This window comes from Vanessa cardui, chromosome 18 (assembly GCF_905220365.1).
Source record: "Vanessa cardui chromosome 18, ilVanCard2.1, whole genome shotgun sequence".
In the NCBI taxonomy this organism is placed as follows: Eukaryota; Metazoa; Arthropoda; class Insecta; order Lepidoptera; family Nymphalidae; genus Vanessa; species Vanessa cardui.
Window position 1 is genome coordinate 3611340 of NC_061140.1, and position 64342 is coordinate 3675681.

General features: G+C 36.1%; 6 protein-coding genes across 7 annotated transcripts in view; 1 reads left to right on the forward strand and 5 right to left on the reverse strand.

Moving 5' to 3' along the window:
• Window positions 1-3491: 3491 nt before the first annotated feature.
• Window positions 3492-9931, reverse strand: LOC124537595 (BAG family molecular chaperone regulator 2). The gene is made up of 4 exons (XM_047114473.1): window positions 9683-9931; window positions 6715-6857; window positions 5044-5156; window positions 3492-4501 (listed from the first exon to the last, which is right to left on the reverse strand). Exons 1-4 carry the CDS (start codon window positions 9772-9774, stop codon window positions 4262-4264), a joined length of 588 nt encoding a protein of 195 aa, XP_046970429.1. The 5' UTR covers window positions 9775-9931; the 3' UTR covers window positions 3492-4261.
• Window positions 9932-10361: 430 nt separating this feature from the next.
• LOC124537596 (protein FAM91A1) lies at window positions 10362-25841 on the reverse strand. Its single transcript, XM_047114474.1, has 19 exons — window positions 25628-25841; window positions 25439-25523; window positions 25198-25305; window positions 24344-24445; window positions 23813-23994; window positions 23081-23181; window positions 22548-22725; window positions 22045-22172; window positions 20663-20762; window positions 19880-19990; window positions 19718-19804; window positions 19023-19201; window positions 17807-17973; window positions 16859-17083; window positions 15970-16116; window positions 12839-13422; window positions 12659-12762; window positions 12513-12582; window positions 10362-12428 (listed from the first exon to the last, which is right to left on the reverse strand). Exons 1-19 carry the CDS (start codon window positions 25697-25699, stop codon window positions 12318-12320), a joined length of 2841 nt encoding a protein of 946 aa, XP_046970430.1. The 5' UTR covers window positions 25700-25841; the 3' UTR covers window positions 10362-12317.
• A 470-nt stretch (window positions 25842-26311) lies between these two features.
• LOC124537593 (ATP-dependent (S)-NAD(P)H-hydrate dehydratase-like) lies at window positions 26312-28616 on the reverse strand. The gene is made up of 2 exons (XM_047114472.1): window positions 28103-28616; window positions 26312-27080 (listed from the first exon to the last, which is right to left on the reverse strand). Exons 1-2 carry the CDS (start codon window positions 28346-28348, stop codon window positions 26355-26357), a joined length of 972 nt encoding a protein of 323 aa, XP_046970428.1. The 5' UTR covers window positions 28349-28616; the 3' UTR covers window positions 26312-26354.
• A 175-nt stretch (window positions 28617-28791) lies between these two features.
• Window positions 28792-34946, forward strand: LOC124537403 (muskelin). The gene is made up of 14 exons (XM_047114237.1): window positions 28792-28996; window positions 29261-29473; window positions 29587-29788; window positions 30072-30264; window positions 30520-30695; window positions 31200-31326; window positions 31410-31636; window positions 31709-31872; window positions 31956-32094; window positions 32168-32356; window positions 32672-32830; window positions 32902-33141; window positions 33240-33404; window positions 33658-34946. The coding sequence occupies exons 1-14, from the start codon at window positions 28917-28919 to the stop codon at window positions 33883-33885; spliced, it is 2502 nt and encodes an 833-aa protein (XP_046970193.1). The 5' UTR covers window positions 28792-28916; the 3' UTR covers window positions 33886-34946.
• Window positions 34947-38910: 3964 nt separating this feature from the next.
• Window positions 38911-50034, reverse strand: LOC124537169 (protein bicaudal D). Of its 2 annotated transcripts, XM_047113891.1 has the most exons (12): window positions 49661-50034; window positions 49165-49305; window positions 42343-42567; window positions 41961-42198; window positions 41653-41810; window positions 41415-41558; window positions 41080-41326; window positions 40865-41005; window positions 40604-40783; window positions 39391-39648; window positions 39140-39306; window positions 38912-39049 (listed from the first exon to the last, which is right to left on the reverse strand). In XM_047113891.1, the coding sequence occupies exons 1-12, from the start codon at window positions 49874-49876 to the stop codon at window positions 38975-38977; spliced, it is 2190 nt and encodes a 729-aa protein (XP_046969847.1). In that variant the 5' UTR covers window positions 49877-50034; the 3' UTR covers window positions 38912-38974. The 2 variants fall into 2 exon arrangements, with proteins under 2 accessions (XP_046969848.1, XP_046969847.1); XM_047113892.1 differs by lacking the exons at window positions 49165-49305; window positions 49661-50034 and adding an exon at window positions 46316-46772 and having other exon boundaries at window positions 38911-39049.
• Window positions 50035-51296: 1262 nt separating this feature from the next.
• The window catches only part of LOC124537688 (guanine nucleotide exchange factor subunit Rich), a 44132-nt gene continuing 31086 nt past the window's right edge, over window positions 51297-64342 (reverse strand). The window contains exons 15-26 of the mRNA XM_047114615.1: window positions 63078-63318; window positions 62848-62957; window positions 62003-62230; window positions 61037-61180; window positions 60696-60810; window positions 59704-59828; window positions 58058-58209; window positions 57365-57642; window positions 56723-56843; window positions 56115-56279; window positions 55325-55513; window positions 51297-54359 (exon numbers count right to left, since the gene is read on the reverse strand). Of these exons, the coding sequence (XP_046970571.1) occupies window positions 54041-54359; window positions 55325-55513; window positions 56115-56279; window positions 56723-56843; window positions 57365-57642; window positions 58058-58209; window positions 59704-59828; window positions 60696-60810; window positions 61037-61180; window positions 62003-62230; window positions 62848-62957; window positions 63078-63318 (2187 nt within the window). The 3' untranslated portion in view covers window positions 51297-54040. The remainder of the gene's footprint in view (window positions 54360-55324; window positions 55514-56114; window positions 56280-56722; window positions 56844-57364; window positions 57643-58057; window positions 58210-59703; window positions 59829-60695; window positions 60811-61036; window positions 61181-62002; window positions 62231-62847; window positions 62958-63077; window positions 63319-64342) is intronic.

Here is a 64342-nt window from a genome sequence, read left to right on the forward strand (position 1 = left end):
ATCTGTACTGTGTAGATAAACAACCATGTAAAAGTTGATTTTGAGTAATTTTAACTATTACATTTCGTTTTAAGCTATTTATAAAAATATTTCAAAATCGAAAAATAAGGTAACTAATAATAAACTAACACTTCAGAAACTGTCTTTCTTATATTTATTTCTTTTTATCTGTCCATTTTAATGTAAATATTTTTGTGCTAAAATTAAAGAGATTACATTAAATTTTAATGTTATTTTTTTTTTTTAAGTTAAATATATTTTTTGTTAATTAAACCCACCGCCTATAAGGTTAATTTTATTTTTAAAAGGCGTTCAATGGTAGGTATCCATTTTCTTTTCGGCGCCGAAAACTTTATAAATGCGCTCTACAAAAATACAAATATGATTTAGGCTATATAACGGAAAGATGAATAAATAAAACAAAATTCGTGATTAAACATTTATAATAGAATTTTATATTTTAACATAAAACTATGATCGGTATCGTGTAACAGATAACAGAATAATTATGATTATAGACAGTTATGACTGTCCATGTTTTTTTTTTAAATTACGGTATAATCCAGAATGCATAAAAGGGTAACATAACCGTAAAATATTCTAAAGTATTAAAATACAAATATTGGCAGTATCTTAATTATCTATATTTACCTTTTTTATATAATTACTAGTATGTAACGAATTTATTTATTTACCTAACTAGATACGACGTTTCGAATTTTAAGAATTTTATTTTATTTGTGAGTTTTTTTATCAAAAGCGGTCACTCCGCTTCTGTAAAACTACATATATTGTAATACTTTATTACGTACAATTACGAGATATATTACCCTTTCATCTTGATCATTAAATGTAACAATAATAATAAAATTTCAGGGACTTCTCGATTTATACTGATCAAGATCGATTTTAAGAAATTGTCAATTGAGCTATATAATAGATGCTTAGTCTTTTTAACTGTTTTATGAATATTACTGTTAAAAGTAAGTATCTAATGTGGTGGGAATCACGTTATATACGTATTGTATAATACGTGCTATACGCACACATACAAAACGTCAGCACACTGCAGCAACAATAAAATGCCTACAATAATCCTTAGGTCTTTTGTATTACATTAGAAGCTATAATCTCGATTCCTGATAAAACAATCCCTTACTTCAGTTTTTAGGGTGGTTATTTATTAATCTAAATGTTTAAACAAACAAACAGGCAAACTTCGTAAAACCGATCACATCCGAATTAAGTATGCTATACCTAATTATCAATATTTATTTCTCATGCGAATATGATTTTTGCACAAACGTAATAACTTATAATATCATATGACGTAATATATTCGTCAATTTGACGCGTGGATTTACATGCACTTGCTTTCTCTGACGCGTGAATCTATAGCGACGAATAGCGTAGAAAGGCGCGATAGGGAGCTATTCTATTGGTTGTTTAAATCGTCAGTAATCGGTTTTAATTTCATTCCATTGCATTTTTCGCTGCTACATCTAATTTGTGTCCTACTATACTTGTATACGTTTAAAATGTACAAAATTTGTACTGAATAAATGAAACACGTTGGAGCCAGCTCTGATATGATATTATTATGATTTTTTGTGTAACGTTTTAATGGTGTTTACTAAGAAAAAGTTCTCTTGTTTTTGAACAAAATAATTTTATAATAAAGAAAATTCTATATTAATATGATACCATGTATGTTTTCGATATGTTATGATACAAGTTTTTTTTCTTAAAAAATATTTTAAGTATTATAGTAAACGTTAAGGAACATTTCCCAAACATAAGACTAACGTATTATACGGTGCAATTATGTAAAAAAAAAAAAGAATTATTATAAATATTTCTTTAAGTAGAAAACTAATCACAGTTACGGTGAAAACTGTATAATAAAAACTTAAAGTAAAATTAAAACAACTTCTTTATAAACATTAAAAAAGAAACTTTAATGTTATTTCGTTAAAAACCAAGCTTTAACGTAACAGATAAATGTTTATTACGAATCTTATGTCGCATTTCAAGTACACGTATTCATATAATAAGATAATATTTTTTAAATTCCAACCTTCGAATCAAATGAAATTAAAAAATAGATTACTTGAAAGAAATTAAATAATCCAGTACAATAAGATGGTTATGAATAATAAGGAGATTATATCAAAAATTTAGTTAAAATTATTTTTTGGTTACATTTCAATTACAAAGACATCCTGCTTACATTTATGTTTTACAAAATGTCTATACTTATACTATAGAAAATGAGAAGTTACAAATTTAGAAAAAAGTATTTTTTTAACATTACATTCAGGGGAAACCCCTTTTATTACCACTTCTCAAGTGATCTGCCAATTAAAATTTATAGTTAATATGGTATATTAACTGTGGCACAATTTTCAATATGAGACTTCTAATCAGTCTTAAAATCGTTATAACATAAGGACGCCGTATCAGACGATATAATGGGATCTCTATCTTGATAGATATCACAGACTATAACACCCCCCCCCCCCTCTTCAACCTGACAGGTTTTATACCAATCAACCTTTTTTTTCCTTTGTTGCTTTTTTCAAAAGACACAGATTATTTCGTCAATGTCACGTGCGACGGAGAAGACACGATAGAGATTGATCGGTCCGCTCAAGATTACAGGCTCGAATTAATTTTGCAGACATAATAGTAGGAGTCGGATTGAAAACCCATAACCTTTCGATTTTAATGAGGCTTTCCAAAGGAAGTTCCAGGAATAAATCCTGGCATTTTTTCGCTAGAGCATACAAGCCTGCAACCGAATAATGTTAGTAAAACCCAAAAACCATATAAATTATTGAAAGAATAACACAAAATGATAATAACAACACAGATATCTCACAAGCACGTGGGTCAATAAAAATGTAAACGGAAAAAACCGCTTCTTTATGGTTTTTCTTTGAGCCAAAGGGCACAGATTATTTCGCCAATGTCACGTGCGATGGAGATTGAACGGTGCGGCGAGATTGCAGGCTTACCAATCAATTATATTGACTTAAAATAAAAACTTTACTTTTTATATGTCATTAAGTTTAAAACTTATGATCATGAATGAAACCAAAATTAACACAATTAAAATCGCATAAATATTTATATTTGTTTTAAAAGTGAGCAACAGACTGCATCTTATTGGATTCGAACGTCCAAAAATAATGTCCACAGTGTTACAAACACATGGAGGTACCATAAAAATTTTATAAATTTTAACAATTTAAGATTTAATAAGGATACATTTTTCAAATGTACACTTATTATAATACATTGGGACTAGTATTTGTTACATGTTTACATAATTGGCAGACCATCTTCAGAGCGATAACAAACAGATAATTTGAATTTAGCGTCCTAGCATTTATAATTAATATCACGTTATCAAGATCAAGATTTCACTCCCTTCAAGATTTAATTTTACATCCAAAATTATTATTTTTTATACTCAAAAAAAAATCCCCTTTGCTTCAACAAATTTATGTTATACATAGTAATGTAAAGAAACAAAAACGTATGCATTATGCATTTCTACCATAAACCATAGAACATCAAATATTGTGTACATAGAAATGTCATTTGACGCATTATATAGCTTTAGGTTGTGTTTGATAAAATTTACATCAATAAAGCATGTAACTTCAATCTACAACATCGAACGGAGGTACATTACCAAGTAAGTCTATTAGATTTGCGAAATCGTTTATTAAACAAGCTTGTGATTTTATCGCTGCTAGTGAAAGGCGTTAATGTGGATATGCCCTAATTTTAAAGATTATTAATTTTTCTTTTTAATAATATGGAATAGTGAGGTATTAGTGTTATGAACCATATTACAAAGTATTAAAAGATGTTTTCTCTCTTCATGTAATACTGGCTAGACTTAAAACTGTAATAACTATAATTAGTAGCAGTCCATTGTGCGTAGTATCGAAAATCGATGCAACACTGGGTTAAACATTCAAATAACAACATGTAGGTATGAGATTATCTACTTTCATTATTGTAAAAGTATCTATACTTCCAATAATTGAAAAAATAAATGCAATTATTTCAATAATATAAGAGACTGTGTAGGTCATTGAATCTTGGTGTAAAGAACATTTTTCTGACAGTGTGTAAGAAAATTCACAGATTAAAAATTTAAAGGCACATCCACACCAGTCCACGATTGAAATGAAGCTGGCAATAAAACTAACACTCATATGTGAAGACTTTCGAAATCATCCTTCACTCACGAGTACGACGTGACGTTGAGCTTTGCGAAGTATTCCAGAAGACCCTGGAGGCGTTTCTTAATCCGTTTCTGGTCATCGAGCGTGCAGCCGAGTATAGCGGTCTCGAAGTTTCTATCGGTTCCACTGCAGGGGTCGGGTTGGGAAGTGCAAGCGTTCATGTAGGTCTGGCAGCGAGTGTGAGCGACCACAGTATCCTCGTGCACGGACATTACTAGTTGATCTATGAACATGTTCACCTGGAATTATAAAAAAGAGTATATTTTAATAGTCATACGATAATCTTACGAAAAAACATTAGCCATAATAAAATATGCAATATGATATGTATTTATTTAGTAATCCGGTTCGTAAACTTTATAACACAAATAAACCAACATCATTCTCTAAAAGTTCTACAACATTTCAAGGACGTGAGAAACGTTGGAGCGAGATGGCCCAGTGGTTAGAACGCGTGCATCTTAACCGATGATTGCGGGTTCAAACCCAGGCAAGCACCGCTGTTTCATGTGCTTAATTTGTCTTTATAATTCATCTCGTGCTCAGCGGTGAAGGAAAACATCGTGAGGAAACCTGCATGTGACAAATTTCATAGAAATTCTGCCACATGAGTATTCCACAAACCCGCATTGGAACAGCGTGTTGGAATATATTCCAAACCTTCTCCTTAAAGGGAGAGGAGGCCTTTAGCCCAGCAGTGGGAATTTACAGGCTGTTGTTGTTGTTGTTGTGTTGGAAGTGATTCACGGGACGGTATCGCAGTGTATGTGTGGTAGGGTACCTGGTGCAAAGCCTCCTCCTGCTGCGGGTCGCGGTCGGTGCGCACGGCCACCTCCACCGTCATGGCGCGCGCCAGGATTCGCTCCGCATAACGCTTTATGTCGTCTTGGTCACCTGCACGAAACTCATTAATTAGATTAAAGAACATCTCCACGTATTTTTTTTATAATAGGTTGACGGACGAGCATATGGGCCACCTGATGGTAAGTGATCACCATTACCCATAGACAATGACGCTGTAAGAAATGTTAACTATTCCTTAAATCGTCAATGCACCACCAACATTGGGAACTAAGATATTATGTCCCTTGTGCCTGTAGTTACACTGGCTCACTCACCCTTCAAACCGGAACACAACAATACTGAGTACTGTTGTTTGGCGGTAGAATAACTGATGAGTGGGTGGTACCTACCCAGACGGGCTTGCACAAAGCCCTACCACCAAGTATATATACAAAGTATGTATAATTGCACTGAATGAACCATCCTTTAAATAGTATAGTATAAAATATATAAATGCAATTCACACTATCAACAACTGTAAATTTCAAACTGCTGGGCTCTCTCTCTTAGAGGAAAAAGTTTGGAATATATTCCAACAGGCTGTTCCAATGCGATTTTGTGGAAACTGTCACACCATCAACGTCATGCAAATATATTTTAGTTAATTAAAATATGGATAAATAATATATGAATTCAGTAGTAAACTATGTACCTTGTCGATTATTTATTAGTAATATTTGAAATCGTGTACTTCAGAGATTATCTAGGTATTTATAACTATGTAAGTATTCTTATATTGATCCAATTAGGTTAATAAAGTTCTTTTAAATTATTACTTGTCGATTGTTTTTAAAATAGAAATTTATATTTGACGACCTCCATGGTCGAGTGGTGTGTACACCGGTTTTCATGGGTACGCCACTCTGAGGTCCCGGGTTCGATTCCCGGCCGAGTCGATGTAGATTACCATTAGTTTTCTATGTTGTCTTGGGTCTGGGTGTTTGTGGTACCGTCGTTACTTCTGATTTCCATAACACAAGTGCTTGAGCTACTTACATTGGGATCAGAGTAATGTATGTGATGTTATCTCATATTTATAATAATAATAAATATTATTTATTTATATTTAATGAAAGTTTCAAGAGCTCAATGTCGTTGGGTCAGCCTAGTGATGTGGAAGTCACAAACTTAATCTCAGGAGCCTGTGACTTCCACATTACGAGGATTAAACTATCATCGTATCCACTGAAAACACAAGCGCTACGCTTTACTTCATCAGAAGGTAAAATTAGGAGCAGGTAATAGAATCCACAGAGTTGAGATGGGCCAGTGGTTAGAACGCGTGTATCTTAACCGATGATTGCGGGTTCAAACCCAGGCAAGCACCACTATATATATGTGCTTAATTTGTATTTATAATTCATCTCGTGCTCGGCGGTGCAGGAAAACATCGTGAGGAAACCTGCATGTGTCTGATTTCATCGAAATTCTGCAACATGTATAATCCATCAACCCGCATTGGAACAGCGTGGTGGAATATGTTACAAATCCTCTCCTTAATGGAAGAGGAGGCCTTATCCCAGCAGTGGGAAATTTACAGGCTGTTACATTACTTTTTTACTTTAACAGAATCCTTAATAATTATATAGAGATTGTAAGGTATAATTACAGTCAGAAATGTCAGCTAAGAGTTCAGAATGCTTGACGCTGTCGAGAGTTGACAGCAGGGAATCCCTCTCCTCCTCGATGCGAACCGTGTCACGCCGCAACCGCTCCACACGCATCTCGACTTGGTCCAACACAGCTATCAATCTGGTGCGTGATCGAAACTTTATTAGTATACAAAATAATTAACAAAGAAAAAAGTAACTATTGATTCCTTGGAATTGTTAATATAGCTTTATATTTAATAATTATAGTTGTTAAATGAATGGTCAAAAACTCGTAAACGCCTAAAAACCCTTTCACCGTAATACATATAACTATTGGATTACGCGGCGCACGCCAGTAATAAAGACTGGAAGGTATTTTTCCGACATTTTCAATAATCGTCATCATATTGTCGCACGGCGAAGATTTTCTTTATTCTATCGTAAGCGGACACGAACTAAAGTGACCAATCCTTACAGCGCGTCATCAGCCTTAGAAACTAATGTCTCTGGAACTATTTTCCTTATGAGCGTTGTTACACTGGCTCACTCACCTTTTAAGTCGGAGCACACAACGCTACAATATTGCTGTATGTCGGTATAATATGTGATGAGATGATGGTACCATCAATCATCAAGAATGATTGTTTTAAAGAGGCAAAATAATCAATATTAAGTTCAAAGATACAAACGAATATAGTACATACCTACCTATATCAGTGACATTGATGCAGTTAGTTGTACATCAAATAATACAAGCAATTGTACATATTGTACTCTTAATCTTATCTCCCAAAACATACGCAGTATCAACTGTCATTCATCTAGTTTCATTAAATTATCTGCGACTTCTTTGTCCTCGCTAAATGCCACTTAATATTAATACACTTAACTAAAATTATTACTCAAATATATGGCTGTATCATAAACTTTTGCGGCAAATACTATCATTAATTTTATTCCGGTTTTAACCGCAATCATACGTTTTTCAGTTTGTCACAGGCTGAAATGGTATGTTCGCGGTTAAAACCCGAGTATAATATCTTAAACGAGTACTAAAACTAACTACTAAATTCATACCAAAAGTATAGCTATTTAGTGTAAAATATTTAAGAATCAATTAATTATAAATAGCTTTTTAAACTCAAAAAATACATGAGCTTTAAGGATGTTCTTTTGGAGGTATTGTCAGGGTTATTGTAAAAGCATAGACGAGCGGCGGCATTTGACGGCATTCCAATAATATTGGAGAAAGTTCCAAAAAGAATCAACAGCTTTATCTACTTTCCGAGGCACGAGAGTGGTAACAGCCAACCTCTAAACAACTAGAAAGAGCTAGCTTTTGCGGCCAGATACAGAATTTCAACCTTTGACATTGAAATGCAGCTTTATGAAAAAGTCAAGAGACCATCAGGCAATCAATATATACATATATGAGCAATATGAGGTACTATGTTGATAGTTGACAAATACCTGAGCAACGAGACCAAAGTTAATTATGGAATTCTTGTACTCGGGCCAATGTTTCTGGACTTTGTAAAATAGTTTAATAACAAAATAGAATCAAAAGCTTACAAAACTAGTCTATTTCATTGCCATGACTCAGAGTGCATTTAGTTTAGTTTCTTTAAGGCCACATTTTAATGTTAAATGACATACAACTCTGAAAATATTCAATATACAATATCATTGTTGTTTTGATCACTTTGTGAAACAATATTTTTCAAGACCATATTTGTAATTGTTAATGTGCACCTGTTCTTGTCATTCTCACTTAACCCATTAGATATTAACACATACATTTGCTTAATTTGTAAGTAAAAATCGAAACACTCGTAACTTACATATAAATGAAGAAAGGTATGTAAATATATGAATGTTTAAGCAAAATTTTGGCATAATTACAAATATTAATATAATTAGTTTATTAGAATTAATAGAGTTATTAAAATTCCTAGATATCTTATGTTGCTACATTTAAAAATAATAAATGAAGTAGACATGTTTTTTTATAAAAGTGAATAATGTGTCAGTTATTTTATAGTCTGTAGCAAAAAATGTGTAACTCTCACAAAGAACAATAAGAATGTAAATTATTATGAATCATTAATTGTTTGCACACTATTATGGCCTTAACAGCTTGTAATGATTATAGCGAGGTATGCAATTCCCTAAATATCTGCGATATTCAATATTAATTTAAATACAATGGAATGTGTTTATTAAATTAATCCATCGGTACATTATTAATATACAAATGCTTTTACATGATTGTGTCAAATGTAACTTTACTATACTGAATTGATTTCTATACCTTGATTCTAGAAAGATGTAAGTACATTTTTAAGAAGTGTTAACCATACTTTTCTAAATCAAATTATTTATAAAATGAAAATTATATAGGCATCAAATGCTTAAAATTACTAAAAACAACAAAATTATTCAACAAAAGGCCTATGGCATTAAAGGCATATATAAAAAAGGCATATGACAACTAACATCTGTTCATTGCTACTATTCTGATCATTAAACATAAGGATTATTGATTTTGGCTCTACTAACTCCAGGCCATAAATTTAATGTTAACACAAACTTAATTATGGAGGATCAGAATAAAAATGATGGTGTAATTACAAAAGAAACTAATTGCAATTAACTAATATTATAGTAGCATTTGAATTAGAAATATATGTTAAATTATAATAAAGGCATAACATTATAACACCCTACATTGCCTTATTTTTCAAACATAATAATCACCAACTATTTGAAAGCTGAAATTGCGTGTTAGCAATTTTTTTATGTGAACTAAACACGAACTGCTTTTGGTAGTAGCGTGGGTGATATACATTTTATTTTTATAATTACAGATCTAGTTTACCTTATTTGGTTTCCCTACCTACGAAATCGTTAAGACGTAACATTTTATAATAGGTTCAAATATTAGAACGTGCCTCAATTTTTTTTAATGAATATCACAAGATTTACCTGTCTTTTGGTGCTTGTGTTCCAAGAGCCGTAGTTTCATCAATAAGTGGTAACCGCGATCCTTCGGCAATGGAATACACGTCTACTTCCATTGTATGGGCAAGATCTGCTTCAGATGTAGCCAGGTTTAACAGCTATTGTTCAATATAATTTAAACAATAAAGTGTTTTTTCTTGGAAAACTATTATTTTTTGCAAATCGAATGGAACACAATGAAGGAAAATGTAAATTGTGAGTAAGTAATGTCAGCGATTGTCAAAAGTCAATGTCAGAATTCGTGTCTTACCATGCTTAAGCTATCGTTTAAATTTTTATTTTTCATCGTCGTAATATTAATTCAAAATATTCATTTAATTTTACTTTATACAAAATAAACATAGGTGAACTAAGTGTTAGATTGCAAAATAAAATAATAATTTCAATTCAAAATATTCAGAGTAAAACTTGTGAATATTTAAAAAAAATGATTTTCTAATACAAATTATAAAGTTTACAAAACGTACGTCCTTCATGCAAATATTGTTGAAATATTTAGGAGAGATTCAGGTCCTGTCTAGTTAGGTATTAAAAATAATAAAAATAAAAAATAACTCTATTCGATTTAAATTTAAAATAATAGAATTTACTATAAACATGTATCTTAAATGTAGATTGTTATTATTAAAATAAAACTATGTAATAATATACTTTACATTTTTATTTTACTCTCTTATACAAAGCTTTTTATGAAATAATAAAGAGGTGGTTATATTAAGATGGCAACTATATGATATAATATTAACCTATTTAAAAAAAAATGGTAATATACTAATCCAAATTAACAAAGGTAAACTTTATTGAGAAACTAAGTGAATCTCCTATTAAATACAACACATGTGTAAAATGGATAGTACAGAGTTTTATTTACAACACCTAATAATATGACATAGTGAGTAAAGTTTACAAAAATAACTACTATTCTTATATACTCTATAATTTGACGAAAAATAATATTCCAAAAAAAAAGGTTTATTGCAATAACACATGGACGGTAGCAAAATCAGCTAAACATGATTGGTGAATTCAAAAAAAGAAAACTCTGTTCTATCTATGGATAAATAAATAAAATATTTAGTAATCTAACAATAATAATATCTAATAATCTATACTTTTATCACATTTAAATAAATTATTTTTCTTAATTATTGTAATTATTACATTCATTAAATATTGCAGGTTCATACTGGTTTTTTAACATCGTAACACATTTATTATACTACATAATACAATGGAAAGTTTAGTTATTATATTACATTTAAAATTGTCTATTACTGAAGAATTGATTTAGATAATGTTTAACAATCTCGTTAGTAATCTAAAAATGTTGACATTACATTTATAACAAATTATATTATATTAGTGAAAATATATATTATGTTTTTATATTTCATAATAGCGCATTCGAAGATTCTTCAATACAAATATTAAGGTACATTTATAATACATTAGACTTAATACATTCACTTTTATGAATATAAATATATATTGATTCACTAATATATCAAATAAGGTTAAGTTACTGTATACAAAAATTGTCGTCTATAATCTTTCACTGGTCTCGAAACCTTTTTAAAGTGACCATAAGATATTCAAATGGCGTCAGTTCAATCTGTAAGCCTTGGTATGATTTCCGAACCAATGATTAGAATAATCATGGGTTCAGAAATACAGTAGTCACAAAATTAAAATTTAAAAACTATGATTTTGTTTCTTGGTATTTTTAGTCTGCTTTTCTAAGTACTTGTTGAAACATTGCTATTGATTAAAGACCCAATAACCACCTAAAGTTGGTCATCATCAATCTCGAAACAGTCACAATTAAATATTTTCACATCAAAATGTTGTGTCAACTCAAGTTAAGCCCATTACACAATGAAAAAAATAAGGTTTAATAGATAAGGAATAAGGGATAAAAAATAGCACAGCAACCAAAACACAATAGGCTACAATATTCAACCAATCACAGCGGGTGAATACCTGCTACTAGTTACGTGCTGTTGTTAGTTTTACGACACTTCGTAAAAAAAATGCTCTGCGATTGGCTGGCTATAAGAAATAAGAAATAAATTCCCACCGCGACGGAAATTTTATTCTTATTTTTTATTCCTTATTTTTGAATTATGAATTGATGTTGATCAAGGTGCTACCATCGCTGGATTCCGCTATTCCTTATTTCTTTTTCTTTATTCCTTAACAATTGTACCTAATTTTTTCATTGTGTAATGGGCTTGACATTTTCTATTTAGAATAAGTTTACGATAGTGTTGTAATACGCCTTTATGGTCTTTATGTTACCGCAGTTTCATAATAAGGTTAAGTAAGAATATAAGTATATGGTACTTAAGTAGTCATGACATAAATATATTATATTTATTTATAATGTATTGAACAATGGTGGAATGGTTTTCAGAAGAGTGAATATTTTTTTTGGACGCATTATCTTCAATCTTAAAATTTCTAATGGAACAGTAACACTTGTGAAATGCCACATAATTAATACGACATACCTTAACTACAATTGCCTCAAATTTCTTCATAATGTCAAATAATTTATATAAAAGCCACATGTTATAGTAAGGGTATTACCGCGATGAAATCACTTTCCATTCCATTCACTTATCCTCCCATTTTCGAACACCAGACATTTCCTCGGTAAGGGAACTAAAGTGCCACGTTTGACTATTCCCATATCTTCTCCTGGATAATACTGAAATGGTTGATAAATTCATTTAATTTTATAATATGTACATCCTTCCATAAAAATTCCAAACAGTTATGATTATTATCTTACCTGACACTGTGACACAAACTTTAACACATCTGATCTTATAAACTCGTTGTCTTCTTTTACTTTGTCTAACCTGAAAATTAATTTTAGAATTAAATTCTAGTCAAATTCACACGCAAAAAGGTTTAACAATGTAAAAATTAACGTACAATTCAGGTTTTGCTATCTTTTCAACAATACTGTGACACACTTTTTCACAAAGGGCTTCGTCGAACAGTGGAATGCCAAATTGAAGATCTAAAATTGTCCATTTCTGGAAAAGAGAAGAAATTATTAAATCTTATATTATACTATTTCAGCCATAAATATTACAATAAAATAACACGCACTTCAGGTTTGCACGTCTCATCGTCGGAATAATTATGCGCCGTGTCAACACCGCTGTCGCCTTCGGTGATCTCCGTCAGTTTATCCGACAACTGTGTGAACATCGATATGGATTCTTCCACGGGACTGAACAGGTCATTCAACTGCTCCGGTTTGTGGGCGTTATCTCTTACGTCAGCGGGCGATTGGATTGGAATTAAGTCATCTAAAATAGACTCATTGCTTCTGGAATTCTCGCTGGAATGTTTCTCCTTAAAGTCATCAATACTGGTCGAGGAATGTATGGGGACGAAATCGTCACTGCTCGCTATAGATTCTTTGCTTTGATGCGTTTCGATGTTCAAGTTATCCAGTTCCTCGCAGAGCAGTTTCCCGCCCTCGGCGCTCGTGAAACCGTTGGCGGGCGAGCTCGTCTTGCTGTCGCCGGTGGGAGTGACTGCGAAATGGGACTCTATAGGCGACTGCAGTCGGCTGCTTATAACCTTCGTGTACTCCGACATCTCTCTCGTAGAATCGTTGGAGGATATCGATATTTCGCTGACTGGCTTTGCTATCCCACAAGTGTCTTTCTTCTTTCTCGGTGTTACTGTAACAATGTTCAAAATCAAAAATCAAAATAAACTTTATTCAAGTGGGCTTTTACAAGCACTTTTGAATCGTCATTTAACAACTATGTGAAGCTACCACCGGTTCGGAAAGTAGATTCTACCGACCAGAACCGCCAAGAAACTCAGTAATTACTCTTTTTCAACATTTAAAATAATACAGTCATGTTAGTTAAAACAATTATTTAAATGAATATATCCTGCCTGGAAGTCAATAGGTATTAATTCCATGCCTTTTTATCATCTACAAAATCTTGTATCGAATAATACGCCTTTTTTACCAATGTATTTTTTATAAACGATTTAAATTTACGAGACGCCAAAGTTAAAAAGGTCTGCGGAATTTTATTATAGAAATGGATACCTTGCCCCAAGCAAGATTTATTGACTTTGCGGAGCCGGAAACTTGGCTTTATAAGCTTATCCTTACTTCTAGTACATATACAATGATTATCACTGATTTTATCAATGTTATTTAATAAATAAAAATTTTAACAAAAAGAAAAACCGACTTCAAACAAAACACTATTTTAAAACAAATGAATATGCACGAAAAAGTAATAAAAATAATTGCGTATTCAACATATTTTTTAGAGTCTTCCTAAGTTAAATGAAATGAAAAATATTAGACTACTTAAAAGTCGATTAACGATTATATCATGTAGTTATAGTTATTGGTATATTTGGAGCCGGTGTCAGCCACGGTGCCCTTGCCCCAACAATCAAAAGAAAGAGGCGATACGAGCCCCTTGATTGATCCAGTATATTATTGTATAAAAGGTAATTTGTAAAAAACATATTTGTTAAAGTATTCTCGTATTGTTTTTTGATAGATATACTGTAGGGTTTTATTGGCTGACACCGACTCCAAATATAACAATAATTATAACTACATGATATAATCGTTAATCGACTTTTAAGTAGTCTAATATTTTTTATTTCATTTAACTTAGGAAGACTAAAAAATATGTTGAATACGCAATTATTTTTATTACTTTTTCGTGCATATTCATTTGTTTTAAAATAGTGTTTTGTTTGAAGTCGGTTTTTCTTTTTGTTAAAATTTTTATTTATTTTTTGATTTTAAGTGAAGCTGATGTTGACTAACTAATTTTTTTTAATATGGATAGATTAAGCGTTCCGTTTATATGAGTCAGAAACTACTTCGAGGACAATTTCAAAGGAAACTTGCGAATAAAGCAAAAATAGACTTTCGAAAATGCGGATTTAATACGTCACGCGGCGTAAACTACAAGTATCCCTCGAAAGAGTTGTAATCGAACTCAGCAAAAAAACTTTGAAAAAGACCAACTATATTTCGGACATCATATGACATCACATCACATACACAAAATTTGATTAAAGATTGTAAGAAATTCTGCCCCATATCGCACCCTAACTGCGAGCCGTATAGGAGTTCCATCACTACATAGTATAAAACAAAGTCGCTTTCTCTGCCTCTTTATCTTTAAATCTACGCAACGGATTTTGATGCGGTTTTTTTTAAAAGATAGTGTGATTCAAGGGGAAGGTTTGTGTATATAATACATGAACAATATAGTAAAGAAACACTGATAATTTTAGAAATTTGCGATGTGATGTCGTAAATAAACAAATTCTGTAGTATATTTAGTATCAGTATTGCACCCGTGCGAAGCCGGGGTGGGTAGCTAGTTGATTATAATATTCGACTATGATAGTTACATAAACAAAACCACATTACGGAAGGTGACTCAAATATCCAAATAACCTATAAATAAAAGATTCGACTGAGTATCGCTAACGTGCTCCTCAGAATTGTTCCGTTCCCTTCCGTTCCGTTACTTTGTTATGGATCCTGTGCTCAGAACCATACCAAACTTTCACCAAATTACCCTTGAAGTATTTTATAATAAAAAAAGAATTATCAAAATTGGTTAACGTGATTTTCAGTTATTCACCTATTTGTCGCGCATATACATAATGCAAATTTAAGACTTATGTCGTTTTCATATGGATACCATCATCGGAAAAAAAATAAAAAAAAATGGGACCCCACGGGAAGCACTACCTTTCAAACAAAAAAAAAATTATCAAAATCGGTCCACCCAGTGAAAAGTTATGAGGTAACAAACATAAAAAAAAAAAAAAAAAAAATACAGACGAATTGATAACCTCCTCCTTTTGGAAGTCGGTTGAAAAGGATATAAAGATATTGCAATAATATTTTCAATATAATTTGGGAAACTTGGCGATATAAGCTTATCCTTACTTCTAGTACATATACAATGATTATCACTGATTTTATCAATGTTATTTAAAAAGGATATAAAGATATTGCAATAATATTTTCAATATAATTTGGTATCGATATGACCAGCAAAAATGTTATTTAAAAAGGATATTATGATATTGCAATAAGATTTTCAATATAATTTGGTATCGATATGACTAGCAAAAATGTTATTTAAAAAGGATATAAAGATATTGCAATGAGATTTCAATGTAATATGGTATCGATATGCGAAATAGGCAATTCGTGTACACACCGAGCTGCACGGCGGCGGACGGGTGCGCGCAGCCCAGGTCGGGCACGCCGATGTCGGCCAGCGTGACGTAGCCCGCCGAGCGGCACAGGCGCAGGCGCCGCAACAGGCGCCGCAGACCCGCGTGCTTGCGCCACAGGCTCTGCAGCTCTGAGGACATCGAACAATTGTAAATTACATCGTCATCAGTAATTAAAAAACAGGTTCAATCATTTAAGTAAATGAGAAACCTGTTTCGTATTATTAAAGTTATTCATATCGGGATATTTACCATGTTTTTTATTTTTGTTTACAAGACTATTATCTAGTTCGAATTGTCACACAATTTCTGAATGCGTCAATTCATTGTTCGTATTTACAAGACTACAGAACCGTACTATATATTTTTTGTAGGTTTTCTCAATTAAAATAAAAAGTTACATTTAATTTACTCTAAAATTTAGTTAACCCATTAGTTTTGCCTTTGAAAATTATCTCAGAAACCTTTTATAATCTTCAAAATATAGTTCATATAAATATATTACAAAATATAAGGAAAAATATATCAGAAGTGGGAATTACTAATAATGAGTAATTTTATAAGATTATACTTAATATGAAATCGCTCATAATCTTTTGGTTCACAGGAAAATGTTTCACTAACGAAAACCTTAGTAATAAAACTAGCTATAACAGATTCGAATCGCGTATATTAATTATTTTTTAACATCCCGACGTTTCGAGCACTTTACAGCGTTCGTGGTCACGGATAGATCATAGACTGTCTACCATTCAATGTGTAATCGCGAAAATTTAAGACAACCTTAGTAGGTATAAGAAAATCATCAGTCAAGTACTAACAATATAGTGTCAAAATTATCATTTAAACAAAAATATAGTCATTCAAACTAACCGTCTACGTCTTCGGAGGAGGGCGGGAAAGACAGGTGCGCTAGTACGGGCGCGGCCCGCACGCCGGCCGCCTGCAGCAGCACGGGCCCGCGCCGCAGCGCCGAGTTGGCCGCCGCCAGCGCCGCCGCCGCCGGCAGCGCCGCCGCCTCCGACTCCGCGCCCCACCACGACACCGCCAGCCGCGAGAAGCCCAGCAGCGCCCGCGGGATCCCGCGCAGCACGGTGCCTGCGAGTACACCTCCATGAATCCTAGCTCGATGACTTCCAAGCAGGATACATTAATTGAAATAATTGTATTTAATTAACATGATGAGTCGAGATGGCCCAGTGGTTAGAACGCGTGCATCTTAACCGATGATTGCGGGTTCAAACCCAGGCGAGCACCGCTGTTTCATGTGCTTAATTTGTCTTTATAATTCATCTCGTGCTCAACGGTGAAGGAAAACATCGTGAGGAAACCTGCATGTGACAAATTTCATAGAAATTCTGCCACATGTGTATTCCACCAACCCGCATTGGAACAGCGTGGTGGAATATGTTCCAAACCTTCTCCTCAAAGGGAGAGGAGGCTTTTAGCCCAGCAGTGGGAATTTACAGGCTGTTGTTGTTGTTGTCGTATTCTAGTACAATAGGTACAACTTTGTTGTAATTAACATGACGTTGTATTTTTTAAATGTTAAAAAAGATTAACTACTGAGTTTCTTGCCGGTTCTTCTCGGTAGAATCTACTTTCCGAACCGGTGGTAGCTTCGCTTAATTGTAAAATGACGATTCAAAAGTGCTTATAAAAGCCTACTTGAATAAAGTTTATTTTGATTTGATTTGATTTGATTTGACTTGATTTGATTTGATTTGATTTGACTTGATTTAATTTGATTTGATTTGATTTGATTTGACTTGATTTGATTCGAATCGGAGCTGCTCGGGTATGAGCGAGGCGAGGCGTCACCTTTGGTGAGCAGCAGCGTGGGCGGCCCGTAGCCGGCGAGGTGGTAGAGGTAGAGGCGCATCCAGGGCGAGGCGGCCTCGGGCGGCGCGGGCCCCACGTGCGGCAGCGCGCCCGCCGCCGCGCCCGCGCGCGCCTCGCGGCCCAGCGGCGCCGTCGACACCGCCAGCCTGCGCCGGTGGAATATAAGTTGTACTATTGTACTTTTACATGGAATATGTTCCAAACCCTCTCCTTAATGGAAGAGGAGGCCTTATCTCAGCAGTGGGAAATGTACAGGCTGTTACTTTACTTTACTTTTTTTTTTACTTTTACATTCCAAAGAAATGAACCACCAGCATCGGTAGAATTCGTAGCGGCCGGATGTCAAGCGAACAATATTATTATAACAGTAGAAAAACAATACGCGGCCCGCATCGCGAATCTTATAATTTCGTTCACATTATATACTAGTCGATGATCGATCCAGTAGTTTCCGTTGGAAAAATGCATTTAAAAACGACTAAGAAAATGCGTCACATTTTTTACTATACATTTAAATGATACGGGCACGAAAAATGTTGGTAAGAAAATACATTTTTTAATGTTACTATTTCTATAAAACTTATAGTTGTTGTTCTCAATTATAAAGTAAAGCAAGAATAAATAATTTATCATCTATTAAATAGCTTGTGTTAAATTCATAAATACTTGATGTGATGTGAAGAATAGTAATTAATGTAATAAAACTAACTAACTATAAGAATTCATCTTTATGATAACAATTTCAAAATAAATCCTTTTATATTTTATAATAACGTTATCGATCTTATTTTGCAAACAGGGGATGTCAAAATCTAATACTTTATTATCACGAAGAATTAAACTACCTCCAATACACAACTTTACACAAAGTATAAAGTTTTTAAGACAACCGAGCAATATTAGTCCGATAACAGTGTATGCTTCCTGAAGTCGATATCCTATAACAGCGTAGTTCTCAAGTATTCTGTTTACTGATTGGAAATATTTTTAAAGAATACATACACATCCTGTATGTGGATGAAATTGAAGTATCAAAAATATTTTGGTTTAATACGATTTTTATCCTAGAAAAAGTACTTATTATAAGGTAATTTTAACATTTATTATTATAAAATGTCCTGCCTGAAATGAATTGTTCTAAAATTTGGAATCATAATCAATTAGATATTGTGTCATAAATGTATTCGTAGCGTACCTATATTTAGTGGCCAACAGGCGTGCTCGAGCTGGAGCGTCGAGCGCATGAAGCGCTTCACAGCGGAGTAGGTCCAGTGGTCGCAAGCTAGGACGCAGCGTACGCAGCGCTGTGCGTAGGCACGCTGCAGCCGCCAAGTACCGCCTCGCTTCACCTTCGATCTCTGGGTCTCCGACCACCTTTACGAAATTATTTAATTAATTACAAAAAAATCTAAATTATAACAATTATCTATACTATCATTATAAATGTGAAAGTAACTGTCTGTCTGTCTGTTACTCTTTCACTACCAAACCAATGAACTGATTTTTATGATTGCGGGTTCAAACCAAGGCAAGCACCACTGATTCATGTGCTTAATTTGTCTTTATAATTCATCTCGTGCTCAGCGGTGAAGGAAAACATCGTAAGGAAACCTGCATGTGACAAATTTCATAAAAATTCTACCACATGTGTATTCCACCAACTCGCATTGGAACAGCGTGGTGGAATATGTTCCAAACCTTCTCCTCAAAGGAAGAGGAGGCCTTTAGCCCAGCAGTGGGAATTTACAGGCTGTTGTTGTTGTTGTAAACTTGAATTCCAAGGAAAGACATGGACTACTTTTTTTGCCTAATACATGACAAACAACGCTCTAAAATGCTCTCGAACGAAGCCACGGACGACAATTAGTTTCTTATAAATTAAAAACGAACCTTATCCAATTCCATTAGCAGACTGTCCAAACTTTCGTCACACAGTTTTCCGACTTCGAACAGTGTTACTGCATGACTTTTAAGATCCTGAAAAAGAAAACCAGTATATCTGTCAGTTATTGAATTCAATTCGCAAATAAGACAAGTTATGTTTATACGAACCGGTGATAGATTTCCCATCATGAGATACGCCGCTAATGTGGAGTCGAAGAGAACGGCAACCCTTTGACCGTTGCTGCTTGTTGACGATTCGGACATTTCTGACTGAGAATTCTATAAAAATATAGAACTATAAATTATTAATATTAACCTCGCCTCATTGTCTCCACTGGTGACAGGAGGGCTGGTTCGTTTTTTGCCCAGAGGATCGGAATTGCGATTCAACGGGGAAATGCTGCTAGCATTCTTGCCACCATTCCTCGCGGTCAAGATTTATACAGTAACTAGTTTTAGTTTATATTTATATATATATTTAAGCATTTAATGTTGTTAATTCTTATGTTAATAAATTTGTTCCTTAATTATTCGATGCTAATCGAACCCAACAAAATGACAGTCAGCTGACATAAAGATCGTCAAATAGACCAAATTTAACGGGCATGATTGATCACATAAGACATTTTATAACAAAGGTGTGTAAATTTCATTCAATAATTTAAACAAATGACTTAGCTACTGTTGTTCATGCAGCTATCTATATAATATAATATCATAATTTCTAACAACTTTATATACATAAAGATATATATTTTTTTAACCAAATTTTTTAAGAAATAAGAGTTTTGGTCTAGGCCCAAGGGGTCTGAATCGAACCTGCTACCTGCCTAAAAACCATTGCGCTATTGACTAATCGGCAGTTTAACGGTATGTTTATTGTTTATTTATGTTTACCGACTGCCAGACTTGTCGTTTCATAACATTTTTTTTTTTCGTGTCAGCCTGTACCTGTTTCGAAGTAGAGGGCATATCCTTGAGAAGTACGGGTTCCATTTGCAGGTCTTCATCTATGTTAGAGCCAAACGTTAGCGGGGCTATTTGTCTATACCTGCGAACAAATTATAAACATTACATACATTTTATGTCAATAGAATATGATGTTATCCAAATTAAATTAAATGGCATCACTTAATTTAATTTCAAAGTCGAAATTAAAAATATTTTTTTGACAGAGGCTAAGGTAATAATAGTCCTACGGTAAGGCTCGCTGTGCAATGACGTAGAGCGAGAAAGTAGAGCTATGAGAAAGAGCGATGCGGAGCAGAGTTGCGGACTGCGTTGGAGCGGAACGGATCTATGCCGAGACCGTGCGACGAGTGGAAAAATCATTCAAAGCAGCCTATGGAGACGGTACTTACGGCTGGTGCGCGTGCGTGGTGACGGCGCGTGCGCGGGCGGCGCGGCGCTGCAGCCGGCTGTGGCGAGTGGGCGGTACTTACGGCTGGTGCGCGTGCGTGGTGACGGCGCGTGCGCGGGCGGCGCGGCGCTGCAGCCGGCTGTGGCGAGTGGGCGGTACTTACGGCTGGTGCGCGTGCGTGGTGACGGCGCGGGCGCGGGCGGCGCGGCGCTGCAGCCGGCTGGGGCGAGTGGGCGGTACTTACGGCTGGTGCGCGTGCGTGGTGACGGCGCGTGCGCGGGCGGCGCGGCGCTGCAGCCGGCTGTGGCGAGTGGGCGGTACTTACGGCTGGTGCGCGTGCGTGGTGACGGCGCGTGCGCGGGCGGCGCGGCGCTGCAGCCGGCTGTGGCGAGTGGGCGGTACTTACGGCTGGTGCGCGTGCGTGGTGACGGCGCGTGCGCGGGCGGCGCGGCGCTGCAGCCGGCTGTGGCGAGTGGGCGGTACTTACGGCTGGTGCGCGTGCGTGGTGACGGCGCGTGCGCGGGCGGCGCGGCGCTGCAGCCGGCTGTGGCGAGTGGGCGGTACTTACGGCTGGTGCGCGTGCGTGGTGACGGCGCGTGCGCGGGCGGCGCGGCGCTGCAGCCGGCTGTGGCGAGTGGGCGGTACTTACGGCTGGTGCGCGTGCGTGGTGACGGCGCGTGCGCGGGCGGCGCGGCGCTGCAGCCGGCTGTGGCGAGTGGGCGGTACTTACGGCTGGTGCGCGTGCGTGGTGACGGCGCGTGCGCGGGCGGCGCGGCGCTGCAGCCGGCTGTGGCGAGTGGGCGGTACTTACGGCTGGTGCGCGTGCGTGGTGACGGCGCGTGCGCGGGCGGCGCGGTGCTGCAGCCGGCTGTGGCGAGTGGGCGGTACTTACGGCTGGTGCGCGTGCGTGGTGACGGCGCGTGCGCGGGCGGCGCGGTGCTGCAGCCGGCTGTGGCGAGTGGGCGGTACTCACGGCTGGTGCGCGTGCGTGGTGACGGCGCGCGCCCAGCTGGCGTGCGCGGGCGGCGCGGCGCGCTGCAGGCGTGCGAAGCCCAGCCGGCAGTACAGCGACACGGCCTGCTTCACCAGCTCGCACTCCACCTGCGCACGCGCCGCATTAGCTGCCGTTACTCGGGGACGGAATATCTACTACAGTCGCAGTATATTTTGTTAATAATATCTATAGTCTGTATACTGTCAAGAGTACAGAGTGACGGTCCCGAGGCGAAGATTTGCTCAGAAATTCTTAGAGGTATTCAAAGTAGATATTAATATATTATTTGAAGTTAATGGATTGCAAAACTGCTTTCCGGTGTTACCTCGAAAAAGGTAATATTATTATTTTTTATACTCTGTAGTAACATCCAATATCAAACAGTTCAAACGATTGATATGAATATTGTCTTAGAGAGGCAGAACATCCAACCTGGCTAGATGTGTATAAATAATGATACAAAACATTTGAATAGCCCTTACCTGCAGCACCGCAGCCAGCTCGGCGACGCTGGTGTGCTCGTCGATGGACACGAACACTTTGTACAGCAGCGTCTCGAAGTAGTCCCCGGCTATGCGGTTCATCACGAAACCTTTGAGAGGCGGGACTGACACCTTGTCCGCCGCCGTTATAGGCACGTCTAAGTAAATCAAACCGCGTCTGAAACCATACTACGATTTTATATAAATTTACACACACATAATAACATTTCTTAAAATTGATGCTATCCTTTCATATTTATGTGACATGTTATATATTTGCTGCTATAAATATAATTAATATATTATAGGATTAAAGGGCCAGTCTCTAATATGATTTGAAAAAATATTTAGAAGCCTTAACAGTGGTAGTCAAAAGTAAATTAATAATCTTAAAAATCATCTATAACAACAAACGATATTAAACAACGAGCAAAGTGAAATGTTTCGTTAATTATTTTTTCATACTTACAATACAAAATAAAAGCCAATAGTAAAGGTGTTGGTCAAAAACTAAAATATAACAGAAATAATACCTGTATAGTTTCTTGACAACGTAGTAATCGAGCGTGCCGGCGGTCTGCGACCCTTGATCGATTAGCAAGTCTATTAGCGCCTTCTCGCTCTCACCTAAAGGCTAGCAAAGCATACGAGCAAGATAACACTATTAATCAAACCATTAGTAGATAATTATATACTGAATCAATTGTTAACAAGAATGTATTTGTTAAGAGTAACGAACGAAAGTCATGAGGTCAAAAACAAAATTGGGGACCTCCTCACTTTTTCAAGTAGGTTTAGGTTCAATTAGGCTGTTTACAATATCTTTTATATGGTCTTAGTCATTTTTAAAATTTTATTTGATGCATCTTACATCCGGCTAAATTATTGTATACATTAAAAAAAAACAAATCAATGAAAAACAAACCAATTACTTTAAATTACAATAAATTTAAAGATAGGCAGGATTGTCCTAGCATTTGATAAAAATAATAGAATAATGTTTTTTGATATTAATATATTAAAAACAAAAAACTTTTTTACACCTTTAAATATTGACTGATTATAATCAAATGCAATCAGAATTCGCGTAGTCTTCATCGTTAAAATGCAAACAATTAATTTATAATTCTATCTAATTGTTTGCTATATGATTATCTCAATAGACAATTTAAAAATGACAGAGAATCTATAGAAAAAAAAGGCATTTGAGAAAGGAACACGAAACCTCAAAAGCGCGTTGTAAATGCATATAAGCCAACAATTACCTTAACATCTTCTTCAAGGACATAACCCAGCTCCACTCTCCACCATGGTTGCATGGGTACATTGAGAGGTACACGGGGTAATAAACATCTAATAGCTCTCGACCTCCCGCGTCTGCCAAGAGAACGAGCTTTAGCTACTAGTTCCAGGTACTCGTTTCGTCCCACACCCAAAAGCCGAAGACCTGAAATAACCAAACCAAAGAGACTAAAGTTATATCATCTCATATTTTACTAAAAAAACAATATTTCTAAAAATACAATTATAGAAAATTACAAGGATAATTATAGATTTTAAGACGTAAAAGTATACTTTTTAATGCTCATATCATTCAACAAAAGCTTATTACATCTCTCAAATAATTCACCCAGTTATTAAAAAAAAACCACTCATTTCTTTTAACTTACTAATTGATTAAAATATTGCTTAGCCACACTACATAAAAGATTGTATACCAATAAGAATTAGTTTAATCTGTAATCATTATGAATTACACTCACAAACTGATGTTCTAATAATATAATTTTACTTACAATCAGCAGCTGTAAAATTAGGCATGGTGTCATAACTCTTCTCCAGCTCTATTAACAGGGCAACCACTTCTATATAATATATAAAGGGAGTTATTCTTAGTCCTGAAAGAAAAACAAAGATATATATTAATTCCAATAAACAACTTAGGAAAACACCCCTATCTGAACTAGGATATTTATCTCAGTACTTATATGGCATTAAGTACTGCAATAATATATTTCTTAAAATTTTTAAGGTATGTAGACTTGAATATTTTAAGTGAGGTTGATGATGATATAACATTTTTTTAATTTTATTTGACACCTTTAAACAATGCAATAAAAATGTTCCTTATTTAATTGTATTCAAAAAATTATAATACTTAACTAAAGACTATTCCAATCAAAGAAGGGATATAATAAACAGAGCTTATTTTCATATTCCATCTGATCAACTAAAAGCTTTGCTAAAATGTGAAATATAAACACGAGCAACTCCACTACCACATAACAGTAATTATATGTTGTTCCTTCACAACAATTTACCTCAGCTTAATCATAACTGAGTAACAATTTATTTATTTTTTAGTTATGATATAATCACATATTGTTACTTTAAAAAAATATATTCAGGTATAGCTCGGGTATTGTTGCATGCATAATTGAAAACACAGCAATTTATTTGTTAATTGAATATGTATATCATAGATTAATGAAGGTCTCTAACAATATTGCAACAAATCAATGACAAATTTTGTTTATTTGTCTTCATTACCAATGTGGTCGGAATATATTATAAAGGGAAGCATTACACAGTACATTATATTATGATAGGTTCGCAGGGAAATTAGGAGCAAATACCACAATCACATTACCCTTCACAATCATGTCTGCTAAGTGATAGGGGTAGAGCATAAGCCTCTGTATACTGCTCTGCACCAGCGCCTCATAATATTTTCTCTCATCCTTCTTCACTGTTCTCACTAAAAGATGTTTTAAAATCAGGAAAATTATAATGTAATTAAATAATATTTGATATTTTTTCATAAAGAATTAAAAAAATAAAGTAAATTAGAAAATAAAATTAGAAAGTGAAATTGTAAATTATCTACTTACCTAGGCTGCCTCTATAGCGCAGCTGATTTTTAATACTGAATTCAAAAATATACCTGTCATATTCTTTTGGAGTCTCATTGAATAACTGAAAATAGGTTAGGTATAATTTGGTAAATATTAAATTGTTTACGTTGTTACTGAAAAATAATATCAAAAATAAACACGTAATACAATTGCGCGAGAAAGTACCTTTTTAATATTTCCAGGCAACTGTGACCAATTTATCTTTTTCCTAACACATTCATCAATTTCATCCTCCATGATTTTGGAGATTATATCTTTTAATCACGATTTCATCGAATGAAACAATTAAAACATACTGCTGCAAATATTTTGATAAGAAAATTTTTATACATCTTCGTTCTAAATCTGGCTTTATTTAGATATTTGTTGCCATTCATTAATAACATGAAAAATGGTTTTATCTGCATTGAATTAAAAATTTAATAACTCTTAAATGTTTTTGCTATATAAAATATTAAAATTATTATCATTATTCAAGAATAGGAAAGGAAATTTTAATATATAAAAACTATTATGACTTTGGAACTGTAATTTAAATGTCAGGTGTCAACTCAACTTCAATTTGCCTTGGGAGTGTAAAAAAAATATCAACATTTCAGTTTTACTATTATTATTACCTAGTAATAGGGAATACGATATGAATAAGATTAGCTTTAGTACATACTCATATTTCTGGATATCGTATAAGCATAAGACAACTTCGAAGCGAATGTTTTCATTAACGATTTATTTGCATATAAATATTGTTTCTGATTTTCTTATTTGCATAATAATGATAATTTTTTTAAGGAAGTACTCGATTAATAGAATTTTTCCATATTATAACGATAAGGAAAATAAATGTAAGCGTTCGTAAACAACTGATTTAATAAAAATATATATTTATAAAAGTCTAGTAGGTAAAAAGTTCGTCAAATGTAGAATGAATTTCATTTAACATATCAGAAGCAATCATGCTACGGCCATGTGATCTGTAGGCTTTGTGATTACATCTTCTGGTAAATTTGGCTGCTGCATAAGAAGCTACACTCTGAGCCAGTGAGATAGATTGTTTATTTTCACAAAGATTAGCTTTAAGCGCCCAATTAAAGAAAGTCCCTAATGAACCAGCCAATATGTCGCCCTGGCCTCCAGCTCGTCTACCAGACCCTCCTTCACTCAAACACCAATCGAATTTTCCAAGATTTGAATGGTACTGATCCTGTTCACCTTTTTCTAAGACTGTTACATAATCACCCCAATATTCGTACCAATTCGTGTTTCCGATTGGAATAGCTTCTTTTAATCTTTTTACTTCTGCATTATTAGGGGTTAATATAACTCCAGGGCTTGGATAACTCTTTAAAATGGAGACATTCTTATAAAGTGCATATAGACCATCAGCATCAATAACCAAAGGTTTTCGTAATTCTCTACATATGTTAATTATGTCATATGCTAGGTCTAATCCTTCTGCTGCTCGACCTAAGCCAGGTCCTAGTACTACGACATCTTTACTAAATAGCAAAGAGCGAATATTTTTTGATGAATGAGGGATAACAATGAGATCGGGACTATATGATTTGATTACTGGTGCTGCGGTTTCTGTGGTTATCACAAAAACTAAGTCAGACCCGACCTGAAAAAAAAAATATATAAAAATTATAGTATGTATATTAATACATTTTACACACGTCAAATAATTTTAAAGCCAATTAAATATTTTTACAAATTAGTGTTTAAAACAATAAAAGCTCTATTGTCTCCAGCCTTTAGAGTTTTTTCATAAAACTGTTTTTTCTGCGTTTCTATGACTTATTATTCCGAACGAGTTTTATTGTACTTTTTTAGGTGATATCTTAGTTGAATATGTCATTGTAATATTTTTATACGAATATCATAATACTACTACTAATATTATGAGAATGTAATTTTTGTTTTTTCCGCTCTTTAATGTTATTTACTTTGTAGTTTTAGATTTGAAATATAATTAAATAGTATATTATTTGTATGTTGCATAATTTTTGGATATATTTTAATATGTTAACGTATTCGAAAATTATCGGTCAAGATGCTATTGAAGCGAACCTGCTCTGTGTATGAGATTTGTAGATCACATATAGAGAGCATATAGGTATGTAACAATTTTAGTATTTTTGATAATATTATATTTAGCTTTTTAATTTTTTGAAAGTGAGGGCTAAAATTAAATCCTACGGTAATTTATTTTAACTATGCCAAAGTAATCTACTATATAATAAAGAATTAATTGCAAACCTAAATAGAAAAATGTTCTCATTTACACTTTAAAAATTCAACAACTTATCTGGTTTTAGAAAAATTACGAAATATTTTATTAAATGCACGGACCGCACTGTAGCATAGTTGTAGGGTTGTATGTATGTTTTGTCATTTGCCACGATATGTGTAATTAACGAATATAATGTTGATTTTTTATACATTTTTACGAATTATCGAAAAGGTTAACAAAAGTCTCAGGATGTTATCACTTTTTTACTTAATATAGGAAAGTTTAAATAAATTTATTTTAAACTAACTAATATCATTTTATTCTATTTATTTATTGAAATGCATATAACCACTTATGTGATTTAGGTAGTCATCAAAGGTATTTAATAAAAACTTAAATTCAATATTTACCTTTAGAGCAGAAATGGCTGCAAAGTATGGTGCTCCTGTATATTCGATAGAACCGCCTACAATCGCAATTTTTCCAGCTTCTCCTTTTTTTTTGCCTTCTAACTCTGGTACTACTGATTTTGTAAGAGACGTGAGAATATTTTCATTTAAATTACTTTTAATGTTTGAACATTCTTCTACGACTAAAGATTGGATTTCAACAAGACCTAATGAAACTATCAAAGTAAATATCTTCCAAATTCCCATTTTACAAAATAAATCTTATAAGTTTCAACCTATCAAGTTTGTAGCTGTTTATGTTGTGATTTAATTAAGTATGATTATATCGGCCTTGTTCGTTCCCCCCACCTTTAAATTCAAAGTTAAATATATTTTAATAGTTAAATAACTACATTAAGATTGCCATCTAGCGATATATCAACGATGCATAACCTGAAAATGTAATGATACGTGTTTCAAAGCTATTACTTTAAATATCATGCCACCTTTTAAGAAGTCAAATAAACAATGAGTGGTTTTGAGATCTTAAACTTAAAATTTTTCTTTAATAATGTTTTATTAATATACTTTAAGTTTCCTTCACTAAATTTCATTAAGAGAACATTACATTTTTAATAATTATTAATACCTAACCATCGTCAACCATCTCATTACTCAATTTATTTTTGAATATCAATATCTATTGTCTATGCTTAATCATTAATGTGAAATGTCACAAATGTCATCTCGTCTGTTTCGAGATAGAGGTGTATTTTCTGAATTCCGGTGCAGTTTGTGACTTTTTTAAATTAACTATTTACTTTACTTTGACAAAATGGATGATCAATATGAAAGTGTTAAATTGTGTTACACAATACACAAATACTCAAGTTACTCTGCCAATTATTTACCAGAGTAAGTGCTATATTACGTAAATAAATAAAAAAAATCATACAAACCCCGGCTAAAAAAATGTTTTACAATATTATATATTAATAAAACAATAACTAAATATTTGAAGTGATTCGTGAATATAATATAATGTTGTGTAGTATAAATATGCTACAATTGTTGCTATCATAGTCACAAAATCTAAATATAACATGCTATGTATGCGCTACAACTTAGATGTACTTATATTGTATTGTAGTTATAAAATGTAGTTTTTAACATTTTCAGAAACATCATGAAAAATAATCCCTCTGATCAGTTATCCAGGTGGTTTACAGATAGTTCAACACCGTGTCAATATATTATGCTTAAATTACAAACCCCGTGTATAGTGGAGACAATAAAGTTTGGTAAATATATAAAAGCTCATGTCAGTGATCTGAAGAAATTTCAAATATTAGGTGGCACTGATGAAAATCATCTGTCAATATTGTTAACGGGGTAGGTGAAGTTAATTTTAAATAAATATAAGCCGGTGGAAGAATTTATGTACACAATTAAGAATGTCCTTTACCAAATCACTACAAATTTAACAAATATTAATTTATTTTTAGAGGTTTGAAAAATGATAGTCTAGATGAAACATTTAGGTTACGACACAGAACATCAGAAGGGCTTTATTTACCAGTCCGATACATTAAAATTGTACCTCTTCAGTCATGGGGCCCCGCATATAACTATACCATATGGTATGTTGAATTGCAAGGCAAAAATCATGAGACCTTAATCAACTCAGCCATGGACACAATTGATTTGGTATGTATAAAATTTATCATGAATGTCACAGTAACTTATACTCCTTTAACTTGTACTTATATACTATAAATCCAAATCTACATGTAATACACAGACTGCTGTTGTATAATTTTAATTATACATGTACATGTGTACAATAATATCTATCAGACATTGATATTGAAAATAAGTTGATGTTTATAGTTCATTAATTTTGTTATTTATAGGGAGAGAAAAACTCACAATGACATTTTGATTTTGTTATTTGACATGAAAAAAATGTATTTATTTCTTATTGTTATAGCGCAAAGAAGAAGAAGCTGTTCGAATACTTTTGAAACATTTACGTCGAAGACGCTACAAGGATGCATTTGAAGCTCTATCGAGGGAGAGTGGGGTGCAGTTGGAAGGACCAGTCCAGACGCGGCTGTGGAACGCCCTTGTCGAGAATGGCGACTATAAACTTGCTGAAAAAATATTTGATGAAGCTGCTGATGGTAAGGAAAAGTATATGAGACTATGTTGTCTACTTCTTAAGTTATATCTATTACCTATAGTGTTAATAAATAAACAATATGTTTATTACTGGTACATTTTCAATGGGATTAGTTTTTTTATTATTAACATATTAAACAATAGACCCAAAGGATTTGCAAATGAAAAAAAATGCAAATCAAGAAATTTGATATTTTTTAATCAGAGACCGGTTCGAAATCATGAAGGACGAATAATCTAAATTAAGTTGCCTACAGAGGGCGAGTTGGACTGGTACATGTCGTGGCAGCCGTACACTCCGGAGTGGAGACAGCTATGCGGCTGCTCGGCGGCGGTGGAGGAGCGCCTGTGCTGCGACGCGGGCGCCGAGCACGCGCGCACTCGCTCCGCAGACCTGCCGTGCGCCGACCGGGAGCCCCGGCCTGACGCAACGGTTAGTTGATTTTGCATTGTTTAAAAAAACACTACATCGTAATAGTATGTTTTATTATTGCCGTGCTTAATTTGGTTAGGGGTTGTCCATTAATCACGTGAGGCTTGAAAGGGGGGGGAGGAGTTTAATAAAAATCACGAAAATAACACAAGGGGGAGGGGGGGTGTAGTAAGATATCTCGTGTATTTATTTATTCGACTAATGCGCGATTTTTAAACAAATATGGTCCTTTATTTCAGAATAAAATAAGATTATAGTTTATACCTGTATTTAAATTAAGATAATATTCAGAAAATTTTAAGATTCGTTGTAGGTACTAAAAATACACCTGATGTTGAGAGGGGGGGGGGGTCTTAAACCTCACTACGTATCACCAATGGGGGAGGGGGGGGGGGGGGGGTTAAAAATGCTAAAAAAAGATCACGTGATTAATGGACAACCCCTTAGTTAGTAATTAGCATACTAGGGTGATGTAACGACTAGATGGACTGTTGTTGTGCTCAGGAGGCGGGCGCGGGCGCGGGCGGCGGGGGGGCGGCGGAGGCGTGCTGCGCGGCGTGCGCGGGCGGCGCGTGCTGCGGCCGGCCCGGCCCGCGCGGCGGACACCAGCTCGTCGTCGACCCCAACACTGGTATTTCATATGTTCGAGTCATCTAATACCGAGTATTAGGCGATATATTTGGATATTTTGATGATTATTATTTTTCATTATAGGCACATTGTATTTATTCGGTGGATGGAATGGTACAGAAGATTTGGACGATTTATGGAGCTTTGACACAAAAACGGAGAGATGGACCCTCCTGTGTCGGCACAGCGGCATGGTCAACGGACCTTCTCCGCGCTCCTGCCACAAAATGGTTTTCGACCCCGTACACGAACGATTATTTACCCTTGGACGATATTTGGATAACGCGCAGAGAATTCCGTGTAATATGAATGTAAGTTTTTATTTACCAGTAGATGATAATTAAAACTAACGGTGGAATTAACACATGTGTTATCTATGCCAGAGTGACCTCTACATGTACGATGTGGCAAGCGGCGAGTGGTCGCTGGTGAGCGGCGACACGGCGGCGGAGGGCGGCCCGCGCCTCGTGTTCGACCACCAGATGTGCATCGACCCCGACACGCAGACCATCTACGTGTTCGGCGGTCGCGTGCTGCCCGCCAACACGTGAGCGCCTCGCAACGTCGGACATCATCTACTTTTATGATTGATGACACATAAATCAGCACGTGGTATTATTAATCTTTTAGAGAGGAGCTGGCCTGTCCGCAGTACTCGGGCCTGTATGCGTACTACATCGCGCGCAACACCTGGCAGCTCCTCCTGGCGGACAAGCACGAGCTGCACGCGCCGCAGCCGCGCGTGTCGCACTCCATGCTGTTCCACCCGGTAATGACGCGACAGGTCATTGGACGCACGCGGCGCCCGAGTGGCAGGAGTCCTCACGCGGTCGGTCCCGCAGGTGCAGCGGCGCCTGTACATGTTCGCGGGGCAGCGCAACAAGGAGCAGCTGGTGGACCTGTGGTGGTGGGAGTGCGGCAGCAACGTGGCGCACGCCGTGTGCCGCGCGCCCGCCCGCGCGCCGCCCTCGCAGGGCTTCACGCAGCGCGCCACGCTCGACCCCGACGCCGACGAGATACACGTGCTCTCGGTAGCGCGCCCGCTCATTATTTGCAGTCTCAAGCATTCCCTCTTGCTAGTTCTTTTATATTTTTTTGACTGCTTTGGTCCAGAGGACAGACACGGGGCCGGAGATTTAGAGACGGGTTCAAGTCCCAGGTCAAGTCAATAAAAAACTGTTTTATCTTTTCTCTTTCGTTCCAAAATTGCTGCCCGAAGTTTTAAATTAGTTTTATATCGATTTCGCAATCCAGGAAACCGATTACAAAAAACGACAAAGCCGTTTTAAAACAAATTCGCTTTCTAACGTATTTTTATGTATAGAAATAACGTTCATGTCTGACAGGGTATGAGCAAAGAAAAGGACAAGCGCGTGTATAATACGCTCTGGATTTTCTCACTGCGGCGACTGACGTGGACGTGCGTGTACCGCAACGAGAGCGTGGCGCCCAACGAGCCGCGGCCGCGCTTCGCGCACCAACTCGTGTACGATCCCGTGAGGAAGGTGGGTCTAACGCGCAGCGACTACATTACCGGTGAGATCTCCTCCGATAACCGCAAGGCCGTCCGGCACAGATGCACTACCTGTTCGGCGGCAACCCGGGCACGGCGGGCAGCCCGCGCCTGCGGCTGGACGACCTGTGGGCGCTGCGCCTGCGCCGCGCCAGCCCGCAGCGCGTGCGCGGGCGCGCGCGGGCGGCGCTGCGCGAGGCGCGCTTCCGCGAGCTGGCGGCCGCGCCCTGCGGCGCCGTGGCCGCGCTGCACTACCTGCGCAACGACCTCTGCGCCGCCACCGACCACTCCGACCCGAGCCAGGTCCGGTTCTAGTGCTCCTTCTATCCGCTAGTACAGTTTTTGACTAATTATATGTATCCTAATTTTTTGTTTACGTCGACGACTTATTATAATTTCAGGTAGCTCATTTCCAGAAGTTAGCGACGATTTTATTCAGTGGCACCGAGGCTCCCGACGTCAGAGCGGTGTCGTTGAATGCGCGTCGAGAGCGAACACTGATGCGCCGGCGCGCGGCGCTGCACCGGAGCGCGCACTGCGGAGACCTAGCGCAGGCCCTCGCTGCGGTTAGCCATTATATTGCATACGCTGTCTTGTGGATAAAATGTGATCGCGGGTTTAGTTGTAGATGACAATAAATTAAATCGATTTGAATATTATTCTTGACAGATTTCAGAATGAGATTTATATAAACATGTATCTGTAAGACCCAAACAAAACTGTGAAGCGATCGATTGCGATGTATAATGTAAGCATTGATTGACTGTCTCGGTATATATGTTTGGCTCATGTTCAAGGTTTACTCAATCTTCACCGCAGGTGCTCGGGTCCGAAGACACTCTGGTCGAGCCCACGCAGCCGTTCGAGGAGACGTCGTCGCCCACGCCCGACACGTGGGACGCGGGCGAGCACGACGACGACGAGCCCGACGGCGCCGCGCGCGACACCCGCGCCGCGCGCGTGCAGCTGTACGACGAGCTGTGCCGGTACTTCCGCCCGTCCGCCGTGCCGCCCGCCGCCGACATCACCGACTTGGTTAAGATGTAAGTAACTCATGCGTCACGAGTTACACATTACGGACACCGGATGACTTTGAACTTACCAATCATGTTTTTCGAAAAAATATTTATTTATGTAATACAAATACAAACGCCGATTTGTAGTGTAAAATAGTATTTTAAACTGACAATCAGTTTATTACGAAAACTAAATTATACATTCGTATAACGAGCGATGTTTCTCTTTGTATTTTTAAAGCGTGAAACAATTTAAATTTATGAATAAGCTCTCTTAAAATATTAGTAAAATATACAAAATTCTCTGGTTCACTGGAGCGTTTCATTATTGAAAGAAGTCTTTACTATATAATTGCTATAAAGCAGTATTTTTTAAAACTACATATATATTAATTAGGTACCAATAAGGTTACTACGATTTTTTTTAAATACGTACCTAATAAAGATATATACGTTTAGCAGTAATTATTTATATTTCTAGGTATGATATGTTCATAACTTTGTTCTGATTTATCTAAAAATATTCGTAAACACACACGTGTGTTGATAATTTCATCTTTAAGGACTCTAAATAATAGTGATGTCCCTTATAGCCTATTCTAATTATAGAAGGGGTAAAGATAAACATACTTTAGATTTAGATATCCCGTGCGATATTATGTACTACATACAGTTCTTGAATAATGTATCTTTATTTATGTTAATTGTATCTACAGTTCCGGTACCGAGTTCGCCTTCAATCAAAATGCATTTCCTTACGAATTGATAATAAATACCATAGATTACTCAAGATCTCGTCCAATGGCATCGCGTCAATCCACTGTCTAAGTTTTTAATTGGTTGGCTCCTCCTATTTTTGGAATAGGCTATACATAACCAGTCAATAATATTACTTGAATCAATAAGTATTCTTTAGTAACTTTATAGTTTACTACTAACTGTAAATATTATGTAATCGATAATAAGACTTATTAAAGTTTTGAGGCATAAAAATGCATTTAAATTTGACAAACTAATTATAAATAAATAACTGTCCTATTTATATAACTCTTTAAAATATCTATGTGATATGAACTATTTAATCAATTTATTCATAAATAATTAAATTATAAGCATAACCTACTCAGAAGAGAGACGTTAGCGTGTGCTTCTCATGAATTAAAAAAAATACCCTAATGTTTATTTTGTATATAAAACAATGTAAGGAAAGTTTATTTAATTTTATTACCGACTGTGATAAAAACATAGTCATCAAACATAACGAGGTAGTTGTATTGTGTCGTTACACATGCTGTGTATTTATTTTAAGCATTTATTGATTAAAACTATTAATTATTGAACAATTTATTATTTATACTACCCGAATGTGAATTTTGTCCAGATCCCTAATGTTACTTACAACTACATATATAGCGACACTAACAGTCTGGCCACGGGAAATTCGGCGAACGGCGAAGCGTCTACATTGCTATAAGTCTATTCCAGTGGGAAGAGGAGAAACGGTAAATAAACAACTTTGACCTTAAATTGATATGTCATTTGCGTTCGACTAGTGAGGTGAAAATAATTGAATGAATGGGTAATGAATGCTAAGGAACGATATTTTTTTTATTTTACAAGTAATTTTCCGTTTAAACAGAGCCAGGTCGTAAAAAAAACTTTAAAAAATTCCGAATAAGCATCCGTGCACATGATTCGAAAGATGAGAGACAAATGCCTTTCTTACCTTTGTATTATTTTCAAAACTATAAAATTGCTATGCACAAAACTAATCTACATTTTAAGATAAAGAGACTTTTTTTAAGTGAAATAATTCTTTTAACATTTTTATATTTATATATGTTTGTCTCATTCGCAAGACACCTCGCCGTTCGCACTGCGCGAATTTCCCGTGGCCAGGTGGTAAGTAGTAAGTGCAGTTAATATTTAAGTTAATACGGCTATTAATATAATAATAAATGGCATATGTTTATAATACATAATACCCCAGTAATGCGTACCTAAGAAATCACTTCGTATCTCACTCGTAAAATATTGACAATGGACTTACTATGATAGGCCATTTTACCGCCGGGGAATTAAGACATTGTACTCAAATACAAAGATTATAGAACTTTTTCTAAAAAACGGTTGGTTTTCTGAGAAAAAGTGATATAATCATTTTTATTTGAAATTTTGAGGTTCAAAATATATGATAACCACAACTTTTTCCATAACTATGACCGTTTACGAGATAATTGCAATCTGTTTGTCGCGATCTTCGACACTGAATAACTTTTTTAGTGGTATATAGATCAAGGGGGACTTTTAGGATTTTGTTTAGAATCACAAAAAGTTTTACGGTCTTTTTTTCTTCTTTATTCCCTGGACTAATAGTGAATGGCACAGATCACATTCTGGCATTTCACACTCGTGTTCTGAGGTGAGATTCAAGTTGAAATAAAACTAGCTACCCGTGGTCACGGGTAGACATGAAAATTAATTGTAAAATCATTTTTAACATTACGTATAAATATACGTAATTCTAAAGAAATCGTGGAAAACAAACTCAGAGGGTCAAAGGTAACTGATAAACTTGTATTCGGTTCATAGAAATAAAAGTCAATTTTAAATATATCATTTAATATTTTCATACTTGATTCATATCAGTCATTGCGACAACACGGCGTGCCTTATTTTGAAAATAATTCCGCTCTGTCATGATATGTTCCCCAGGCTGACGTGATCGATTTCATGTGGAGTCAACAAGCAATATACATTATAACAATGTTTAACAATATTGAAGCTCACTGCTATGTTCCCGATGACAAAGACATGTAATCTGATGTTGGATTACGAAAACATTTAAAAGGAACTAACGTGGCCATCTTGTAAAGAAAACGTCAACAAAATAATATCGGACAGCGAATACCGAGGCGAACCATCAAACTGCAATCAACGAGGCGTCGCCGATACACGTAACAGATAAATCAATCGATGACAGTAGCAGTGGGAACAATCATGCCTCGAATCGTCGAACACGATCGTGTTGCAATGCATAAATAAAGTAGCAGGCAATTCATATACTTCTCATATTTAAATAATAAAAAGTTATTTTTTTTTCTCTATGATATAAAATAATATCTATGCCTAGGCAAAATAAACGATCTAAAGTGTTACATAAACAGTATAAAGAAAATAATATTTGGTTAATCGCTCATTAATACCACCACCGGCCGGGCAGCAGACATGCGCCGGTGAGCGCGGCAACAACTAACAATACATGACAATAAATAAGTGTAAAAATCATGATGTCAAGAGTATATCAGATAAATAAAGTAAATAACAACGTCAAAAAACAAGTAGATACTGAAAAAGAGCCATAATGGACGCAAGATAGTTCATACAGGATATGATGCTTATACAACCCATGGCGCTGCATCTCCACAGCGGCGGCGCTCGCCGAGGCGGCCCGGCGGAGCGCCTCGGCGGGCGGAAGTTACATTGACTAGATACGAACAATACATACAAATGTCTGCTGCTAAGCTACGAAGAAAATAATACTTGGAAAACATATTATGCGCTATATCTATACATATCGGTAAATCCACCTTTAAGTACAAGAAGAGTGATCTAAGATAAAAGCTAGCCAATTCATTAATCTAATTATAAAAACAATAAATGCAAGGCATGGTCCTCGCGGCGCGAGCGCCGGCTGTCCGACGACTCGCGCATTTCGCGCTACGCAAATAAATTACGCTATATGAGTTAATATTGCAAACGATTCACTACAGTTTAACAAATTTTCGATATAATCTAGTAAGTATAATATGAAGGTTAATGTATTCGTCTAATCTACACCTAAACCGGTAAAAATACCTACGAGGGCGAGCGCCCGCACTACCTGGAACGGTCGAACTAGCCTAAGTCCCGGACACTACTGAGAGAAACGACTACGTCATCGACCGGTTTCACACATCAACACGGGAAGCCGCGAACATCACATCCGATAAAATAAACGATTCATAGTAAAATTTTCAACAGTATCATGTAAATTTTGTCTTAATAATAAGAAAACCGGTCCGCCCCTGAGCAAACCTTTGAGCAAGTTAGGAACGTTCTCGAATCGCGTGGAGCCGTCACCGCGTGGGCAGCGTGGGCGCGTGGGCGCGTGGGCGCGTGGCGCGTGGGCGCGTGGGCGGACCGGCCGTGGACAGGACTGGACGGTGTGCGCCGAGCGTCGCTCGCGATCTCATCCCGGCGTCGCGACGGCGGCAACGTTACGTTAACGAAACAAACGCGGAAACACTACAATATAACTAGAACGATGGACGAAAGTAGTCGGCGGAGGGCCACAACAACGCAACGAACGTATCAACTAGAGAACAGATTACATAGTCTTTTTGCGCACACAATGGATGGACACGTGAATTTTTTTATATATTTTTTTATCCTTGGACGTTCTAAACAATCGTATCAAGTAAAGGATACTATATTTACATATACGCCGAATCCCCAGATTCCATATTAAATATGTATATAATACAAAATAACTGCACGGTCACCTCTTCCCGTTTAACGATCGACGTAATCGATAAATAGTAAAATCTGCCTCTGACAGGGACGCGCCGCAGCGGCGCGCCGCATAACGGGGATAAAATTCATTCGCGTAATAAAATACACCAACGCTATTACAAAAATACGAATCGACATCGACAATCGAAGGTGCAAAATATATAGGGAGCAATACAGTATCAAAATATACGTTTGGAGGAGTGACAACGCATACAAATAGAGATCGCAAGATTCACAAACACCGATCGCCTCCGAAGCCGCAGTCGCGGGCGGGAGCGCGGCGCGTCGTCACGGGCCGCTCGGGGCGCCGCGCCGCCCGCCCGGCGGTCGATAACATTCCATTTTATAAAACGTACAAACGATCAATTCAGTCCTAAAACGACGATTATAAAAAGTTCACTAGTCGAGCGTCGGCTCGTAAACTATAAATTCGTTTGCCGCCCTCGGGGGACGGAGCGGACGGCTCGCGCTCACGGCGCGACGGCGTGCGGCGGGCGCGGCGCCGGGCGGTGCGCCAGCAGCGCGCGCAGCGCCGCCGCCGCCGCCTTCAGCGCCCGCACCAGCCGCTAGAAGTCGCGGCCCCGCGCGCGCGCGCCGCCGCCCGCCTTGGGCACGCGCCGCGTGCGCATCTCGCGGTCCACCTGCGGGACAGGCGCGTCAGTGTCGGCTGGCGAGCGTGAGTGCGAGCGTGAGTGCGAGGTGAGCTCGCGTGAGAGTCGGCGGGGGCGTACCTCCAGTTCCTCGAGGCGTTGCGTGAGCGACAGTTTTTGCTGCACGGCAAGACGCAGCAGCTGGTTGAGAGTCTTCTTCTCCTCCTCGGCGCTGGAGAGCGCCTGCGTGAGCTCGTCGACCTGCGTGACGTACTCCTCGCATCTCGCCGCGAACATAGCACGCAAACCTATGTATCGAGTTAGTTTGATTAATTACAAACGAAACATGTTGCGCTGGGTCGGGGTATAATCGCAAACATTAAAGCACTAACTTGAGAAGGTGGCAGCGTCTTCCTTGAGCAGCCGTAGCTCGTTGCGCAGTTTGAGCATGGTCTCGGTGACGATGGTCTTCTCGGTCTCGTACTTGGACTTGAGGTTGGCGAGCGCCACCTCGGCGGTGTTCTTGTTGGACTTGAGCACGGTGCGCAGGGTGGCGATCTGCTCGCGCTTGGTGGACAACAACGACTTGAGCTTGATGACTTGCTCCTGCAGCTCCGCCAGCTCCGCGCCTCGCTCCTCCGCCTCCATCACTGACACAGGAAGAGGCCATCGATATAATAACGTGGTTAAACGTCGCGATTCTATGGTTATAATTTCATAGATATATAGCATTCGGATTTAAAATTCTCAACTATTATAATATATGATGATAAATTTATAACATTGCTACTATTACACATAATACACTTTACCTAAAACAACTAATTAAAGTTATTGAAAATATCTATAATCTTTGTGTCTACTCCTAATGAATAAACAGTACTTTGAATCTATGTACTAACTACTAATAATATGTGTGATCAATATGTGGTAATATTAAGGAATACTCAACATTTCATATTACATATTGTAACATAAGAATTCCTGCCACAAAACTCGCCCTTAACGATTCTCGCACGTTAAACAGATTTCTAGAGTTTCTCTTACACTGAATCATATTATTTTTCTTAATATAAAAACTCTTTCCGTGTAATAGCATCGCATGCTTCCACACTAAATGCAAATTTATATCGCATCTTAATGTATTCGATTTTCGTGCAAAACTAAATGAGGAATTTTTAGATATGTTCTGATATGGTATGCTGGATTTGGAATCGGGAAAGTGGGACGTAGTTTTGTAGTAACTTGGTTCTGCTTTTGGGTTATTTCTACAGTAATTACTCGCAGTGTTCATTTCTCCACTATAATTTCGTCGGCAAATGCTTTCAAAGTAATGTGTAATTTCTTTAACCGAACGGCCAGTGCATAATATATCGCTATTATCTATTTCTTTTTGCGGAGACTTAAAATGAACGGAGGAACTGTTTAATGTTTTTTTCTCGCTTGACAAATGTATATCGAATCTTTCTTTTGCTTCCTTCGCATGATCATAAAACAAAGTTCCAGGTTTCAAAATGGAACAGGAGAGGGTGATTTCTGAAAATGATATTATTTTAAGAGACTCGGGGGGATGTGTAAGTATGAATGTTTATCGGGTGCGCATACTTGGCTGGTGGCGGTGGCGCGAGTCGAGCGCGGTGTCGAGCGCGGCGCGCAGGTGCGTGAGCTGGTCCAGCAGCGTGTCGGCCGAGCGCGCCACTAGCCCCGCCGCGCGCAGCCCCTCCAGCTCGCCCGCCGCCAGCGCCAGCGCCTCGTCGTCGATGCCGCGGCCCTCGCCGCCCGCGCCTGCCAGACGAGGAACGAGAGAATATTACATCAGACGATCTCGACGATCGGTGTTAAACAATATGAACGGTCTGGCCTCACCGTCCGTCTGTCCTGCGTGCTCGAGCAGCACTCGCTCGGGCTGTGTGCCGTTGACGGCGCACACGTGGTGATATAGCGCCGCCAGCGTCTCCGCCGCCGACGCGAGTGCCGGCGCCGCCGACGACAGGGCCCTACCGGCACCTAGGGAATGAGATTTATGAGTGTAATGTAGGGATCGACGAGAAAATCGACATCGATCGAGAGCGGGCACTCACCGCCGGCCAGCGTGCGCAGCAGGTCGGCGTCGGCCTGCAGCGCCGCGCAGCGCAGCTCCGCGTCGGCCACGCGGTCGCTGAGCTGCGCCAGGTGCGCGCGCTGCAGCGCGGCGGGCGAGCCGTCGGGCGGCGCGTCCAGCTCGCGCAGGGCGGCCAGCAGCGCGCCCAGCTCCCCGCCCGACACGCGCCACCACGTCAGCCACTTGGCCGCGCGCGACGCCACGCCGCCCTCCGCCTTGTCGTCCTCCTGCGTTGCGCCATGTCCGATATTATCGTTCATTCGATATTCGATATTAACACATGAAGTGCGCCGGTGCGCGGCGGTGTGCACGTACCAGCGGCGCGCAGTCGCCGTGCAGCGCGTGCAGGGCGGCGACGCGGGACGACACGCGCGTGAGGCCGGCGCGCAGCACTCCGGCCGCGGCGCTCTCGGTCTCCGCGGTCGACTGCGCCGTGCGGAGCGAGCTCGATAACTGCGACTGCAAAGCGATAACCATTAATCATTATACGTAGTTAAACTCGGTCTCAAACAACACACAATTATCGGTCATTTAGAACATAAATTTGACTTACGTTTTCGTTGTGCGCTTGTTCGAGCTGCTTCTCGAGCCGCGATATTTCGTGCAAATGCACCTCGGAGAAAAGGTCGGCGTGGTGGTCGGCGGCGCTGAGGTCCCCGGCGCCGGAAGCGCCTGCCTCGCCATCGTCGTCCGCGCCTTCTTCTGGCATACCTGAACAGGGGAAACATGTAGCATGACTGTAGCCAAATATTGTAGCATTATACTTCAATATTCTTTATATTCATAGTTCGTACATTATATGCAGATATTTATAAAGATAAATTTAAATGATTCAATATAATGTTTTACTGGAATGCCCACCTCGTATACTGTACGCCAAGTTAGTAATATTGAATTGCGCTTCTCTACTGATATGCGCATCTAATTCCTTCTTCGCCGCGAACTTAGCTTCACGCTCGGCCTGTAGCGCTTCCAGCGCCTCCGCCAGCTGCCTCTCAGCAATACGCCGAAGCGCTGCGGTCTCGTCAGCAGCGGCGCGCGCAATTTCTGCTTCTTCACGCAATTGTCGCACCTCATGTTTAAGCCCTTCAAATTCCACCTGGTAAATATTATGGCGTATATTTTTAGAGGGGCTTGCTCGTTAAATGTTCAATATATCCAATATATATTGTTGTAGATCTTAACAGTCCACTTATTGTACGAGTGTACAAATTAGTCCAATTTTGAAAGTCTGTATTCTTACCTGTGAGGACCGTAGGGCTGAGACCTGCTTTTGTAAAGATATATTCTCGTCTTCTAAATCCCCTATGTCAAGCAGAAGACGCTGCTCCCGTTGTCTCGCTTCCCTGAGCTCGGCTCGTAGAGCAGCTCTCTCCGACTCTCGTGTCGCTTTGTCAGCGCCGAGCTCCGAACTCTCCGCTAGGAGACGATCGCGTTCGCTGATCACCCTTTCTAGCTCATGTCGTAACTAAGATAAAATATATCTATGGTTAATTATTTAATTATAATTATTTGTTAATGATTAATATACATTAAAATTTTATATGGGTTATATTTCATATTCAGTTTCATAACGGGCATTCATTAACTGACCTCTTATTAATGATTTTCAAAAATTAATGTCGGATGTGTTCTATGTTGATTTAATTTCAACACGCGAAACATCTATTCCTATTTTATTAAATCAATGGGATATTATTTAACGTGATGTCTGAAGTACACTTTATAAGACTTTTACTTAAAATATAACTTTATTATAAAGAGGCTTTATATTTCGGTTACTTTGTTTGTATTAAAATGTAGATAACAATGTTGGTATATAAAAAGACCTATGAGGAATTTATAGGCGTACCTAGACGTGTCATTTAGGTTAAATGGATATTCGGTAGCACTTAGTTGATTGGTGTCTAAAACAGGCGACACTAGGTGTGGTGGCTGACGTCATCGCGCGAAGTTAGACGGTTTTTTATATGACAAAGGTAAAAGCTTTAAATTAGATTATAACGTGAAATGACCAATATTTATAAGTACCTAATATCCAATTATATAAATTATTTATTTAATTTTGATACTAAACTTTCATTCAATTGTTTTATAATTCAATTAGTTGTGCACGCGACCTTGTACGCGTTATAATTTAACAAAAAAATATACATATTATTATAGCCTAAGTTACTCCTTATTATATCAGTTATCTGCCAGTGAAAGTCCCGTCAAAATCGGTCCAGCTGTTCCAGAGATTAGTCGGAATAAAGAGACAGACAAAAATTGGAAAAAATGTTATTTTGGTATATGTACCGTGTATACATACATATGCATCGAGTATAAATATTACAAACAGGGCCATTTTAATATTACAAACAGACATTCCAATTATATGTAACAGATAAGGTAATTTCATCGATTAATATATTATAAAAATATGATCAGTTTATATGCGTCCGTATTGTACTGTGTAAGTGTAATATAGCCTCGGGTTACGACGTCGTTGACTCACTGACCCTATTCAATGACAGGGCTATTGATATTCGCGCTCTCGATGTCTCGATTGATATCTCTATAGGAATTAAATTCAATTGTGCATAATTCAATATAGCATTTTAATTATTTTCAAATATTACCTGAAATATTTCTGTTCCGATTTCGATATTGATTTGTAGATAACTTGTGTATTCAGTTATTGGTCTACTTAAAGTTGACTTTTGTATTTCACATAATGAAAAATAGTATTTAAACATACCATATTTGAAATACTGCCAATTTAACGTCGAAATTATTATATATTAAAAGATTATATCCTAAAAAATTCAATGTTTGTAACTATTACAATAAACAAAGAGACCTTTAAAATATTTGCCAAAGCAATGTTATATAAAATACAGCCGCAATTTTACCTTCTTATATTTGGACTTACATTTTTAATATGTTATTTTTGGTTGTAAGTAATAAAAACATTGAATAGAGATGGCAGTTTTTCTGCAAATTCATTCATACATAGTCGTTTGCTTGTTACATACCCATCTATTAAGTGAAGCAGGGAGAAAATTTCATGCGAAAAATATTGTAATACTCTTGGCAATACTATTTATTACTTATGATACTAAATCTGGTTTTAATATCCAATGATAAATGTGATTAAAAATATAGGCGTAAAAGATGCCCCTGTTCTTAATATACCAAGTTATCAAACCATGTTTAAAAATAATTATATATGTAGGTTTTTTGAATTTATATAGGATATTAAAAAATAAAGGTTTTTACCCGAAATGAGAATTGGTCCATCGTAATTCCGAATATTCGATTTTCAATCTTAATTCACAAAAATAGTATTCTATCCGTTGACTTTAATTTAAAAAACAGTTGAAAGAAAGTAGCTGGTGAAAATTAAGTCTACCTTCAACTTTACATTTAGGAATACTTAAATTTCTGAACGATCATTATTTATTTACAAGAACTGAATTTAGAAAGAAAGGAAGAATAAACTAATTAGCTTTATAATTATTATAAGTTGGATAAATTTTATATAAATTCCAAAAAAAGAAAATAAAATTTTTAAGTCATGTGCTTGCATTTTTAAAAATCTCCAAATAAAGACAACATTTGTTTGTTAATCATTAAAATTATTAAACTTTCTTCAGCATTCGAAATATTACAACATTTTTGTCTTACGAAACTTAAAAAGTTATATTTATCTTTTATATTGATTATAACTTCATAAATTATATATATTTATAAATTAGTTGTTATTTGTATTAAATTAAAGTACTTGAAAATAGGTCCATCGTTTTAAATCAGTTAATGTATTGAAATAATGGAAATATTTAACCCAATAATTACACATAAGTTGCTTTAAAATGCCAGAAAAATCCTTTAAGTCAGCGTAATGTTTGGCAAATATCTTTATCTCGCTTAACAATAGATAAGAGATTCTTTTAGGATATGATCTTGATACATCATGTTTTTAATTAACTATCGTAAATGGATGGATAAAATGGATTTACATGATTTATATTTTAAAAACAAATTATTCTAAAAAGGAACGGTTAAAATTCGAATCGTCTACGAATGAATTTTCAAAGTCTCAATAATGTTAAAACCATTATTTATTCAACGATGAAAGGAAGGATTATGAAGGGGCGAAACGGAGATATTTTAATTCGGTCTGAAGTGATTCAGTTAATGTTGAGGGGCGTTAAATTGCTCGATACACCAGTACATGATATCTACGAACTTATGAGGAATGTGACTCAGTTGCAAACAATTGTTTGAAGCTGCAGATGATAAAAAAAATGGCCTGAATTTTTCATTGCCTCGCCTATTAACGTCTCTAATAATTGCTAATTAGAAATAAACGTCAATTATTTTCAATGATTGGGATCGTATAAATAAATTTTATAATCTCATATATCAAGCGCGAAAACTGACTACGGTATTACAAATATTTCGTTAAAAGTAAATGATGAATTTACGAGACAGCTACTAACCCCAGTGGGAATTTGTATTTTTATAATATACTTTTTTTTTATAGAACCTATATAAAAATAGGAGACAGAAATAAAAATAAGACATAAATATCGTGTCAAGAATGAATAATTTTCCTTCGTATTAATAAAACACGTAAAAAAAGACAGGCACTATATAATATTTTTAATGAACTGTCTACTTATATGACTTTCATTCAAACACGGCATCATTAGTATAACTAATAAATAAGTTTTACCGGAAAATGTATAAAAAATCAGCACGAATTTGTATGATTAATCTCACAGGACTTAATAATTCAGTAGGAAATTCATGAAACTAACATCATGCAGATAACGATTCCCGAGACATGTTCCGCAGAGATTGACTATTCAAATTTAATGAATCCAGGGACCGAGCTCGGCCATGATCTCGTTGGAAATGATGTGACGTTTGACTACACTAACAAATTCTTAACATCATTTTGCAAATTAAACAACCACATGCATGATAGTTATTTTCATTTTAAATATTAATTTATTTTACTGAAAAAAATATATATTTAAGTACTAGTATGAAACTAAAATTGGAGCTAACATATATAGCTGGCTTACCGCCAAAAAAGCAATATCAACAGTATTCCATTATCTATGTAAACACAGACAGCGACTTGAAATACGAGACAAAGTTTGACAGGACACTGTCGCAAGGCGCTGGTTATAGTTAACAATACACATATAATACACACACAATACCTCTTCACCTTCACTCATTTTCGATGAATGACTACTGCATTCCACAATTGCACTGTTTAATGTAATCGCAAACGCGCCTGGCACTTGTACAATACGTTCCGCATAATTCAGTAAACACCTCCACTACATCGTGTAGTCATGCAGTTTAAAAATCTAACACCATTGAGTGGTAGAGAACATGTGAATCAAGGCCGGGAAAATAAAAGTATATTTCTGGATCGGTGTTATGGATTAACGGCTGCGCTTACGCCATTCGCGGCATTACATCACGTCCGATAGGGGTCTTTTTCGTTTGTTCGAATATTGTGACTGAAACACTGATAACTAAGTGACTAATCACCGGTTTTTAAATGTACGACGCTTCAATGAATAAATTAAATTTAAATTTTAATTAAAATAATCTTGAACGAAACAGCTTTTCAGTGTTCTCGAAACGACGTCCCGCATATACTGAACGAGGGTCCGGCGATGATTCACATCAATTGCTCTCATTTTGATTAGGCAGAACGGAGGCATATTTCGTCAGATGTGTCTGGGGTTATAGTGCAGTAATAAGATAATGGTGCTCTGCATAATCTCTTTAATGGGCAACACATTCACCCTCTGTTTCAAATTGGGAAGCTTGTTGCGCTTGCGCATACTATTATTTTTGTTTTCGGCATGTCCTGTTTTTAACGACAATGAATGTGACGGTACGTCTCTATTTTAAGCTCAACTGAAAACTAATAAATGAATGCCTACCGTGCAAACCTATAACATCATTAATATTTCGTAAAATACTTCCAATTTGCACAACATCATCGTAGTTCTCATATTTTTTTCTACTTTTAAAAAGAAGTATAATACAGTGAAAAACATATTTAAAATATAAAGTGTTTTTAAAATAAAAATTATATAAAACTCATTGGAACAATCGTCACCATAAACACAGAATACTAAATGTGTTGTATTAATGAAGTGCAACAGTGAATTTAAAACAGCTGGCTCTCATTTAAAAGTAAAAGTAGAGATTTTATTATATTGTAATATTATTTCAATTGCAAATCAACCTGCATTTGTTGCATAGATTTATAATTATGTTTTATCCTTTGATATAAATTATAAATGGTGCATAATTTAAAGGAAGTTGGTGACTATAATGACAACAGGTGATAGATAAAATAAGTAAATGTAAAATAAACTAATAGTTTAGTATAATATCTCTTTGAATAAAAAAAAATATATATATACGAAATGCTTAATAATTTCTGAAAGTAATTTCAGAAACTTTATAGTTATATCAAAAGACTATGATACAGTTATATTCTATGGCCAACAATTGTTTATTTTTTTTTCTTACTATAAAATAATTATTTAAAAAAAAAAAATATGCGGAAATATAGAGAAAGACTGAAATTAGTATTTTTCTATAACCACAAAATTTGAAGGAGCAATAAATAATGATCACACAAGAATAAGAACAATAAAAATGCTAAGACCACAGTAAAACATGTTTCTGTAACATTTACTTTTACAAAATAATTTCTATTTAATTTACTTAGCAATACTGGCTAGAAAAATATTTAGTAGCAGTTTATGTGAATGGACAAGCGACATTAAGCTTTCTAGTACATAATTTCTGTGTATAATTCAGAAATATTTTATTGAAAAAATTAATAATTCTAATTAAAATTAGAAATTTGTAGAATATAGTTGATATTCTAGGACATGTAAACATGTGTTCTTTTGTTTTTACTTAACAAAAGACTACTCAGATACTTATATAGATGTAGCTCTATATTTCTTGTAATTTAAAAAAAGATTAGCAATAACCAAGCAATTTTATTATGTTAGTAAAAACTAGAAAAGAACAAATGATAAGATAGTGAACATTTTATCTAAAGTGGATATATAATAAAAATGATCCAATTTAGCTACCACCATTAGTAAAATTTAAACATTTCTCAAATGACAGAATATTTGCATGTACTTTTCAGATAATGTAGGGCTTATAAAATGGAAATGTTCGGAAAAAAAATTAGAAATAATAATTGATTTCATATATGTTTAAAATTCATACTTATGAATACAATTATATTATGCAAACATTTAAGTTCTTCTTAAATATTTCTAGTAGATAATGAAGTATATGAGAATTAAACAATTATTTAAAAATTGTTTTAAATAATTGTTGTTTCATTTTCTCTCTCAAATAAATGATAGGTAGCCAGTATAGTGTATTTAAATGACGTTCTAATAAGAAATTTTTAATTGTATTGACCTTTATTTTTTGATTTTTTCTTTGACCGAACTTGAGTAATAATGGATATTTTCATTGAAATTTACCAAAAAATCTTTAACTTTTTTTATACAATTTAAATAATTTAAGATACATTATTTCAAAATATTTTTGAAAATACAGTTAACTCAACTCAGTGTGTAGGAAACTGAAATGTTGTACCTAAATAATTTTGATGTTTATTAAGAAATTAAATTCGTGATACAGAAGCATTGAAACCATTTTGTATGAACAAAGTACATAGAAAATTACATATTTTAACAATTTGTTTCTTACAAAAAAAGAGAATGGTGTGCATAAAAGAACATTAGTCATAATAAATTTTCTATTAAAAATTTAAATCCAAGTTAATTTATGCAAATTTCTAACAAGTTAAATTTGAAATATATAGTTTAAAATTTATATTATGGAGTTTGTTTTCTTTTACATGTCATAAGTAAGTCATAATAATTTTTAATAATAAAAATTTATGCAATTAGTATGATTTTTTTAGAGATACTAAGTCATTCAAATTTTATAAAAATCACGTAATATGTTTAATTAAATCAATTGATTGTTGAGTTAACCTTACCTGTTTTGATTCTCCTTCAAGTTCGATAATTTGTAGTGTCAGGGAACTTTCCATTGCTGCGGATTCATTGAGGAGCGCATTTTCCTGTTCTATTCCACTCTGCGTTGTCACTTTTTGGGTTGTGTCAAGTTTCATTAATGCCTGCAAGGACACCACATTGTATATTGCCAATAATATTCCTAGCAAAATGTGGTTTAATTAAAACCAATATCATGTTAATAACACACATAGTAGCAAAATTTTAAATATAAAATAAAATAAAAATGTAGATTGTAAATGACAAATGTATTAAAATCACTAGTTTCATTTGTTTAATAGTACCAGGCAATATGTTTTAACCTAATGATGTTTAATAAGTTTCCATACATATATTTAAAAAGTAGATCATCTTATGAACATGAGGTGTTAAAAATACAATTTAAAGTTACCGTTTGCACGTTAATGTGGCCATTAAGGCATGAAAAGTGAAAATATTACGGTATGTAGGCCATCTAACCTCCTGAGTGATCTCCAGATCGTGCTTTGTGTTCTCGTATAAACTCTCCAGCTCGTCGCATCGCAGCTGAAGGGAACTCTTTTCCTCCAGCAGCACCAGGCCGAGCTGCGCCGATTGTATCTTCTCACTGCTGGCTTGGTCCAGTTCCCGACTCAGCCTCTCGATCTCCGCCTTTAGCTCGGAGATCGATAAGTCATTTTGTGCCGTTCCTGCCATCTTGGGACAGTTTTACGGCTTTTACTTTAAAACTTCATAAACAAAGTAAATAATCTCAGAAAAACAACGTTAAAACGTGTAAAATCAATGTTTCTACATTCTCTCAACAAAAGTATAACGTCTTGACAGTTCAGTCGTTTCTGTGATTTTTTTTTAGCTCATGACTGATTGTAAATTTGTTTTAACAATGGATTCAAGTCTTTTTGCTTATTTTTTTTTTTTTGATTAAGTATATATAGATAAATAAACAATTTTAAAAATATTTCTTTTTAACAATAACAATATAGTATATAATATTTTAATATATAAAATTAGTATTTCTAGTAGAAATTTTTGCTTTGATTTATTAATATTAAATAAAATATTATTGAATTAAACATTTTTATGCTAAATGGTTGGTTTCCTAGATTGGCTATTGTATTAATATAAAATATCGCTGATTAGAGCCAAATTATTTGAACGAGGCAGCACCATAGCAAAAAAAATTTTACTATGGTCTCTAATATATTGTTAATTAATGCTAGAGTATATATTATTATATAGGGCTGCCACTTGGCAACTATTTACGTATATATATTTTAAATAAGTATTATAATCAATTGTAAAGTATTTGAATATTTTAAGCTTTATTATAGTACAGATTAATAAAATGACTAATACAAAAGGAAATGAATTAATACGCTTTGGAATAAACTCGCAAACAAAAAATAGATTATGGCGGTACCTGGTTAAAGCTTTAACTTTACACAGGATAAGGATATTCTCCTCACCGGTTTTGATCAAGGCTGCCATTAAGACATATTTTAGTTCACAAGAGTGTATACCAACAAAGGTTACGCTTTGTTGCCTCTCATCCATAATTAGATGGGAATCAAACTGAACTGTACATACGATAAGAAAAAAAATAACTAAAATAAAAAAATCCTACTCTTGCCGTAACTAAAATAAAAATAAACTCTTTTAGGAAACTCATTTAAAATACTCTTAATCCTGGAGAAGGTTAACGAAGGCGAGTCTGTGACACCTGTGTTATTATGGTTATAAGTCTCACACATTCAGTTTAACAGAGTTCTGAAGAGGCTGCGTCGTTTCCCATAATTCATGACCAGTTCTTTTCCTATTCACTAGTAGTAATGTTTTAGACATTACACTCTTGAGTCAAAACTGTACATTTTGGATGAAGTGTATAATAGACGCAATATCTAAAATTAAAAAATGGAACACCACTCACGAGCTTTCTGATTTTCTCAATTAAAATAAGGAAATGTTAACTGGTGCGACAACAAGGCCTTGTTTGGTTCTTTATATCATATTTTGTTATTTGTAGACGCACTTGTGGGGGATGGGATAGGCAATAGTTGTCAATAAATTTAATATTAGACATCTCAAATACAAAATTTCATTTATTTAATAACATCAATTGACTAACTTAATATATTATCGCTTACAAAATTATTTGCAATTTATTTGTTATATTTAATAGATAAATCTTATTTAAATCGTATTTTATCATATAACATCAAAAACTTGTTAAAATAGAAATGACTACTATAATATTCAGATTTAGCGTAATGACAACACTGAGAAAAAGGTTGGCTTTCTATTAAAAAATGAAAAATGATTCAATTAAAATTAAATTGGTTGATATGCAACTACTACAAAATATCGGATTGTAATATTGCCAAAACTACCAAACTATATAAATTATTCAAGCAATTTGTAACATTATTATAGCACCTGTTAATATACAACGTGACGGTTTGAAGTATTTATTAATATTCACAACTTTAATTGACAATGCTAAAAATTTAAAATTATTATTATATTATTGCTACAATTATTAGTTAATTTTGGAATGCATGATAATCATAATAAACTCAAGATCAGACTTAATTGCATTAAGGTTCTATTATTTACAAGAAAGAAAAAATACAATGCTTACACTACAAAACAAGTTTAAAGGACGAAGTTTACGTTACCTACTTCTACGATGTGTTACTAGTACTTAAATAAAGTAGAATAGGTAATAATTAGATATGTGGAAATAAATTGTATTGAATTGTTTTTTTTTTAATACAAATTACGTCACTTGTCTTTTAAAGTTGTCAATGGTGTTAACATCCTGAATGCAAATATATAATTACAAAAACCTTTGTTGAGCCTGTTTACAGGTGTGTAAGATACCTACAACTAAATATACAAAACTCGTTAGAATACCTGCCTAATCTTTTATTTATTAGTATATAACATTATGAACGACAACTGTTAGTGCTTGTTAATTTATGTAAAATATTTTAATACCCTATGATAAAGTTTGACTTCAAAAATATCTCTTTACGTCCTTTGGAATTTAGTTGTTTAAACTTAGGAGAATTGTGTAGACAATTTTATACTTAAATAACGTAGCTACTTCATAATAATTCCGTATTTTGACCTATTGTATCGAGGAGTTAGTACAAAAGATCGAAAGTCATAATAAAGTTACAATTATATATAGAAAAGATCTTAATAATCGTTGTTTACAGTTTTCTGATTTTTAGTTATTAGTTTAATGCATTAAAATTAAGAATTACTTTATTACATATTTTTCTTACGATCTCTTGCACTATAAGTACGGATATGATGTAATGTGCTCCTATTATATAATCCTTGTCAAACAAAACCCCAGTAATAGCCACACCATACATGCTTAAATAATAAATTTATAAATTAATATATAATAACTACACTGTTATGGTCACTGTATGAATATATTATTTGTACTAAATTATACTAATGCATAATTACAATTAAACCTGACACTATAGACATTTGTAATAATTAATAGTATGTTCTGTTTCGGAACTTGGCACCAAAAATGGCGGGAAAAAATTTCGGTGAGTTAAAAACGAATTAGGATAAAATAAATGAGCATAAATAATTCTAGTCTATGGATGAAAGTTGTAAAATTCTATAATAAATATAAATCTGTATGAAAAGGAATATCTGAGAATCTAATTCGAATAGACATTTAACAACATGATTGAATTATTTACCAACATTTTTATCAAAGAAGTTCAGCATAGTATCATGTTTAGCGATTTAATTAACTAAATTGTTGTATAATAAACTTTTTAATTAAGGTTTAAATTCAAGACGCATTAATGTTTCTGACATACTACTAAAATAAAAAAAAATCGATATAAAATACAATTTCCGAAAGATCCCTGACAAAATCATTGAGTTTAGTAAACGGTAAAGACTACTGTCGAGATATGTTCCGTCTTTTTATGACTTTTCAACACCATTTGAATACAAACAGTTATATAAAAATCTAAGCAAATACCAATATTTTTTATCTTTACTCTTTTAAAAAGACTTTTATATTGTAAAATTAAATATTTCAAGACATAACCACTCTTGAGTGCTGTTTTTTTTTATTTAAGATATTATCCGAGATTATTATATTATTTGTATTACAATAAAGTTAATTATTTAATGCCCTATATAACAAAAAAAAAAATCATTTTAGACAAATAATATCAGCCGGGAAGACAATTCGAATTTCATTAAGTTATTATAATAATATCCATTTCACCTACTTAAAAATACTTAGATTAATTGCAATTCAATTTTATTATTAATAATTATTATCAATAAGTACATTCCTATTTAATTACAATAATAACATCATAGAAAAAGTTAATAAATTATATTTATAATAATATGTATGAGAATTATTAATTAATGTTAAAATTATTATTTAGAATCAAAGAAAAGATAGACTAGAGATAATGACAAAAGTAAGTAGATAAATAGAGGAAGGATTTTTTATACTCCGCAAAGAGATACCGAAATATTTGTATTGGTATTTAGTAAATACCAATACTTATACAGATATAGGGGTAAATGTTCTACTTTTAAGACCCCTTTCGTGTAATACAAAATTTTACATAATAAAACATTTAATTTTTGGTTTAAGATGCAATCATTTTCATATTTAATTTTTTTACTAATTAAATGCCACGTCTGTCTAATTTATTAATAATCCGCAAGATGCATGACTGTAAATTACGCAATTCAAAAAAAAATATATACATATCAATATTAGTAAAAAAGGTTTATTATATTAGTGTATCGGTTTTTGGTTAGTTTTAAAATTGCTTTTGGAAATTTTCAAAATAATTACATTATGGCACAGTTGGAGGCCGGTTCTTCTCGTGATGGTAGCGGTGGTCTCGCCGGAACGAGGACTTCTGATTCAGGTTCTGGCATTGAGCTGGGAGAATCTTTCCTTACCGACTGCTTAGATACCTCTTGGGCCTTCTGCGGAGGGGGTAGCTTTGGTTCTTGGGGAGTTTGCTTCTGCTCTGTGAGAGAACTGGTACTGGGAGTTCTTGCTCGAGATTGAGCTAAGGAGGCGCGGCGTTCGCGCGCATTGATGATCGACGTGAGATACGGGATTTGATTGCTGATCGCCATCATGAACGGCCTGTAGCCGATGCTGAAATATAAATACATAATCATAAAGTATAACGTCTTGACAGTTCAGTCGTTTCTGTGACTTTTTTTAGCTCATGACTGATTGTAAATTTGTTTTAACAATCGATTCAAGTCTTTTTGTTTTTTTCTTCTTTTTGTTTAAATATATACAGATAAATAAACAATTATAAAAAATATTTCTTTTTAAAAATAACAATATAATATATAATATTTTAATATATAAAATCAGTATTTCTGGTAGAAATTTTTGCTTTGATTTATTAATATTAAATAAAATATTATTGAATTAAACATTTTTATGCTAAATGGTTGGTTTCCTATATTGGCTATTGTATTAATATAATATATCCCTGATTAGAGCCAAATTATTTGTATGAGGCAGCACCATAGCAAACAAAAATTTACTATGGTCTCTATTATATTGTTAATTAATGCTAGAGAATATATTATTATATAGGGCTGCCACTTGGCAACTATATACGTATATATTTTAAGCTAAGGAGATTATTGAGCCGATTCATATATTAAACTTAAAATTTGAATTGCAAAAACAAACAGTACGACGAATTATAGACACGAATACTCTTAAGTTTCGGTACGAATGGTTTTTTTCGCAATAAAGTAAAGTAAAGTAACAGCCTGTAAATTCCCACTGCTGGGCTAAAGGCCTCCTCTCCCTTTGAGGAGAAGGTTTGGAACATATTCCACCACGCTGTTCCAATGCGGGTTGGTGGAATACACATGTGGCAGAATTTCTATGAAATTTGTCACGTGCAGGTTTCCTCACGATGTTTTCCTTCACCGCTGAGCACGAGATGAATTATAAAGACAAATTAAGCACATGAATCAGCGGTGCTCGCCTGGGTTTGAACCCGCAATCATCGGTTAAGATGCACGCGTTCTAACCACGGGGCCATCTCATTTTTCGCAATAGTAATGATATCAGCGAGGGCAGGCGGCACTGACCACTCGGCGTCGGTCCAGGCGCGCAGGTCGGCGAGCGCGGCGCGCAGGCGCAGCGCGGCCTCCAGCGACACGTCGGGCCCGCGCGCCGCGTTGGCGCAGCGCAGCACGGCCAGCGCGTCGCGCAGCGCCACCGCCACCACCAGCGCCCACTCCACGCAGCTCGCCTCCGTCATCAGCTGCAGCAGGTACCTGCCGGACGGAGTCGTACGAACTTGGTGGCAGGGCTTTGTGCAAGCCCGCCTGGGTAGGTACCACCCACTCGTCAGATATTCTACCGCTAAACAACAATACGCAGTATTGTTGTGTGTGAGCCAGTGTAGCTACAGGCACAAGGGACATAGCATTTTAGTTCCCAAGGTTGGTGGCGTTATTAGTTAATATTTCTTACAGCGTCATTGTCTATGGGTGATGATGATCACTTATTATCAAGTGGCTCATATGCTCGTCCGCCAACCTATTCCATAAAATAAAAAAAATAAAAAATACGATGTAGTATTTCATTAACACAAATTTACAGATATACTTGGTGGGAGGACTTCGAGCAAGCCAGTCTAGGTGGGTACCGCGCATTCATTTATAGGCTATCGCCAAGCAGAAATATTTGGTATTCTCGTATTCCAGTTTAAAAGGTGAGTAAGCCAGTGTGACTACAGGCTCTACGGAAACTTAGTTCCCAAGGTTGGTGGCGCATTGGATGTATACTTTCATGGCCAATGTGTAAGGAATTTATATAAAATATAATATAATTCACAGAGTGCAATTATATATATGAGGTAGGTAGGGTCCGTACCGGAGCTGCACGTGCGCGGTGTGGTCGCCGCGCTCGGCCTGTGTGTGGTGCAGGCGCTCCATGAGCGCGGCGTAGCGGCGCTCGTCGGGCGCGGCGTCGGCGGCGTCGCCCGCGCCGCCCCACGCCACGCCGCCGCCCTCCGCCACGCTGCCCTCGCCCACCGAGCTGCGCACACACTTACACTGCCGACCCGAGCCACTCGCCCGAGCGTCGCCGCCCGACATTATGGAACTCATGCTATTATTATACATGCAAAGTCTGTCTGTAACGCCTTGATGGGTAAAGCATTCGAATAATTTTGGTATGAAGCCAGGCTGTACCCCAGGCGAAAACAGGTTTTTTGTACCTAAAATATACGACCACTTTATAAACGGGCGTAGTTAAAATTGACGTGTAAAAAATTCTCGCGAGTCGAAGACAGAGTTCCCGATTTTTGGATAGACTTTAACTTCTAAAAATATATAAATTTCGCTGACAACTTTAAACAAAAATACTCAATTAATTAAATCAAAAAAATTCGATGGCCAATTACAAAACAAATAGTGTTTTTTTTTAATCAAACAAAATTTATTTAATATGGAAGATTAGATACACAGCACGGTGCGTACCTAAGCGGCGCGGGGGACAGCGGCGCGCCGGCCGCCAGCGGCAACGCGTTGCGCAGCGACAGCGACACGTAGCCGCTGTCGCCGCACAGGCTCTCGCACTCCGCCGCCGGGCTGCACGGGGCTGCGGGCGGCGAAAAAAGGGCACAATATTCAATAATAAGACTTTTTGGAACGTTTGTAAGCAGGAAAGTTTCTAAAAACCATATGGTTTAATGGACAGATAAACTTGTAGCTTCCAAGTAAATGACAGAATTTCAAAACAAGCACACTCAACATGTAAAAAAAACACTCATAAAAATACAGGTTCATGTATTTTATCATAATACCTGGCACTGAAGCCGAAATGGCCCAGTGGTTTGAACACGTGCATCTTAACCGATGATTGCGGGTTCAAACCCAGGCAAGCACCGCTGTTTCATGTGCTTAATTTGTCTTTATAATTCATCTCGTGCTTTGCGGTGAAGGAAAACATCGTGAGGAAACCTGCATGTGACAAATTTCATAGAAATTCTGCCACATGTGTATTCCACCAACCCGCATTGGAACAGCGTGGTGGAATATGTTCCAAGCCCTCTCCTCAAAAAGGGAGAGGAGGCCTTTAGCCCAGCAGTGGGAAATTTACAGGCTGTTACTTTGCTTTACCTGGCACCATGCTGGTCTTGCGCTGCGGGTAGTCGGCGTCGTCGGGCGCGGGGTAGGGCCAGCCGAAGTCGTCGTGCAGGCGGCGCAGGCAGGGCACGGCGGCGTCCACGCGCGCGGCGCGCTCGCGCTCGCCCGCCAGCCACGCCACCAGGTGCAGGTCCAGCGCCGCCGCCAGCCGGCCCAGCGCCAGCAGCCGCGCCGTCGACAGCAGCAGGCGCGCGTGCCGCTGGATCATCATGTCGATGAAGAACTCCTCCGCCGTGCCGTTGTACGTGTCCCTGGAAAAATGTGTTAATTAGGGGTTTTCTATCGTGCTGTACGTATACTTAAAGATTTTTTTTTTTTATGGTATAGCTTGGCGGACGAGCATATGGGCCACCTGATGGTAAATGGTCACCATCGCCCATAGACATTTAACGCTGTAAGAATTATTAACTATTCCTTACATCGTCAATGTGCCACCAACCTTGGGAACTAAGATGTTATGTCCCTTGTGCCTGTAGTTACACTGGCTCACTCACCCTTCAGACCGGAACACAACAATACTGAGTACTGTTGTTTGGCGGTAGAATAACTGATGAGTGGGTGGTACCTACCCAGACGGGCTTGCACAAAGCCCTACCACCAAGTAAACAGTTTATACTTAAAGACAGTGCACACGTAAAGGGAGACGCAGTCCTCAGTATGCGTTACCTGTCGCTCCTGGCGGGCACGGACTTCTTGCGCTTGACGGCGGCGGTGGCGGCGCTGCGGCGCGGCGCGTGCGCGGCGGGCGGCGAGGGCTCGCGCGGCGCCGCCGTCGTGCTGAAGCTGCGCCCGCGCGCGCCGCCCAGCTGCAAGCGTTCCTTGCGCACAGACAGACACACTCAGTGGCGTAGCTATCGTAGGGCCAGATGGTGCATTGCACCAGGGCCCCAGAGTTCAGGGGGCCCTCTAAACTAAACCTTTACTTTCTGAAGCTAGAGAATCACTACCCTGCTCACAAGATTTCGTATTTTAATATATCTATAATTTTCAATGGTAATTATTAGTTAAAGAGGGATGGAAAAGAGGGGTAGAGGGCCCGATTCTTTTTCTATGCACCGGGGCCCTTCCTCACCTAGCTACGCCACTGGACACACTTGTTGTCATACTCACTTTATAAGGAACCCACGTCGACAATTGTCGAAATAGAATATTATACAGGGTTTAGAATGGAATATTATAAACGGTTAATTTTACCACCATGTAGTCACCCCTATCATCTCTTAACGGGAATACGTCGAATTACCAATAACCCTGTGTATTCACGAAATAATACATTTAATTTTTTCTATAGAAATAATTGTCATTAAAAATTTGTTTTAAAACTAATATTGGACTATCTATCATATAAAATTTTGTTCGTAAAATGACCTACGAGCTGTAGAAATTATAATTAAAGATACCAAACGATATGTCAAATAAATAACAGCCGATATTTCGTCAGCAATTAAAATTTCCTTCCAGTTCAACATTTACGCGAGTTATATTATTTACATTACTTATGCAACTTTAATTATACAATTAAAAATATTGCTCGGTAATATTTTTACGCGCTATTAGTAATTTGAAACGTTATTAATTATATGAAATATTATCATTATTACTCAATAATTACACTGAGTACATACTATCATACATTTATGTTACTCAAGATCCTAAAATAATTTATCAAAATTTGATAAATAAATCATTAAACTATATTTTACCGCACATAAAGTAAGACAAATTAGTAGGAATTATTAATACCGTTAGTGAAATCGTATTCCCTCTCTCCTATTATAATACTAGCTACCCTTCCCGGTTTCACACAGGTAAAAAAAGGTTCTATATATTAACTTTAAAATTGAAGATAAACATGGAAAGTAAAAAAACTTTTTTCTATTTAGTTACGCCGAAACTGCCTACTTTTTTTTCGAATATAATATACATGTATATACATAAACAAATCTTATTGAATTACTCTGTTTAATTACATGCTTTCCCACGCGCGACAGTGTTACATATCGGGCGATATTGAAAATTATAATTCTCAATAGTGTCGGGATTTTCAACTATTAACAGGATAATGCTTATACTTAGGCGTTTTCATAAATATTTTAGACTATTTTGTAGATAAATTATTTGCTGATTGGGGATAACCATTAAATTGATGTAGCACCAATTAATAACCAAGAGTATAAATAGAGGCATTAACATCACGATTCACAATATTGCATTGATCATTTATATTTCAGATAATTATAAAGTTAAATAATGTTTAACTGATAATTATTAAAATAAAATATAATATAATATAAATCACTTAATAATTATACCTGCATGCTTCCGAGTATAACGGACAGGTCCTCAGCATTCGGGCTGACGCTCTGCGACTGCACTATCTGTCCATACTTCGTTTGAACGTTTATCGAGTTTCTCGGAGAATCGACGTCGTTTGGATCTGAATTATAAGAGATAATCATTGAATAATAAACATTTCAAATTAAGAATAAAGAACTTAGAACTAGCGCGCACTGGTAACTTTTGTCACGGTGACTGTTTCGTCACACTTGTCAAGTCCGTGAATATGTATAGTACGACACAACTTAGATGTCGCATCGGAAAAATTCGTAAAACCGATCACATCCGAATTGAGTACGCTAAACCAAATTATGAAAATTTATTTCTCATGCGAATATGATCTTTACACAAACGATAATAACTTGTAATATCATATGACCTAATATATTCGTCAATTTGACGCGTTGATTTACATGCACTTGCTTTCTCTGTCGCGTGAATCTATAGCGACGATTATCGTCGAATGGCGCGATAGGGAGCTATTTCTATTGGTTGTGTAAATCGGCAGTAATCGGTTTTATTTTCATTTCATTGCATTTTCCGATGCTACATCTAAGTTGTGTCGTACTATACAGATGCAAACACAAATGTCACGTTGTAATGTGCGCGCACCTCCATACATATTCATGGACTCGACAAGAGTGACGAAACAGTCACCGTGACAAAAGTTACCAGTGCGCGCAGTGCGTTAGATAGATCAGTAGAACCTATTACGGATCTTAGTCAATAGTTTCAGAACAAGAGAACATCTAGAATTCCAGAATATGTTCACAGTGTGTGTCAGCAAACCCGCAGTGGAGTAACGTGATATAAAACACAAATATATTCCGTAAATGTTCCACTGGACAAAGTAACTTACTGATATAAAATCATCGCTAAAATATTAATATAAATATGTGTTTTCAATGGATATAAAACGGTATTAAAAAAATATTAAAATACATAAATCAAAAGGATAAAATCTTACCAATGGCTCTTAGGAAACGCACAAGATCTCTCGCGAGGTCCCACCGCTCCTGTTGCAACGCAGTGTCTAACAGTTGAGTCGCTAGCTGTCGGCTTACCGTCGAACTTTCTAGATTCTACAATGATTATTGAACAACAATTAAGAAGTAGGCAAATTAAAAAAAAGGTGACGTTAATATATAAAGACATAGATTAGTAGTTATATTCTATAACTGAGCTAAATATTCAATACTGAACCTTAAGCTGCAACAGATATATAACTGTTTTTAAAACAAATAATAATAATATTAAATCTTCAATTCTTGGGTCAAGTTTGACTATTTTACAACGAATGCAACATACTTGTAATATGATGAGATAGGAGGCGGCCGTATCCAGCATCTTACGTTGCAAGCACTCTTGGAAAAGTTCCTTGGGCTTGCCGGCGGCGGAGAACAAGTACGCCCACAACGCTATTTCTGTCTTCCTCGCACATTGCACCACCGTCTGACGTAACGAGAAAAAAATGACATGTGAATACATGGCAAATGCATTTAAACCTTAACAAAATTATATTACTGACGATTTTCTTGAACTTTATCTTGAATCATTTAATATATTAGATGGCAAGTATTATCAATAACTAGAGACCCATCCTGGCTTCGCACGGGTGGAATGCTGATACTAAGTATAATAAAAAAAATGTGTTTGTTTACGACATCACTTTAAAACCTCTAAACCATCAGTGTTTTTCTAATATATTGTGTATGTATTATACATACATATAAACCTTCCTCTTGAATCAATGAAAACTCTTAAAAGAAACCGCATGAAAATCCATGTAATTTTAAAGATTTAAGCATACATAGGGTCAGACAGCGGTTAATTTAATAATATGTAGTTATAATAAATTAATAATATTTTGAAAAAACTTCAACAACAACAACAACAACAACAGCCTGTAAATTCCCACTGCTGGGCCATAGGCCTCCTCTCCCTTTGAGGAGAAGGTTTGGAACATATTCCACCAAGCTGTTCCAATGCGGGTTAGTGGAATACACATGTGGCAGAATTTCTATGAAATTTGTCACATGCAGGTTTCCTCACGATGTTTTCCTTCACTGCCGAGTTCGAAATGAATTATAAATTCAAATTAATCACATGAAAATCCGCAATTATACCTTAAGGTGTTCTAACCACAAGGCCATCTCGGCTCTGTTTACACTCTGCTTATACTTTAAGAAACTTATATTACTGGCCGTCTCCATGGACTCTAACTTCAACCATTTAAAATCTTAGATGGCAAGTATTATCAATAACGTCACAAACCTGTAAATAAACCGGGAACTCGTGCACGAATTCGATAACGCTGGGCAGCTGCGCGTCGGGTATGGGCTCCTTGCTGGTGGCCTCCTCCTCCAACACCTCGTGCAGCAGCAGCTCCAGCGAGTGCGGGAAGTAGGGCAGCTGCGAGCACGAACGAGCTATCTCCCAGGCGTGATATCCCAGGTTACGTCGGAGAAGTTGGCGAAGTATTTGGTGCAAGTATACTTGACTCTGTATTGGTTTGGGGAAGATTCATTAAAATGGAAGTAATATAAACGTAAAACATCAGTCTTTTTAAAAGTAAGATAAGATTAATATACTTTATTGTACACCGAAACAAAAAAATACAAGAAGCGAAACAACAAAATAGAAAACACGGTACAAAAGGCGGTCTTATCGCTAAAAGAGCGATCTCGTCCAGACAATCTTTGGATAGAGGACATTGAATACTCTAAGAAAGGGGTAAAAGTAATGTTGGAAAATGGAAGGAAAAATTATGTATACGAATATCTTTACTTATCCAATGACATGTTCTAACTGTGTGGCTCATCATAGCCGAGCTTATTATTATTAAAATTATGCCTATTAAATTTGGTGAGTTTTAATGATAGGGTTTGTTTGTATGCAAGCCCATTATTATTTAAAGTTTAAAACGTAAAACTTCATTTCTGGAATACTTAATAAACAATAGTAAATACGTATTTAAGCGTTTCTGCAATTGCTTGCAACAAGGAGGTCTTACATTAACGTTATATTTTAAGTTAATTTGTAAAAATATTCAACTTCCACTCGAGCAAAGAAGCGAGCAACGGCTAGTATATATACATATATGTACGTGTAAGTCTCACCGTTCTGTTAATGACACAAAATGGCAGAGAAAACACCGAATTTGAGTCAGATGCATATAAAGTCGTATCATTTTCAGCACCCAATAGTATTGCATCGTCGAAGAGTATAGCTGAAAGTAGAAAAAAGAAGATATTTAAATCATCCATAGCTCATTAAATTACAGTCATTTATATTACAAATTAATTTTGTAGCTTTCTGTAGCTTTCATCACTCATGAGGTGTTATTTACTTAGCGGGTATATGTCCAGATGGAAAGGCAGCATTATCCTTTTAGCCATGAAGGTGTGTCGCGAAGGGTCAGTGCGTCGCGTCACCTCGCGCGGCATTAAGGGCAGCCACACGCGGGCGCCGAGCGCGCCGCACCACAACCATAGAGCACGCGACAGCTGCGTCTGAGCACCCGAGCCGCTGCCAGACCATACGCTTTCCACGCATGAGGCTAGGACTGTCGCAGGCAGACAGCTGTATGCCTATAACAATAAAATAAAAATCAAACTCAAATTCCTTAATTCGACATAGAAACTTTACATTAACTTATTGATGGTCAAATCAAACCTTACCACCGGTTCGGAAAAAGGAACACCCTGACCTGAGAAGAACCGGCGAAAGAAACTCAGCGGGCCTTTTTTTGTCAAATATACTAGTAGTTTTGGGAAATATACTTTATACAAGCAGTTTTGGATCATCTTTTTCAAACTGTATTACATGAAGCTACCAAGGTTTGGGAATGCAGATTTGGCCGAGTAAACGGGCAGGTAAACTCAGTTAATACTCTTTTTAAATATTTAAAGTATAAAGGGTTGGAATTATTATTTAAGAAATAAATGTATTAATTATTAAATGATTATAAAAAAGGATACTCTTCTGTTTTTAATCCTAAAATTTATATTTAAAAATTGTAAAAAGAAATTCTTAATGTAGGTATTTAATAAACAAAATAATTTAGTTAGGTAGCTATTTGACAAGATACAAATTTGAATGTGTGTTTATTTGTCCGTAACATAATACTACATTATTAAATTGTTTCATCAAAGTTGAAATTCAAACGTATAACAAAATAAATTGTGACATTTAGCAAACTATTTAATTTCAACGTAGGTAATTATATTTATTTATAGTTATTGCCATACAACTTTATTGAGGTAATAAAATCAATAACTATTAAAAAAGCTGTAGATTATTTTCATGTACTTAAGTTATAAATCTTTGTCTATTCAAGTTCAATTAAAGAATTCAAGTGCAAGAGTTATTGTATAATACGTATGATGCTATAGTAAACAAATCTAATTAATGTTATATTATCCGGCATCCGTCGCGTGCTATAATATAGTTTGGAAGGTTCAGTTATCGACATCCTACTAAATGTGCACGCCACGCGTAGATGTAATTAGAGCAAATCGTCACTTTATACATTTACGAATATTGCATCAGATTTATCACGCTTGATTAGGCTTTCTTAGTTTCAGACATAACATACATGATAATAACAGCAAA

What these genes read in the sequence shown, in the direction of transcription:
- LOC124537595 (XM_047114473.1), bottom strand. Translation starts at nt 9,774, where the DNA reads ATGGAAGTAGACGTGTATTCCATTGCCGAAGGATCGCGGTTACCACTT. An exon ending in CTTAGCTGACATTTCTGACT is followed by an intron (nt 5,157 to 6,714) that starts GTAATTATACCT and finishes AGTTTCGTGCAG; the next exon opens with GTGACCAAGACGACATAAAG. An exon ending in AGGAGGAGGCTTTGCACCAG is followed by an intron (nt 4,502 to 5,043) that starts GTACCCTACCAC and finishes TTATAATTCCAG; the next exon opens with GTGAACATGTTCATAGATCA.
- LOC124537596 (XM_047114474.1), bottom strand. Translation starts at nt 25,699, where the DNA reads ATGGAGGATGAAATTGATGAATGTGTTAGGAAAAAGATAAATTGGTCA. An exon ending in TGCTAATGGAATTGGATAAG is followed by an intron (nt 19,202 to 19,717) that starts GTTCGTTTTTAA and finishes AATTTCGTAAAG; the next exon opens with GTGGTCGGAGACCCAGAGAT. An exon ending in AAGATAGCAAAACCTGAATT is followed by an intron (nt 12,583 to 12,658) that starts GTACGTTAATTT and finishes ATTAATTTTCAG; the next exon opens with GTTAGACAAAGTAAAAGAAG.
- LOC124537593 (XM_047114472.1), bottom strand. Translation starts at nt 28,348, where the DNA reads ATGGGAATTTGGAAGATATTTACTTTGATAGTTTCATTAGGTCTTGTT. An exon ending in CAGCCATTTCTGCTCTAAAG is followed by an intron (nt 27,081 to 28,102) that starts GTAAATATTGAA and finishes TTTTTTTTTCAG; the next exon opens with GTCGGGTCTGACTTAGTTTT.
- LOC124537403 (XM_047114237.1), top strand. Translation starts at nt 28,917, where the DNA reads ATGGATGATCAATATGAAAGTGTTAAATTGTGTTACACAATACACAAA. An exon ending in CGCGTGCTGCCCGCCAACAC is followed by an intron (nt 31,873 to 31,955) that starts GTGAGCGCCTCG and finishes TTAATCTTTTAG; the next exon opens with AGAGGAGCTGGCCTGTCCGC. An exon ending in TGTACGATCCCGTGAGGAAG is followed by an intron (nt 32,831 to 32,901) that starts GTGGGTCTAACG and finishes CGTCCGGCACAG; the next exon opens with ATGCACTACCTGTTCGGCGG.
- LOC124537169 (XM_047113891.1), bottom strand. Translation starts at nt 49,876, where the DNA reads ATGGCAGGAACGGCACAAAATGACTTATCGATCTCCGAGCTAAAGGCG. An exon ending in AACAAGCGCACAACGAAAAC is followed by an intron (nt 41,559 to 41,652) that starts GTAAGTCAAATT and finishes ATCGCTTTGCAG; the next exon opens with TCGCAGTTATCGAGCTCGCT. An exon ending in AGACGCTGCCACCTTCTCAA is followed by an intron (nt 39,307 to 39,390) that starts GTTAGTGCTTTA and finishes CTCGATACATAG; the next exon opens with GTTTGCGTGCTATGTTCGCG.